The sequence below is a fragment of the Heterodontus francisci genome, chromosome 6, assembly GCF_036365525.1.
Source record: "Heterodontus francisci isolate sHetFra1 chromosome 6, sHetFra1.hap1, whole genome shotgun sequence".
Taxonomy (NCBI): Eukaryota; Metazoa; Chordata; class Chondrichthyes; order Heterodontiformes; family Heterodontidae; genus Heterodontus; species Heterodontus francisci.
The window spans coordinates 3,451,712-3,522,158 of NC_090376.1; the positions used below are offsets into that span (position 1 = coordinate 3,451,712).

Below are 70,447 nucleotides of genomic sequence, written 5' to 3' on the forward strand. Positions count from 1 at the left end.
TCTGAGTGTGTGTTATATCTGAGTGTGTGTTATATCTGAGTGTGTATTATATCTGAGTGTGTGTTCTGTCTGAGTGTGTGTTATATCTGAGTGTGTGTTATATCTGAGTGTGTATTATATCTGAGTGTGTGTTATATCTGAGTGTGTGTTATGTCTGAGTGTGTGTTATATCTGAGTGTTTGTTATATCTGAGTGTGTATTATATCTGAGTGTTTGCTATATCTGAGTGTGTATTATATCTGAGTGTGTATTATATCTGAGTGTGTATCATATCTGAGTGTGTGTTATATCTGAGTGTCTATTATATCTGAGTGTGTGTTATATCTGAGTGTGTGTTATATCTGAGTGTGTATTATATCTGAGTGTGTTTTATATCTGAGTGTGTATCATATCTGAGTGTGTGTTATATCTGAGTGTCTATTATATCTGAGTGTGTGTTATATCTGAGTGTGTGTTATATCTGAGTGTGTATTATATCTGAGTGTGTGTTATATCTGAGTGTGTGTTATATCTGAGTGTGTATTATATCTGAGTGTGTGTTATATCTGAGTGTGTATTATATCTGAGTGTGTGTTATATCTGAGTGTGTATTATATCTGAGTGTGTGTTATATCTGAGTGTGTATTATATCTGAGTGTGTATTATATCTGAGTGTGTATTATATCTGAGTAAGTGTTGTATCTGAGTGTGTATTATATCTGAGTGTGTATTATATCTGAGTGTGTGTTATATCTGAGTGTGTATTTTATCTGAGTGTGTGTTATATCTGAGTGTGTATTATATCTGAGTGTGTGTTATATCTGAGTGTGTATTATATCTGAGTGTGTATTATATCTTAGTGTGTGTTATATCTGAGTGTGTGGGAGCGGAGCCCGAGGAGCCTGGGAAAAAATGATCGAAAATTCCAACAGAGTAATGTCACATTGAAGCGTGAGAGCAGGGATACCGAGCGCAGCTGGGGTCAATATTCAGGTAAATTTTTTATTTAATTTAATTGAATCAACATAGACTAAGACTTGATTGACTTTTAAGTATATCAACTAAAGACTAAAGCGGTTAAAAAAAACTAATGGCCAGTCGGAAATTTAAATAACAAATTAAAATCTAATTCTATAAAATCGAGGTGTAGGACCAGGCGATGTTGTATCTGCATGATGTGGGAGCTGGTGGAACCCATTGTTGTTCCTAGTGACCACATCTATAGCAACTGTTGGTTGTTCGAGGAACTCTGGCTCAGAGTTGATGAGCTGGAGTCTGAGCTTCAGACACTGCGACACATCAGGGAGGGGGAGAGTTACCTGGAAGCTGTGTTTCAGGAGACAGTCACACCCCTTAGATTAACTACCTTGAATTCGGCCAGTCGTCAGGGACAGGAGGGTGTGACTATGAGTGAGGCAGGTAGAGGGATCCAGGAGGTCGTGTTGCAGGAGACTCAGCCCTTGTCCTTGTCCAACAGGGTTTGAGATTCTTGCTCCCTGTGTGGACGAGAGCAGGGACTGTAGGGAGGATGAGCAAACTGACCACAGCACCGTGGTACAGGGAGTCATTCAAGTGGGGGGAGAAAAGAGAAATGTAGTCGCAATCGGGGATAGTATAGTTAGGGACATAGACAGTGTCCTCTGTGGCCAGGATCGAGAGTCCCGAAGGCTCTGTTGCCTACCTGATGCCAGGGTTTGGGATATCTCAGTGACCCTCAGTTCCGATGAAGGGTCACTGACCCGAAACGTTAACTCTGCTTCTCTTTTCACAGATGCTGCCAGACCTGCTGAGTGGTTCCAGCATTTCTTGTTTTTATTTCAGATTTCCAGCATCCGCAGTATTTTGCTTTTATTTCGGGATATCTCATCTGGGCTGCAGAGGAACTTGGAGTGGGAGAGGAAAGATCCAGTTGTCGTGGTCCATGTAGGTACCAACGATATAGGTAGAGCGAGGATAGAGATTCTGCTGAGGGAATATGAGCAGCCAGGGACTAAATTAAAAATCAGAAGCAAAAAGGTAATAATCTCCGGATTACTACCTGATTCATGAGCAAATTGGCACAGGGTCAATAAGATTAAAGAGGTAAATGCGTGGCTGAAAGATTGGTGTGGGAGAAATGGGTTTGAATTCGTTGGACATTGGCACCAGTACTGGGGAAGGAGGGAACTGTTCTGATGGGACGGGCTCCACCTGAATCATGCTGGGACCAGAGTCCTAGCGAATCATATAACTAGGGCTGTAGATAGGGCTTTAAACTAAATAGTGGGAGGGAGGGTTCAGTTACATGGAAAAACAGGGAGTTAAAGGAGAAGGTAGGAGTGCAGGTTAGTGGTGAGGCTGATTGTTACCAAACTGCAAGAAGTTAACAAACTGGTTAAACCAGAAGAGAGAAATAATAAACAGGTGAATAAAGCATCAGTGCTGAGGGACAGATTAGGGGGTATAGCCCAAATAAGAGTTCTATATACAAATGCACGGAGTGTAAGGAATAAACTAGATGAGCTGCAGGTGCAAATTCAAATGGAAGATTATGATGTGGTGGCCATTGCGGAGACGTGGCTGCAGGATGGTCAGGACTGGGAACTAAATATACCTGGTTATCAAGTTTACAGGAGGGACAGGGAAAATGGCAGAGGAGGTGGAGTAGCCTTACTGATTAGAAATAATATCACCTCATTGGTGAGGGAGCATATAATGAGGGGAAAGCATCCAGTGGAGACCTTATGGGTGGAATTGAGGAACAGAAAAGGATCTAAAACTGTAATAGATGTTGTGTATAGACCCCCTGGCAACAGTTCTGAAGCGTTAGATTGTATAAATGCACAAATTAGGCAAGTGTGTAACAAAGGCAGAGTAGTATTAATGGGGGATTTTAACTTGCACATAGATTGGGAGAGGCAGACTAGCACCTGTCAGAAAGGTGGTGAATTTCTGGAATGTGTCCAGGATAGTTTCCTACAGCAATATGTCCTAGATGTAACAAGGGGACAGGCAATATTAGATTTAGTTATGAGTAATGAGCCAAATTTAATTAGTAGCCTAACTGTGCGTGAACATTTATCAAATAGTGATCACAACATGATCGAATTCAAGGTAGTGTTTGAAAGTGAAAAGCATGAATCAGCTACTAGAATTTTAGACTTGGGTAAGGCTGACTTTACCGGGCGGGATGAGACAGAGACTGTCCACGGTAAACGAGGTAGATCTGTTAATGGGTCAAACGACTGAAAAACAGTGGAGAATATTTAAAGAAACATTTAATGAAATACAGAGTGAGTATATACCCCTGAGAGGAAAAAGCTCCACTTCACAGAAAAAACAGCCATGGACAACTAAAGAGATTAGGGATAGCATAAAACAAAAAGAAAGGGCTTACAAAAAAGCAAAACGCAGCACAGATCCGGCCTAATGGGATCGATACAAAGACCAGCAAAGGGTCACAAAGCAGCTTATAAGAGCTACTAAAAGAGATTATGAAAGGAAACTTGCAAGGGACATCAAAATCAATAAGAAGAAATGTTATAGTTACATAAAGGGAAAGCAGGTGGTCAAGAGCAATGTAGGCCCACTAAAAGCTGAAAATAGAGATATTGTCATTGATAATGGGGAAATGGCAGACATGTTGAACAATTACTTTGTCCCAGTATTTATAGTTGAAAAGGAGGATAACTTGCCGGAAGTCCCGAAAAAATTAATAGCCGATAAGGGGCAGGGACTTAATACAATTAATGTAAATAAATCATCAGTAACAAAGAAATTAATGGAACTAATTACTCCTTTCAAGATGGCTCCTGGGCTGGAAGCTCCCTAGGAAGCTCCCTTGCTGTTCAACTCTATCCATGGCCATCTGCTCCCATCCCTAACGTTTTCTCCCCCAATCTGCCCTCTTAAACTGTTTAAATTCCCCTGGCTCTTTAAATCAGTTCATTTTAGCCCTATCTAAAAGTTAACAGTTAGTTTAGTGTATGTTACCTGGGCCCACTGCCCTCCCCCAGCCACACCTGCTCTTTGTTTTCTCAATGAAATTGATCCGGATGAAACTGACGAGAACAGCTGTCGATACTTTAATCTCCGATCCTGCTGTCTTCACAGTCCAGAGTGTCTGCAGCCACGGCATGCGGTAAGTCCATTGAGGTGAAGAAGGAGCTGCGGGACCCGAGAGAAGTCCTGTGAAAAGGTGCCCCGAACACCCAAAACATCCACGAACGGCCCCCCCGGCCGCAACTTCAAAGCGCCCGCGGGAGATGGCTCGGAGAGCATCTGCAGCGCACTGTCGGCAATGCTGCATGCCTTTATTGAAACCACTGCAAAAAAAAAACCCTTAGCAAATGTAATCACCTCTAAGTCTGCCAAATGATGCTTCACCTCCCGAAGGACGTGGATGAGCTTTCCGGACGTCGATGGTGGGCACTGAGGAAATGGCTTATTACCTGCACCAGATTCCACCCCCCCTTTACCCCCCTTCCACCCCCCCACCCCCGTCCCCTTCCCTGCTCCACCCTCTCAGCTCACCCCCTCACAACCCCGTCCCAGCCCGCCCCCCCCCCTCGCACCATCTTCACCCCGCACCATCTTCACCCCGCACCCCCTTCCCCTGCACCCCCCCCCACCCCCTCCCTCTACCCCTCCCCCTTGCATCCCCTCCTCCCACCGGCACCATCCTACACCTGTGTAGGGGCCCCAACAACCCCACTGCCTTGTGGGCGTCTCGGGAGAGACCAAGGCTAAGGGAGTAAACCCTAACAGAAAATCCGGAGCGGAACCCCGTAGGCGGTCATGTGTCACCTTTGGCATGTTTCCGGCAGTTCCTGCAGCCATACTGGTGCCAAACGTCGTGTCCTGCACTCCTTTGGACCCCACCAGAAAGGCCGAGAGGGGGGTTTTGACGACTGGGCAACTCTCAACCTCCATAAATTTGCCCAGGCATGCGCCATGGAGAGGTCACTCCATAGTTGCCTCACAGCGACTGAAACAACACGGAAGGCAGCAGTTACGGGTTATAAGTCCAGATAAATTGGCGTAGAACCTGGGCGCCACGGGTTGCCTTTGTCGGTGGGAGAGGTCATCGCACCTCACTGGACAGCTACCGCCCGCCTCAAACCGGGCAGCCCCCGGTCAATAAGGTTCTGTCCCGCCACAGTCTGCCTGCTTCAATGGGTGCTTGGAGCTCAGGGTCATTGCCCGAAAGGTGGACTGATACACCGCACCAAACAACATGAAAAAAGGAAAGAAGGTACCAGCCCTCCGCTTTGCAAGCTGGAACGTCAGAACTATGTGTCCTGGCCTGTCGGAAGACCTTACACAAATCAACGATTCTCGGAAGACCGCCATCATTAACAACGAGCTCAGTAGATTCAATGTGGACATTGCAGCACTTCAGGAGACTCGCCTCCCCGCGAGTGGCTCTCTAGCAGAGCAAGACTACACCTTCTTCTGGCAGGGCAGGGATCCTGAAGAACCAAGACAGCATGGAGTGGGCTTCGCCATCAGAAACTCCTTGCTCAGCATGATAGAGCCTCCCTCAAATGGCTCGGAACGCATACTGTCCATCCGACTGCTCACCACCTCTGGTCCAGTACACCTACTCAGCATCTATGCTCCAACACTCTGTTCCGCACCTGAAGCTAAAGACCAGTTCTATGAACAACTCCATAACATCATTAGCAGCATCCCCAACACCGAACACCTATTCCTGCTGGGGGACTTTAATGCCAGGGTTGGGGCCGACCATGACTCATGGCCCTCCTGCCTTGGGCGCTATGGCGTTGGAAGGATGAATGAGAACGGGCAGAGACTGCTTGAGTTGTGTACCTATCATAACCTCTGCATCACCAACTCGTTCTTTCACACTAAACCCTGTCACCAGGTTTCATGGAGGCACCCAAGATCACGTCGTTGGCACCAGCTAGACCTCATTGTCACAAGGCGAGCCGCCTTAAACAGTGTTCAAATCACACGCAGCTTCCACAGTGCGGACTGCGACACCGACCACTCCCTGGTGTGCAGCAAGGTTAGACTCAGACCAAAGAAGTTGCATCATTCCAAGCAGAAGGGCCACCCGCGCATCAACACGAGCAGAATTTCTCACCCACAGCTGTTACAAAAATTTCTAAATTCACTTGTAACAGCCCTTCAAAACACTCCCACAGGGGATGCTGAGACCAAGTGGGCCCACATCAGAGACGCCATCTATGAGTCAGCTTTGACCACCTACGGCAAAAGTGCGAAGAGAAATGCAGACTGGTTTCAATCTCATAATGAAGAGCTGGAACCTGTCATAGCCGCTAAGCGCATTGCACTTTTGAACTACAAGAAAGCCCCCAGCGATTTAACATCCGCAGTACTTAAAGCAGCCAGAAGTACTGCACAAAGAACAGCTAGGCGTTGCGCAAACGACTACTGGCAACACCTATGCAGTCATATTCAGCTGGCCTCAGACACCGGAAACATCAGAGGAATGTATGATGGCATGAAGAGAGCTCTTGGGCCAACCATCAAGAAGATCACCCCCCTCAAATCTAAATCGGGGGACATAATCACTGACCAACGCAAACAGATGGACCGCTGGGTTGAGCACTACCTAGAACTGTACTCCAGGGAGAATGCTGTCACTGAGACTGCCCTCAATGCAGCCCAGCCTCTACCAGTCATGGATGAGCTGGACATACAGCCAACCAAATCGGAACTCAGTGATGCCATTGATTCCCTAGCCAGCGGAAAAGCCCCTGGGAAGGACAGCATTACCCCTGAAATAATCAAGAGTGCCAAGCCTGCTATACTCTCAGCACTACATGAACTGCTATGCCTGTGCTGGGACGAGGGAGCAGTACCCCAGGACATGCGCGATGCCAACATCATCACCCTCTATAAAAACAAAGGTGACCGCGGTGACTGCAACAACTACCGTGGAATCTCCCTGCTCAGCATAGTGGGGAAAGTCTTTGCTCGAGTCGCTCTGAACAGGCTCCAGAAGCTGGCCGAGCGCGTCTACCCTGAGGCACAGTGTGGCTTTCGTGCAGAGAGATCGACTATTGACATGCTGTTCTCCCTTCGTCAGATACAGGAGAAATGCCGTGAACAACAGATGCCCCTCTACATTGCTTTCATTGATCTCACCAAAGCCTTTGACCTCGTCAGCAGACGTGGTCTCTTCAGACTACTAGAAAAGATCGGATGTCCACCAAAGCTACTAAGTATCATCACCTCATTCCATGACAATATGAAAGGCACAATTCAACATGGTGGCTCCTCATCAGAGCCCTTTCCTATCCTGAGTGGTGTGAAACAGGGCTGTGTTCTCGCACCCACACTTTTTGGGATTTTCTTCTCCCTGCTGCTTTCACATGCGTTCAAATCCTCTGAAGAAGGAATTTTCCTCCACACAAGATCAGGGGGCAGGTTGTTCAACCTTGCCCGTCTAAGAGCGAAGTCCAAAGTACGGAAAGTCCTCATCAGAGAACTCCTCTTTGCTGACGATGCTGCTTTAACATCTCACACTGAAGAATGCCTGCAGAGTCTCATCGACAGGTTTGCGTCTGCCTGCAATGAATTTGGCCTAACCATCAGCCTCAAGAAAACGAACATCATGGGGCAGGATGTCAGAAATGCTCCATCCATCAATATTGGCGACCACGCTCTGGAAGTGGTTCAAGAGTTCACCTACCTAGGCTCAACTATCACCAGTAACCTGTCTCTAGATGCAGAAATCAACAAGCGCATGGGTAAGGCTTCCACTGCTATGTTCAGACTGGCCAAGAGAGTGTGGGAAAATGGCGCACTGACACGGAACACAAAAGTCCGAGTGTATCAGGCCTGTGTCCTCAGTACCTTGCTCTACGGCAGCGAGGCCTGGACAACGTATGCCAGCCAAGAGCGACGTCTCAATTCATTCCATCTTCGCTGCCTTCGGAGAATACTTGGCATCAGGTGGCAGGACTATATCTCCAACACAGAAGTCCTTGAAGCGGCCAACATCCCCAGCTTATACACACTACTGAGTCAGCGGCGCTTGAGATGGCTTGGCCATGTGAGCCGCATGGAAGATGGCAGGATCCCCAAAGGCACATTGTACAGCGAGCCCGCCACTGGTATCAGACCCACCGGCCGTCCATGTCTCCGTTATAAAGACGTCTGCAAACGCGACATGAAATCGTGTGACATTGATCACAAGTCGTGGGAGTCAGTTGCCAGCATTCGCCAGAGCTGGCGGGCAGCCATAAAGACAGGGCTAAATTGTGGCGAGTCGAAGAGACTTAGTAGTTGGCAGGAAAAAAGACAGAGGCGCAAGGGGAGAGCCATCTGTGCAACAGCCCCAACAAACAAATTTCTCTGCAGCACCTGTGGAAGAGCCTGTCACTCCAGAATTGGCCTTTATAGCCACTCCAGGCGCTGCTTCACAAACCACTGACCACCTCCAGGCGCGTATCCATTGTCTCTCGAGATAAGGAGGCCCAAAAGAATGGAACTAAAGAGTGAGAAATCCCCAGGACCTGACAGTTTCCATCCCAGGGTGTTAAAGGAAGTAGGGGAGCACATTGTAGATACCCTAACTATAGTCTTTCAGAATTCCCTAGATTCAGGAGTGGTCCCTCTGGATTGGAAAGTTGCACATGTCACTCCACTTTTTAAGAAGGGTGACAGGGGGGAACCAAGGAATTACAGACCAGTTAGCCTGACATCTGTGGTGGGCAAGTTGCTGGAGTCCATAATCAAGGATAAGGTGACTGAACACCTAGAAAAAAATTCAGTTAATCAGGGACAGCCAGCATGGATTCATGACGGGAAGGTCATGCCTGACAAATCTCAATGAAGCTTTTGAAGAGGTGACTAAGGTAGTGGACAGGGGAATGTTTATGGATGTTATTTATACGGACTTCCAGAAGGCATTTGATAAAGTCCCACATAAGAGACTGTTAACTAAGGTAGCAGCCCATGGAGTTGAGGGCAAATTATTGACATGGTTAGGAAGTTGGTTGAGTGGTAGGCGACAGAGAGTGGGGATAATGGGTAAGTACTCCGATTGACAGGATGTAACTAGTGGTGTCCCACAGGGATCTGTGTTGGGGCCTCAATTATTTACATTATTCATTAACATCTTGGATGATAGCATAATAAGTCATATATCCAAATTTGCTGATGATACAAAGTTAGGCGGCATTGTAGACAGTCTAGATGATAGAATAAAATTGCAAAGAGATATTGACAGACTAGGTGAGTGGGCAAAACTGTGGCAGATGGATTTCAATGCGGGCAAGTGTGAGGTTATCCATTTTGGACCAAAAAAGGATAGAGCAGGGTACTTTATAAATGGGAAGAGGTTAAGTACAGTGGATGTCCAAAGAGACTTGGGGGTTCAGGTGCATAGATCATTAAAATGCCACGAGCAAATGCAGAAAATAATCAAAAAGGCTAATGGAATGCTAGCCTTTATATCTAGAGGACTGGAGTATAAAGACAGAGGTTATGCTGCAGCTGTACAAAACCCTGGTTAGACCCCACTTGGAGTACTGTGAGCAGTTCTGGGCACCACACCTTGGGAAGGATATATTGGCCTTGGAGGGAGTGCAACGTCGGTTTACAAGAATGATACCTGGACTACAGGGGTTACGTTACGAGGAGAGATTACAAATTAGGCCTGTTTTCGCTAGAATTTAGAAGGTTAAGGGGTGATCTGATTGAAGTCTTCAAGATATTAACAGGAAAAGACAGGCTAGATAAAGATAAACTATTTCCACTGGTTGGAGATTCTAAAACTAGGGGCATAGTCTAAAAATTAGGACCAGACCGTTCAGGAGAAATGTTGGGAAGCACTTCTTCACGCAAAGGGTGGTAGAGGTTTGGAACTCTCTCCCACAAACATCAGTTGAAGCTGGAACAGTTAATTTTAAATCTGAGATAGATATAGATTTTTGTTAAGCAAAGGTATTAAGGGATGTGGGCTAAAGGCAGGTATATGGAGTTAGGCTGTGGATCAGCCATGATCTCATTGAATGGTGAGACAGGCTCGAGGGGCTGAATGGCCTACTCCTGTTCCTATCGTCCTATGTTATATCAGAGTGTGTGTTGCATCTCAGTGTGTGTTGCATCTCAGTGTGTGTTATATCTGAGTGTGTGTTATAGCTGAGTGTGTTATATCCTCTTCACTATCAACTACACGGCCAATTTTTGTGTCATCAGCAAATTTCCCAATCATGCCTCCCACATTTAAGTCCAAATCATTAATATATAACACAAACAGCAAGGGACCCAACACTGAGCCCTGTGGAACACCACTGGAAACAACTTTCCATTATACCTCCGTGTGTGTTATATCTGAGTGTCTGTCGTATCTCGGTGTGTGTTATATCTGAGTGTCTGTTGTATCTCGGTGTGTGTTATATCTGAGTGTCTGTCGTATCTCGGTGTGTGTTATATCTGAGTGTCTGTTGTATCTCGGTGTGTGTTATATCTGAGTGTCTGTCGTATCTCGGTGTGTGTTATATCTGAGTGTCTGTTGTATCTCGGTGTGTGTTATATCTGAGTGTCTGTTGTATCTCGGTGTGTGTTATATCTGAGTGTCTGTCGTATCTCGGTGTGTGTTATATCTGAGTGTCTGTTGTATCTCGGTGTGTGTTATATCTGAGTGTCTGTAGTATCTCGGTGTGTGTTATATCTGAGTGTCTGTCGTATCTCGGTGTGTGTTATATCTGAGTGTCTGTCGTATCTCGGTGTGTGTTATATCTGAGTGTCTGTTGTATCTCAGTGTGTGTTATATCTGAGTGTCTGTCGTATCTCGGTGTGTGTTATATCTGAGTGTCTGTCGTATCTCGGTGTGTGTTATATCTGAGTGTCTGTCGTATCTCGGTGTGTGTTATATCTGAGTGTCTGTCGTATCTCGGTGTGTGTTATATCTGAGTGTCTGTCGTATCTCGGTGTGTGTTATATCTGAGTGTCTGTCGTATCTCGGTGTGTGTTATATCTGAGTGTCTGTCGTATCTCGGTGTGTGTTATATCTGAGTGTCTGTTGTATCTCGGTGTGTGTTATATCTGAGTGTCTGTTGTATCCTCGGTGTGTGTTATATCTGAGTGTCTGTCGTATCTCGGTGTGTGTTATATCTGAGTGTCTGTCGTATCTCGGTGTGTGTTATATCTGAGTGTCTGTTGTATCTCGGTGTGTGTTATATCTGAGTGTCTGTTGTATCTCGGTGTGTGTTATATCTGTGGACTGAATTTTACCAGCCCCTCGACACCGCGGGTCGCGGCGGGGGGGAGCTGGTAATATTCTGCAGGGAGACGCCCGCCTCAACCCGCGACATCGAGAAGGGCCTGCCGCATATTACTGGCGGTGGGGGACTTTGGTGTGGCCTCCCTGCCGCCTGGCTGCGGGCCCTTCATCAGCATATGCAAGTTAAACCAATCATATGTAAATAAACTAACCTGCAGGCAGCAGCCAATCCACGCCGATATTACAGCTGCCGTCCGTGCTCTGCGTGCCTTCGGAACTCCGCACGTAGTTCCGAGGCAAGAACCTGGAGGGGTGGGGGGAGGATTAAAATTTTCAGGGTGGGAGGTGTAGGGGAGCGGGGAAAACAATTTTTATTGGATGTGGGGATGGTGGGAAGGGGTTGGAGGTCAAATGTTAGAAGGCTGGGGGGAAAGTTCGGGAAGGGAATAAAGTATTTTTTGACAATAAATGCCACTTTAAATGACCATTGTGGCGATTGGGGAAGGGCTTCCTCATCTTTATTAATTCCTAATAAAAAAATCTCGATTACTGTTTCTGTAAAACTTAAAATTAATTCTAAGGGCTTAAAGCCTTTTAAAAATGGTGCCGGTGCCATTGCCGGGACGCAGCGGTTGCCCCCTGCACATCATTGGTGCAGCCTCTTGACCCCTTTATTTAAATGAGCTCCCGCGCAGGATATCGCGGAGGCTCTTCGGCAGCCCCTCCGTGTCGGAAGGCAGCCGAGTTGAAAGTGCGCCGCTATGAAGCACAGTGCACGGTTAAAATTCAACCCTGTGAGTGTGTTATATTTGAATGTGTGTTACATAAGAACATAAGAAATAGGAGCAGGACTAGGCCATTCAGCGCTTTGAGCCCACTCTGCCATTCAATGAGATCATGGCTGATCTTCTACTTCCAACACCATTTTCCTGCACTATCCCCATAACCTTGATGTTTTTAATATATAGAAATCTATCGATCTCTGCCTTGAACATACTCAACAACTGAGCCTCCACAGCCCTCTGGGGTAGAGAATTCCACAGACTCACAATCCTCTGAGTGAAGAAATTCCTCTTTATCTCGGTCATAAATGGCCTACCTCTTATTCTGAGACTGTGTCCCCTGGTTCTAGACTCCCCAGCCAGGGGAAACATCCTTCCTGCATCAAACCTGTTGAGACCTGTAAGAATTTTGTATGTTTGAAAGAGATCACTTTTCATTCTTCTAAACTCCAGAGAATAGAACATAGAACATTACAGCGCAGTACAGGCCCTTCGGCCCTCGATGTTGCGCCGACCTGTGAAACCATCTGACCTACACTATTCCATTTTCATCCATATGTCTATCCAAAGACCACTTAAATGCCCTTAAAGTTGGCGAGTCTACTACTGTTGCAGGCAGGGCGTTCCACGCCCCTACTACTCTCTGTGTAAAGAAACTACCTCTGACATCTGTCCTATATCTATCACCCCTCAACTTAAAGCTATGTCCCCTCGTGTTTGCCATCACCATCCGAGGAAAAAGGCTCTCACTATCCACCCTGTCCAACCCTCTGATTATCTTATATGTCTCTATTAAGCCACCTCTTCTCCTCCTTCTCTCTGACGAAAACAACCTCAAGTCCCTCAGCCTTTCCTCGTAAGACTCTCCCTCCATACCAGGCAACATCCTAGTAAATCTCCTCTGCACCTTTTCCAAAGCTTCCACATCCATAAAGGGCCAGTCTATTTAATCTTTCCTCATAGGATAATCCCTCCAACCAGGGATCAGTCTGGTGCACCTTCATCGTACTCCCTCTATGACAAGTATATCTTTCCTTGGGTAAGGAGACTAAAACTGCACACAATACTCCAGGTGCAGTCTCACCAAGGCTCTATATAATTGCAGTAAGATATCTTTACTCCTATTCTCAAATCCTCTTGTAATAAAGGCCAACTTACCATTTGCCTCCTTAATTGCTTGCTGTCCTTCATGTTAGCTTTCAGTGACTCATGAACAAGGACACCCAGGTCCCTTTGAAGTTCAACACTTCAACCAGCCTCTCACCATTTAAGGAATAATCTGTATTTCTGTTTTTCCTATCAAAGTGGATAACCTCACATTTCTCCACATTGGATTCCATCTGCAAATTTTTGCCCATCGCTTAGCCTCTCCAAATCCCTTTGAAGCGTCTTTGCATCCTCCTCACAATTCACACTTCCACCTAGTTTTGTGTCATCTCCAATCTTGGAAATCTTACCTTTAATCCCTACATCCAAATCATTGATATAGATTGTGAATAGCTTGAGCCCAAGCATTGATCCTTTCGGAACCCCACTAGTCACAGCCTGCCAACCTGAAAATGACCCAGCCGACAGAAGGCAAATTTAAATATGCAAAATAATGTTAATGAAAAAAAGTACCTACCCGTTCCCACCATCCATCCTGGTGCGATATTACTGCCAATGGTCGGCACTCCCACGCCTTCGGATTCCAGTTGGGGGATCTGAGGTGGAACACTGGTGGGAAGGGGGTACAGGTAGGTTTTTCAGTCCAGGGGTGGGGAGGAGCGGGGTCAAACTCATCGGATAGGTGTAGGGGATGGTGGGAAGGGGTAAAGTTTACAGTTTATGAGCTGTGGGGGGGGGGGGGGCGGGGGGGGGCGGGAGGGAAGGTCAGATACACAATGTAAGTATTTTATTGGGGGGGGAGAGGGCAAGGAATGAATTCTATGGTATTTGGGGGGGGGGGTTGGGAGAGAGGCTAGAAACATTTAATAATTTTTGAATCAATTTTAAATCACTATATCTTTAAATAGTTAAATAAAATGGAAGGGCTCGAAGCTCTTTAAAAATGCGTCAGCACCTGCACAAAAGCTGCTGATGTCGTTGCCGGAGATGGACCGCTCGTCCCCTCCACATCGTCAGCCATTTAAATGAGCCGCCCATTTAATATCGCAGCCACTCCGCAAAGTGAAGCTCACACGTGCTGGCCGCCATTGTTTACATCTGCCGCCGATAAATTTCAGTCCCTTGTGTGGCTTCTTCTCAAAAGCTTTCTGAAAATCTAAATATACCACATCCACTACTTCCCCCTTATCTATTCTGCTCGTTACATCTGCAAAAAATCTCCAACAGGTTTGTTAAACATGATTTCTCTTTCATAAATCCATGTTGACTCTGCCCAATCCTACCATTATTTTCCAAGTGTCCTGTTATCACATCCTTTATTATAGATTCTAGCATTTTCCCTACGACTGATATTAAACTAACAGCTTTGTCATTTCCCGTTTTCTCTCTCCATCCTTAAATAGTGGGGTTACATTTGCCACCTTCCAATCAGCAGGAACCATTTCAGAGTCTATAGAATTTTGAAAGATGATTACCAGTGCATCTATTATCAATAAAGCCATCTCTTTCAACACTCTGGGATGTAGATCATCAGGTCTAGGGGATTTATCTACTTTAAGTCCCATTAATTTCTCGAGTACTATTTTTAAACTAATATTAATATCTTACAGTTCCTCGTTTACCCTTGATCCCTTGATTTTTCCATTCTTTCTGGGAGATTTTTAGTATTTTCCTCTGTGAAAACAGACACAAAGTATTTGTTTAGTTTCTCTGCCATTTCCTTATTCCCCATTATAAATTCTCCTGACTCCGCTGTAATGGCTCCACATTTGTTTTTGCCAATCTTTTCCTTTTGTTATGACCGAGGCAAGAGGAGTGCACTGTTAATTCAGTCCCACTTCTCCACTGGTCACAACATATGTTTAAATTTTACCACTTACTGATACAGTCAATCAAAGACTCTATTTTTCCCCAGAATAAACAAACCAACCAGGTTTCTTTAATAAACAACAAAATTATCCATTTATTATAAACCAAGTCTTAACAAATAATACAGTAAAACATACACACAAATTGCAATATTAAAGCTCCTTATTTATCCTAGCCCTCACGCGCACACACACATGCATATACACACTGGTTAACTGGGAAAAAAATAAAAGGGACTTTTATTTATAGCTGTTACAAAGAAATAGAAGGAATAAAAAAAACTAGTTAGGCTGAAAGGAAGGTATGGAAAGATGTCCTTTATTTTGGTTAGGTGCCCCACATGCGAATAGATGGCCATCACTAGGATCTTCCTAGAACAGTTCTTTCCAGGCAATGTTGATGATCAGTTTGGGTAGGCTTTCCATGAGATGTAGCTACTGAGGCTCCTAATAGGTCTTACAACAGGAGTGCAGCAACAAGTTTTTCAGTTCCACACACTCAAGATGCAAAGGTTTCTGCAAACATGCAGGATTTCTTCAAATACAGGAGGAAATTGGAATCTGACACACTGGAAATACAGGGTTTCTTTTCAAGAGAGAGAGATTAGCTATCTTCTTCTGTTTCAGGCCAACACCAACTGTTTGTTTTAACAATTCAAATTGAAACTAAAACTTTCCAGAAACCAAGTCTCCTGACCGCTATAAATCTTGGCTTGTCACTCCATTGTAAACATCTCTCCAAGTCAAAAACAACCCCTGCTGGGTTATTTGAAAACAGATGCCTTCCAGTAACTATTTACAGTTCAAACTCAGTCCAAACCTTCCTTTAAAAAAAGTTACAGCATCTATGGAATCCTTTTCAGTTTTAAAATACAAATTCTCTAAATTTAACCAAAAATGGAAACACTTGTAACACATTTTACATACCTTTAGAAGATTATACTGCCCATTTTTATATTTCTTGCAAGTTTACACTCACATTCTATTTTCCCTTTCTTAATCTTTTTCTTGGTCCTCCTTTGCAGAATTCTAAAATGCTCCCAATCCTCAGGCTTAACTTTTTTGGCAACTGTATAAGCCTCTTCCCTTGATTTAATACGGTCTTTGATTTCTTTCATTAGCTATGATTGGAACACTCTACTTGCTGGGATTTTGTGCATTGAAGGAATGTATTTCTGTTGTAAACTATGTATTAGTTCTTTAAATGTTAGCCATTGCCTATCAACCGTCATACCTTTTAACGTAGTTTCGCAATCCATCATAGCCAATTTGCCCCCATACCTTCATAGATTCCTTTGCGTAGATTTAAGACCCTAGTTTCTGATTGAACTACATAACTTCCAAACTCACTGTAAAATTGTATCATATTATGGTCACTCTTTCCTAAAGGCTCCTTTACAACAAGATTATTAAGTAGCCCTTCTTAAATTATATCTCAGTGTGTTATGTCTGAGTGTGTGTTATATCTCATGCACTGCTGTTTCAAGAGTCTGTTTCTGCTTGTGACATCTAGTGATAGTTATTTGTACTGCAGTTTAATCAGGAGAAGGCAGCAGTAGCCAGGTTCATGGCACCGTGGCTGGCTCTGCTGTTCAGAAGGGCGGGAAAAAGAGTGGAAGGGCTATTGTCATAGGGGATTCGATTGTAAGGGGAGTAGATAGGTGGTTCTGTGGTCGAAAACGAGACTCCCGAATGGTATGTTGCCTCCCAGGTGCACGGGTCAGGGATGTCTCAGATCGGCTGCAGAGCATTCTGAAGGGGGAGGGTGAACAGCCAGTTGTCGTTGTGCACATAGGCACCAATGATATAGGTAAAAAACGGGATGAGGTCCTACAAGCAGAATTTAAGGAGTTAGGAGCCAAGTTAAAAAGTAGGACCTCAGAGGTAGTAATCTCAGGATTGCTACCAGTGCCACGTGATAGTCAGAGTAGAAATGAAAGAATAGTCAGGATGAATGCGTGGCTTGAGAGGTGGTGCAGGAGGGAGGGGTTCAGATTTTTGGGACATTGGGACCGGTTCTGGGGGAGGTGGGACTATTACAAATTGGACGGTCTACACCTGGGCTGGACTGGAACCAATGTCCTTGGGGGTGCTTTTGCTAACGCTGTTGGGGAGGGTTTAAACTAATGTGGCAGGGGGATGGGAACCAAATGAGGTCAGTGGAGAGGAAGGAGGTAGTAACTAAAGCCTGTAAGGAACTAGATAATGAAGTCAGCGTGACTAAGGGAAAGAGTAGGCAGGGAGCAGATGATGAAAGCAAAGGGACTGGTGGTCTGAGGTGTATTTGTTTTAATGCAAGAAGTGTAGTAGGTAAGGCAGATGAACTTAGGGCCTGGATTAGTACCTGGGAGTATGATGTTATTGCTATTACTGAGACTTGGTTAAGGGAAGGGCATGATTGGCAACTAAATATCCCAAGATACCGATGCTTCAGGCGGGATAGAGAGGGAGGTAAAAGGGGTGGAGGAGTTGCATTACTGGTCAAAGAGGATATCACAGCTGTGCTGAAGGAAGGCACTATGGAGGACTCGAGCTGTGAGGCAATATGGGCAGAACTCAGAAATAGGAAGGGTGCGGTAACAATGTTGGGGCTGTACTACAGGCCTCCCAACAGCGAGCGTGAGATGGAGGTACAAATATGTAAACAGATTATGGAAAGATGTAGGAGCAACAGGGTGGTGGTGATAGGAGATTTTAATTTTCCCAACATTGACTGGGATTCACTTAGTGTTAGAGGTCTAGATGGAGCAGAATTTGTAAGAAGCATCCAGGAGGGTTTTCTAGAGCAGTATGTAAATAGTCCAACTCGGGAAGGGGCCATACTGGACCTGGTGTTGGGGAATGAGCCGGGCCAGGTGGTTGACGTTTCAGTAGGGGACTACTTTGGGAATAGTGATCACAATTCTGTAAGTTTTAGAATACTCATGGACAAAGACGAGAATGGTCCTAAAGGAAGAGTGCTAAATTGGGGGAAGGCCAACTCTACCAAAATTCGGCAGGAGCTGGGGAATGTAGATTGGGAGCAGCTGTTTGAAGGTAAATCCACATTTGATATGTGGGAGGCTTTTAAAGAGAGGTTGATTAGCGTGCAGGAGAGACATGTTCCTGTGAAAATGAGGGATAGAAATGGCAAGATTAGGGAACCATGGATGACAGGTGAAATTGTGAGACTAGCTAAGAGGAAAAAGGAAGCATACATAAGGTCTAGGAGGCTGAAGAAAGACGAAGCTTTGGAAGAATATCGGGAATGTAGGACCAATCTAAAACGAGGAATCAAGAGGGCTAAAAGGGGTCATGAAATATCTTTAGCAAACAGGGTTAAGGAAAATCCCGAAGCCTTTTATTCATATATAAGGAGCAAGAGGGTAACTAGAGAAAGGATTGGCCCACTCAAGGACAAAGGAGGAAAGTTATGCGTGGAGTCAGAGAAAATGGGTGAGATTCTAAACGAGTACTTTGCATCGGTATTCACCGAGGAGAGGGACATGACGGATGTTGAGGTTAGGGACAGATGTTTGATTACTCTAGGTCAAATCGGCATAAGGAGGGAGGAAGTGTTGGGTATTCTAAAAGGCATTAAGGTGGACATGTCCCCAGGTCCGGATGGGATCTATCCCAGGTTACTGTGGGAAGCGAGAGAGGAAATAGCTGGGGCCTTAACAGATATCTTTGCAGCATCCTTAAACACGGGTGAGGTCCCGGAGGACTGGAGAATTGCTAATGTTGTCCCCTTGTTTAAGAAGGGTAGCAGGGATAATCCAGGTAATTATAGACCGGTGAGCCTGACGTCAGTGGTAGGGAAGCTGCTGGAGAAGATACTGAGGGATAGGATCTATTCCCATATGGAAGGAAATGGGCTTATCAGTGATAGGCAACATGGTTTTGTGCAGGGAAGGTCATGTCTTACCAACTTAATAGAATTCTTTGAGGAAGTGACAAAGTTGATTGATGAGGGAAGGGCTGTAGATGTCGTATACATGGACTTCAGTAAGGCGTTTGATAAGGTTCCCCATGGTAGGCTGATGGAGAAAGTGAAGGCGCATGGGGTCCAAGGTGTACTAGCTAGATGGATAAAGAACTGGCTGGGCAACAGGAGACAGAGAGTAGCAGTGGAAGGGAGTTTCTCAAAATGGAGACGTGTGACCAGTGGTGTTCCACAGGGATCCATGCTGGGACCACTGTTGTTTGTGATATACATAAATGATTTGGAGGAAAGTATAGGTGGTCTGATTAGCAAGTTTGCAGACGACACTAAGATTGGTGGAGTAGCAGATAGTGAAGGGGACTGTCAGAGAAGACAGCAGAATATAGATAGACTGGAGAGTTGGGCAGAGAAATGGCAGATGGAGTTCAATCAGGGCAAATGCGAGGTGATGCATTTTGGAAGATCCAATTCAAGAGTGAACTATACAGTAAATGGAAAAGTCCTGGGAAAATTGATGTACAGAGAGATTTGGGTGTTCAGGTCCATTGTTCCCTGAAGGTGGCAACGCAGGTCAATAGAGTGGTCAAGAAGGCATACGGCATGCTTTCCTTCATCGGACGGGGTATTGAGTACAAGAGTTGGCAGGTCATGTTACAGTTGTATAAGACTTGGTTCGGCCACATTTGGAATACTGCGTGCAGTTCTGGTCGCCACATTACCAAAAGGATGTAGATGCTTTGGAGAGGGTGCAGAGGAGGTTCCCCAGGATGTTGCCTGGTATGGAGGGCGCTAGCTATGAAGAGAGGTTGAGTAGATTAGGATTATTTTCATTAGAAAGACGGAGGTTAAGGGGGTCCTGATTGAGGTGTACAAAATCATGAGAGGTATATACAGGGTAGATAGCAAGAAGCTTTTTCCCAGAGTGGGGGATTCAATTACAAGGGGACACGAGTTCAAAGTGAAAGGGGAAAAGTTGAAGGGGGGATATGCGTGGAAAGTTCTTTACGCAGAGGGTGGTGGGTGCCTGGAACGCATTGCTAGCGGAGGTGGTAGACGCGGGCACGATAGCGTCTTTTAAGATGTATCTAGACAGATACATGAATGGGCAGGAAGTAAAGCGATACAGACCCTTAGAAAATAGGCGACAGGTTTAGATAGAGGATTTGGATCGGCGTAGGCTTGGAGGGCCGAAGGGCCTGTTCCTGTGCTGTAATTTTCTTTGTTCTTTGTTCTTTCCTTTGTGTTGATTGTGGGAAGTGTAATTTCAGAGTGAGGAGTTACTGTGATTTGGAATCTCGCCCCTTTAGCTTGATATATCACACTGTTGCCCCCAATACCTTCATAGTTTCCTTTGCGTAGATTTAAGACCCTAGTTTCTGAATGATCTACATCACTTCCAAACTCACTGTAAAATTCTATCATATTATGGTCACTCTTTCCTAAAGGCTCCTTTAAATGGATGTGAACAGAGTAACAGTGTTGCTGTGTCAACCAGGTAATTGTTGCTGTTGTCCCACAGTGTGAGCTCAAGGTGGATCCTGGATCCTATGGGGGAGTGGTACTTCCGATGGCTCATTGTGTCCATCCTCCCTGTCATCTACAACTGGATCATACTGGTCAGCAGGTGAGAGTCGATCATACTGGTCAGCCGGTGAGAGTCAGTCACACTGTTCAACAAGAGAGAATACAAGCCGAGGTTAGACTCCAACTGTGTCTAGGTCTGGGTATGACACTTTAGGAAGAATGGCAAGGCCTTAGAGAGGGTCTAGAGGAGATTTACTAGAATGGAGTCAGCAATAAGGGACTTCAGTTATGTGGAAAGCCTGAAGAAGCTGGGATTGTTCTCAGTGCAGATAAAGTTAAAGGGAGTTTTTATAGTGTTACACACAGAATTGCGAGAGAACTGAAACCCCGGTACTTTTTCTCTTTTATGTCTGTAATCAGTGTGTTTTTGAAAAGGAAGATGTGTGTGTTTCTTAACCCCTGAGATTTGAGGCCAATTTGAATAGCCAAAAGCATGCTTTTCATGGGTATAAATAAAGAGGATTATTTTTATTCACACATTCAGCCCAAAAATCTAATACTCTGTCACTCGCTCACCACACACAAACACACACATGAGGAAGAAAACCATTCAAGAGGATAGTGCACTTTAACAAATTACAAGCAAAGGAATAGTTCATAAGTCACATGATTTGGCTGGTCTAAGGGTAAAGGCATGCTTTGTGGACCCGACGAAGGAAGCATTTTCATTCCTGAAATGAAGTTAGGTGGATTCGGGAGCCGGAGTTGTATATCAAAGTCAGTGCAGGATTCTCTCAAAGAGGTGGATTTTCAGCAGGTCACAAGGTTAGTTGCTTGTAGACTTATTACAAGGAGCTTGGTTTTTTGTACTGGTGGAGTTGAAAAGGAACAGGTTTCAGATGTTACGGTCTCCACTTCTTTTAAAGCATGCTGGTACTGCCTGGTCTGTTTTCTGCAGTACGTATTTTAAAGATTTTTAGAAGGACACCAACACAGTTGCCCACCATTATGACTTCTTACAGTTCCTTTTCCAAAGGTGGGGGTCTAAGTTGATTAGCCTCATCCTATTTATTGTTCTAAGACATTCATCCTGAGGAGGGTTAAGACAATCACCTTCTTTGTTTCAGGAGAAAACCATTCAACTCAGGAACATCGCCCTATGGCTTCAGGATGGGTGTTGATGACACCTCTTAGTCTGGAAGATATTCTTTTAGACAGTGAGTCAGTTCTTGAATATACAAGCCGAAAGTCAGCTGACCTTCAGTGGCCATCTTTGCAGCCCATGTCCATTTTTAATGTCCATTGTGGTTCATTTGAAAGAAAAGGGAAATTCAGTTCCAGGAAATGCTATGCTGAAGATAGTCCATGTTTAAAGTTATGAATTGGACATGCCTGTACTGGGCCTGTCAATAGAAATCTTCAAGATTATTCAGTGTTTTGATGGAGTCATTGGGGAAAAACTGTTTCCAGTGGTAAGAGGGTTGGTAACCAAAGCACGCAGATTTAAGGTAATTGACAAAGGGATCAGAGTGGGGAGATGAGAATTTTTTTTTACACCGTGAGTTGTTGTGATATGGAATGTGCTGCCTGAAAGGGCGGTGGAAGCAGGTTAATTTTCAAAAGGGAACTGGATAAATATTTAAAGGGGAAATTTTGCAGGACTATGGGGAAAGAACAGGGCAGTGGGACTAATTGGATGACGGAGAATCATGGAATCATAGAATGGTTACAGCACAGAAGGGGGCCATTCAGCCCTTTGTGTCTGTGCCAGCTCTCTGCAAGGGCAACTCACCTAGTCCAACACCATGCCCTTTTCAATAGCCCTGAAAACATTTTCTTTTCAGATAATTGTCCAATTCACATTTGAAAGCCATGATTGAATCTGCCTCCACCATACTCTCATTCCAGATCCTAATCACTCGCTGGGTAAAAAATGTTTTTCCTCATGTCGCCTTTGGCTCTTTTGTCAATCACCTTAAGTCAGTGTCCTCAGGTTCTCAACCCTTCACCCAATGGGAACAGTTTCTCCCTATCTGCTCTGTCCAGACCCCTCATAATTTTGAGCAGCTCTATCAAATCTACTGTTAATCTTTTCTTCTCTAGGGAACAACCCCAGCTTCTCCAATCTATCCATTCAACTGAAGTCCCTCATCCTTCGAACCATTCTCGTAAATCTTTTCTGCACCCTCTCTAATGTTTTCACTTCCTAGAGGGCAGTGCCCAGAATTGGACACAATACTTCAGTTGATGCCGAACCAGTGCAGGGTTCACCATAACTTCCTTGTTTTTGTACTCTATGCCTCTATTTATAAAGCCCAGGATCCCGTTTGCCTAATTAATCACTTTCTCAACCTACCCTGCCACCTTCAATGATTTGTGCACATATACCCACAGGACCCAGGACCCTCTGCTCCTGCACCCCCTTTAGAATTGTACCCTTTAATTTATATTACATCTCCTCGTTCTTCCTACCAAAATGTATCACTTCACACTTCTCTGCAATAAATTATAACTGCTATATGTCCACCCATTCCACCAGCCTTTGTCCTCTTGAAGTCTATCACTATCCTCCTCATAGTCCACCATACTTTCAAGCTTTGTATCATCTGCAAATTTTGAAATTGTGCCCTGTACACCCAAGTCTAGGTCATCAATATAGATCAAGAAAAGCAGTGGTCCCAGTATTGACCCCTAGGGAATCCCACGATACACCTTCCTCCTGTCTGAAAACCAACTATCCATCACTACACTGTTTCCTGTCACTCAGCCAATTTCGTATACATGCTGCCATTGTCTGTTTTATTCCATGGGCTTCAAATTTTTTTATATTAGTTCGGGGATGTGGGCGTTGCTGGCTAGGCCAGCATTTATTGCCCATCCCTAATTGCCCTCGAGAAGGTGGTGGTGAGCTGCCTTCTTCAACCACTACACAGTTCTGGGGGTGTAGGGACACCCACAGTGCTGTTAGGGAGGGAGCTCCAGGATTTTGACCCCAGCGATTGTGAAGAAACGGCGATATACTTCGAATGTGACTTGCCACATATCAGCCCAAGCCTCGATGTTGTCCAGGTCTTGCTGCAGCTTGACAAGGGCTGCCTCAGAATCTGAGGAGTCGTGAATTGTGCTGAGCATTGTGCAATCAACCGTGAACATCCCCACTTCTGACCTTATGATGGAAGGAAGGTCATTGATGAAGCAGCTGAAGATGGTTGGGCCTAGGACACTACCATGAGGAACTCCTGCAGTGATGTCCTGGGACTGAGATGATTAACCTCCAACAACTACAACCATCTTCTTTTGTGCTCAGTATGACTCCAACCAGTGGAGTGTTTTCTCCCGATGCCCATTGACTTCAAGCAGAAAAAGGGTGCATATGATGCTGTACTCAGTCAAATTTCTTATGTTCTTATGCTCTAAATGCTGTCTTGATGTCAAGGGCAGTCACTCTCACCCCACCTTTGCTGACAAGCCTATTATGTGGCACTTTATCAAATGCTTTTTGGAAGTCCATGTACACCACATCAACCACATTACCCTCATCAACCCTCTCTGTTACCTCATCAAAAAAATATCAAAATATTTAAGCATGATTTGCCCTTAACAAATCCATGCTGGCTTTCCTTAATTAATCCACATTTGTCCAACTGTCTGTTAATTTTGTCCCAGATCATTGTTTCTAAAAGCTTTCCCACCACCAAGTTTTAACTAACTGGTCTGTAGTTGCTAGGTTTATTCTTACACACTTTTTGAAATAATGGGGTAACATTTGCAATTCTCCAGTCCTCTGGCACCACCCCAGCATCTAAGGATTGAAAGATTATGGCCAGTGCCTCTGCAATTTCCACCCTTACATCCCTCAGTTTCCTTGGATGCATCTCATCTGATCCTGGTGACTTATCAACTTCAGGTATAGCTAGCCTATTCAATACCTCCTCTTTATCAATTTTAGTCCATCCAGTACCTCAACTACCTCCTCTTTCATCATGACATGGGCAGAATCTTGCTTGGTAAAGACAAATGCAAATTACTCAGTTAGTACCTCAGCCATGTCCTCTACCTCCATGCGTAAATCGCCTTTTTGATCCCTAATTAGCCCCACCCCTCCTTCTTCTACCCTTTTACTATTTATATGCCTATAAAGGATTTTGGATTCTCTTTTATGTTAGCTGCCAGTCTCTTCTCATACTCTCTTGTTGCTTCTCTTATTAGCTTTTTTTTTCACTTCCCCTCTGAACTTTCTCTATTTGGCCTGATTCTCACTTGTGTTATCAAACCGACGTCTTTCATATGCACCCTTTTTCTGCTTGATCTTACTCTCTATCTTTTTCGTCATCTGGGGAACTCTGGCTTTGTTGGTCCTACTTTTCCCTCGTGGGAATGCACCTCACCATTACCTGAACTACTTCCTCTTTCTTTAAAGGCAGCCCATTATTCTTTTCCATGGCCAATCTAAAACGTACAATACTATGATCACTCTCCCCTAAATATTCCCCTATTGACACTTGATTCACTTGCCCCCCTCATTCCCCAGGATCAGATCCAGGAATTGAGTCAGCACTAGATGGACATGTAAAGTGAGGACAATGTGAGGGAGAGAAGGGCAGAGAAAGGGAAAGAGATAGATAGAGAGAGAAATGGATAGAAAGCAAGAGAGAAAGGACTAGAGAGCGAGAGAGAAAGGGAGAGAGAGAGAGACAAAGGATATAGTGAGAGAGAAAAAGAGGTAGAGAGTTAGAGAGCAACAAAGAGAGGGAAAGCAATAGAGAGTGAGCGAGGGAAAGACGTAGAAAAGAGACAATAGAAAGATAGTGACAGAAAGACGGAATGTGATAGAGAGTGACATAGAGAGAAAGGTGGAGGGCCTGGTAGAGAAAGCGGGCAGGATAAGTGACTGCAATGATTCCAACCCCCGGCTGATGACAAATAGTTAAAACTTTACTGAATATTTAGCAGCGGAATATTTAGATCAGACTGGGAAACGAGGGAGAGTTTAACTGTGGTTTGGGTGAATGAAGCCTAAACAATAGGCCGTGTTTTGACAAAGCCTCTTTATTACTGCCTGTTACTTTGGCTTGCTCAGTACTTGGTGTGATTGGTTCTCAGGTGCAGCTTTAGTGATCTGCAGTACAATTACCTGCCTGTGTGGCTTGCTCTGGACTACCTGTCTGATCTTATCTACCTGTTGAATATGGCCGTCAGGTTTAACACAGGTAAGTGTATGTAAACCTGACCACGTTTTTTAAAAATAGGATATGGTAGAAATGTCAGGGACCTGGAACCATGGGGGACTGGTTGGGTCAGCAGATCAGATGCTGACCATTGCCCCAATGGGAATTGGGGTCAAACCCAGCCCCAGACAGAGGGGGTGAGGGGTATCTCTCTGTCAACAACAACTTATATTTATGTAGCACCTCACACCAGTGACTAAAGGGCTGGTGTGGGAAAGAGGGATTCCTTTTCATGGGACACTGGCACCAGTTGTGGGACAGGAAGGAGCTGTACCGATAGGCAGGGCTCCACCTGAACTGGGATGGGATCCATGTCCTAGTGGAAAGGATGAATTGGGAGGTGGAAGTGGCTTTAAACTAGTAAGATGAGGGGAGGGATCTATGAGAAACATTAACAATTTAAATGTAAACAAAACAGGGAAGGAGAGCAGAGGAAAGAATTAAGTAAGGGAGGACATTGATGGAAAGGGAATAAATCGAGTTATAGAACAGGAGTCTAAAAAGATGGTTAAATGTAAAGTGAGAGGAAATACTATTAAAAATGAGTTTAACTGTTGATACAGCAATTCACACAGTGTGCATCATAAAACAGGGGGGCTGGAGGGCAATCATACGTTGGGGGAGGCCAGACATGGTAGGGATTACTGAGACGTGGTTACAGAGAAATTAGGACTGGGAATCAAACATTGCAGGGTATAATATATTTAGAAAAGATAGAGAGGGAGAAAGTGGAGCTGGAGTAGCTGTACCTATTCGGGAAAACATAGGGAAAAAGGGACACAGCAAGACCAGAATAGAATCCATATGGATAGAGATAAAAGATAATCAAGGATCAATCAAACTAATAGGTAGCGTCTAGAGATCACCTCATTGTGGAACAGAGATGGAGGAAGAAATATGCAGACATATTAGATAATTGAGTAAAACACAAGGAATAATAATCATGGGGGATTTCAACTACCCCAATATTAATTGGACAGAAGAAGTGGGTAAAGGCGATAAGGGAACGGAGTTCCTACAGTGTGCACAATGTCCTTTCTAACCCAATATGTAAAAAGCCCAACAAGTGAAGATTCGCTATTGAATCTAGTAATGGGGAATGAACCAGAGCAGATTACAGAAGTAGGCAATAGTGACCATAATATAATACGCTTTAAGAAGATAATAGAGAAGGACATAAGTGTGATGAAAAGCAGGTTAATAGACTGGAAAAAAGCTAATTTTGAGGGACTGAGAATAGGGCGGCACAGTGGCGCAGTGGTTAGCACCACAGGCTCACAGGTCCCGGGACCCGGGTTCAGTTCTGGGTAATGCCTGTGCAGAGTTTGCAAGTTCTCCCTGTGACCGCGTGGGTTTCTGCCGGGTGCTCCAGTTTCCTCCCACAGCCAAAGACTTGCAGGTTGATAGGTAAATTGGCCATTGTAAATTGCCCCTAGTGCAGGTAGGTGGTAGGAGAATGGTGGGGATGTGGTAGGAATATGGGATTAGTGTAGGATTAGTATAAATGGGTGGTTGTTGGGCGGCACAGACTCAGTGGGCCGAAGAGCCTGTTTGAGTGCTGTATCTCTAAATAAAAAATAAATAAAGAACTTGGGAAAATAAAATGGGCAATAATACTGGCAAACAATGATGTAGAACAACAATAGGAAACATTTAAAATGGTGTTCAACAGCGTGCAGGAAAAATATATTAGGCTAAAAGGAAAGAACAAACTAAACACTAGTGAAACTCCATGGATGAATAAAGACATAAGGGAACAACTGAGGGTTAGGAAAGAGACATACATTAAGTACATTAACGGCAAAGGAGTACATAACAAGGGAAAATACGAAGAGATGAGAAGTCAAAAAAACAATTTGGAAGGCAAAGAGGAACTATAAAATTAAATCATCAAGGAACATAAAATAAAATAGTAAAATATTTTATAGGCACATCAATAACAAAACATAAAACAAAATAGTAAAATATTTTATAGGCACATCAATAACAAAACATAAAACAAAATAGTAAAATATTTTATAGGCACATCAATAACAAAAGGAAGTCTGGGATGGGAATAGGACCATTAATGGATAGACAGGATAATACCACAGGTAATGATAGAGAGATGGCAGAAAGATTAAATAATTATTTCACTTCGATATTTACCAGGGAGCTAGAACAGGTAGACATGACATTGAATGATGAGATGAGCAATCAGATAAGTGCATTTAAAATAAAAGAAGGGGATGGATTGAATAAACTAATCAAATTCAAAGAGGATAAAGCCACTGGTCCAGATGGATTGCATCAATGCATTTTAACAGAATCTAGGGAAGAGATAGCGGGGCATTACAGCACATATTTAGTAATTTGTTAGAAAAAAGTTGTAGTGCCAGACAGCTAATGTAATTCCTTTATTTAGGAAGGGGGACAGAACATGTTCAGGGTATTATAGACCAGTCAGCTTAACACTGGTGGTGGGAAAAATAATGGAATTCCTACTAAAGGAGAGAATGGAAGAACATCTAGAAATGAAAAATATAATAATGAATAGTCAGCATGGATTTCAACAGGGAAAATCTTGCATGACCAATCTTATTGAATTTTTTGAGGAGTTAACAGAGAGAGTAGACAATGGTCATGCAGTAGATGTAATTTATCTAGATTTTCAAAAGGCCTTTGATAAGATGCCCCATAATAGACTAATGACTAAGGTCAGAGAATGCAGAGTAAGGGGACAAGTGTCAGAATGGATTACTAGCTGGCTTCAAGGTAGAAAGCAGAGAGTGGGAAGTGGCATTCCATAAGGATTAGTGCTGGGATCACTGCTTGAGGTGAATAGTATCGATACATTTAAGGGGAAGCTGGATAAACACACGAGGGGGAGAGGAATAGAAGGATATGGTGATGCAGGGAGATGAAAAGGGGGTGGATGGAGGCTTGTGTGGAGCAGAAACACTGGCACGGACCTGTTCAGCAACATGCCCTGTGCCATATACCCTATGTATAGTAAAACTGTCCAAGGTGCTTCACCAGAATAATTACCAGATAAAATTTCACTCTGAGCCAGATAAGGAGATATTAGGACAGGTGACCAAAAGCTTGGTCAAAGAGGTCGGTTTTAAGGAGCATCTTAGAGAGGTGGAGAGATTTAGGGAGGGAATTCCAGAGCTTAGGGCCCAGGCAGCTGAAGGCACGGCCACCAATGGTGGAGCGATTAAAATTGGGGATGCTGAAGAGGCCGGAATTAGATAAATGAAGAGATCTCGGAGGGTTGTGGGGCTGGAGGAGATCACAGAGATAGGGAGGGGCGAGGGGTTGGAGGAGATTCCAGAGATAGGGAGGGGCGAGGAGGAATTTGAAAACAAGGATGAGAATTTTAAAATCAAGAAGTTGCTTAACTGGAAGCCAATGTAAGTCAGTGAGCACAGGACTAAGTGTAAGTTAAGACACGTGAGCAGAGTTTTGGAGGAGCTGAAGTTTATGGAGATGGATGATCTAAGGAGATATTTGCAATGAGTCTGACAGTGGCATTTGTAAAGATTTATTTTGAGAGAGACTGAAATTTCTCTTCCGCAGGCTACCTGGAGCAAGGCATGCTGGTCACTGACCGCTGGAAAATTGCTAGAACATACAGTCAGACCCACGGCTTCAAACTGGACCTGGTGTCCGTCCTGCCAACTGACCTCCTGTACCTCCACTTGAGTATCCACAGCCCGGCCGTCAGATTCAACAGGCTGCTGCAAGTGTGGTGTCTCTTCGAGTTCCTGCAGCGTGTGGAGACACGTGCCTCCTACCCCAACACCTTCCGGGTCATCAGGATCATGGCCTACATGTTGGGCAGCATTCACTGGAATGCCTGTGCCTACTTTGCCCTGTCCAGACACATTGGCTTCGGTCAAGACCCTTGGGTGTACCCCAATATCTCAGACCCCAACAATGCCCGTTTGACCCGCCAGTACCTCTACAGTTTCTACTTTTCCACTCTGATTCTCAGCACAATTGGAAACACCCCAACCCCTGTGCGGGAGGAAGAGTACTTGTTTGTGATGGTGGATTTGCTAATCGCTGTGCTGGCGTTTGCGAGCATTGTGGGGAGTATGGAGGCCATTGTGTCCAATCTGGACAAGGCTGGTCGCAGTGTCTTCCCTGACCACCAGCTGATGAACTACTACCTCAGGTCTCAACAGGTGGGCAGGGAGCTGCGCCAACGAGTAACCAACTGGTCCCAGCACCTGCGCCTCAACAAGAAGGTGACCAACGAGAGGCAGATCCTGCAGATGCTCCCGGACAAGCTGCGAGCTGAGGTGGCGGTCAGTGTCCATCTCCAGACCCTGAGGAAAGTCCAGCTCTTCCAGTCCTGCGAGCTCGGCCTGCTGGAACACCTTGTGCTGAAACTGCAGTCGCAAGTCTTCAGCCCCGGTGACTATGTGTGTCGTAAAGGCGATGTAGGCAGGGAAATGTACATCGTACAGGATGGTCGCCTGGCGGTGGTCGCTGATGATGGGGTGACACCGTTTGCCATCCTGGAGGATGGGAACTATTTTGGGGAAATCAGCATCCTCAACATTCCAGGTAACACTCTACTTACCTCCACTCCTACCCCACCTCCACCTTTCTGAGATTCAAGCTCCACTCCAAAGACATAATATCATAGAATAATACAGGAGGAGACATTCGGCCCATTGTACCCATGATGGCTCTTTGAAAGAGCTATCCAATTAGTCCCACAGCCCTGCTCTTTCCCCATAGCCCTGCAAATTTCTCCCCTTCAAGTATTTATCCAATTCCATTTTGAAAGTTATTATTGAATCTCCTTCCCCACCCTGATACAGCGCATTCCAGATCTTTCATTGCAGCAGCTTATTCGGAAGCAGAGAGTGCTGAGCGAGTGATCAGCTGGGAAGGTCAGTTTCAACTTAAACTTAATTTTCCTTTTGTTTTCGGCGGACCAGGGGGCTGCTGGGTAAGTAAGTCCTATATATTTGGGCAGCGGCTGAACCCGAGACACTACACCTGTAGTGTCTCCCAACCGCCCTCCTCCTCTAACCAAAAAAAAAGGACTCGGTGGTGTGTAGATAAGGTAAGGCTTTTTCTATTTCTCTTTTTTTTATCGTGAGATTGGTAAAAACTTTTCGTTCCTTTTTCATTTATCTAAGTTAAGCTTAAGATTAAAAATGGCAGGAGATCTCAGACCCGTGACATGCCCCTCTTGCTCAATGTGGGAGCTCAGGGACACGGCTGATGTCCCTGACTTCTTCACGTGCTGGAAGTGTGTCCAGCTGCAGCTCTTGTTAGACCACATGACGGCTCTGGAGCTGCGGATGGACTCACTTTGGAGCATCCGCGATGCTGAGGCGGTCGTGGATAGCACGTTTAGTGAATTGGTCACACCGCAGATTAGGATTGCTGAGGGAGAAAGGAAATGGGTGACCAAAAGGCAGAGAAAGAGCAGGAAGGCAGCGCAGGTGTCCCCTGCGGTCATCTCCCTCCAAAACAGGTATACCGTTTTGGATACTGTTGAGGGAGATGGCTCACCAGAGGAAGGCAGCAGTAGCCAGGTTCATGGCACCGTGGCTGGCTCTGCTGTTCGGAAGGGCGGGAAAAAGAGTGGAAGGGCTATAGTCATAGGGGATTTGATTGTAAGGGGAGTAGATAGGCAGTTCTGTGGTCGAAAACGAGACTCCCGAATGGTATGTTGCCTCCCAGGTGCACGGGTCAGGGATGTCTCAGATCGGCTGCAGACCATTCTGAAAGGGGAGGGTGAACAGCCAGTTGTCGTTGTGCACATAGGCACCAATGATATAGGTAAAAAACGGGATGAGGTCCTACAAGCAGAATTTAGGGAGTTAGGAGCCAAGTTAAAAAGTAGGACCTCAGAGGTAGTAATCTCAGGATTGCTACCAGTGCCACGTGATAGTCAGAGTAAAAATGAAAGAATAGTCAGGATGAATGCGTGGCTTGAGAGATGGTGCAGGAGGGAGGGGTTCAGATTTTTGGGACATTGGGACCGGTTCTGGGGGAGGTGGGACTATTACAAATTGGACGGTCTACACCTGGGCCGGACTGGAACCAATGTCCTTGGGGGTGCTTTTGCTAACGCTGTTGGGGAGGGTTTAAACTAATGTGGCAGGGGGATGGGAACCAAATGAGGAGGTCAGTGGACAGTAAGGAGGTAGTAACTAAAGCCTGTAAGGAACTAGATAATGAAGTCAGCATGACTAAGGGAAAGAGTAGGCAGGGAGCAGATGATGAACACAAAGGGACTGGTGGTCTGAGGTGTATTTGTTTTAATGCAAGAAGTGTAGCAGGTAAGGCAGATGAACTTAGGGCTTGGATTAGTACCTGGGAGTATGATGTTATTGCTATTACTGAGACTTGGTTGAGGGAAGGGCATGATTGGCAACTAAATATCCCAGGATATCAATACTTCAGGCGGGATAGAGAGGGAGGTAAAAGGGGTGGAGGAGTTGCAGTACTGGTCAAAGAGGATATCACAGCTGTGCTGAAGGAGGGCACTATGGAGGACTCGAGCAGTGAGGCAATATGGGCAGAACTCAGAAATAGGCAGGGTGCGGTAACAATGTTGGGGCTGTACTACAGGCCTCCCAACAGCGAGCGTGAGATAGAGGTACAAATATGTAAACAGATTATGGAAAGATGTAGGAGCAACAGGGTGGTGGTGATAGGAGATTTTAATTTTCTCAACATTGACTGGGATTCACTTAGTGTTAGAGGTCTAGATGGAGCAGAATTTGTAAGGAGCATCCAGGAGGGTTTTCTAGAGCAGTATGTAAATAGTCCAACTCGGGAAGGGGCCATACTGGACCTGGTGTTGGGGAATGAGCCCGGCCAGGTGGTTGAAGTTTCAGTAGGGGACTACTTTGGGAATAGTGATCACAATTCCGTAAGTTTTAGAATACTCATGGACAAAGACGAGAGTGGTCCTAAAGGAAGAGTGCTAAATTGGGGGAAGGCCAACTATACCAAAATTCGGCAGGAGCTGGGGAATGTAGATTGGGAGCAGCTGTTTGAAGGTAAATTCACATTTGATATGTGGGAGGCTTTTAAAGAGAGGTTGATTAGCGTTCAGGAGAGACATGTTCCTGTGAAAATGAGGGATAGAAATGGCAAGATTAGGGAACCATGGATGACAGGTGAAATTGTGAGACTAGCTAAGAGGAAAAAGGAAGCATACATGAGGTCTAGGAGGCTGAAGAAAGACGTATCTTTGAAAGAATATCGGGAATGTAGGACCAATCTGAAACGAGGAATTAAGAGGGCTAAAAGGGGTCATGAAATATCTTTAGCAAATAGGGTTAAGGAAAATCCCGAAGCCTTTTATTCATATATAAGGAGCAAGAGGGTAACTAGAGAAAGGATTGGCCCACTCAAGGACAAAGGAGGAAAGTTATGCGTGGAGTCAGAGAAAATGGGTGAGATTTTAAACGAATACTTTGCATCGGTATTCACCGAGGAGACGGACATGACGGATGTTGAGGTTAGGGACAGATGTTTGATTACTCTAGGTCAAGTCGGCATAAGGAGGGAGGAAGTGTTGGGTATTCCAAAAGGCATTAAGGTGGACAAGTCCCCAGGTCCGGATGGGATCTATCCCAGGTTACTGAGGGAAGCGAGAGAGGAAATAGCTGGGGCCTTAACAGATATCTTTGCAGCATCCTTAAACATGGGTGAGGTCCCGGAGGACTGGAGAATTGCTAATGTTGTCCCCTTGTTTAAGAAGGGTAGCAGGGATAATCCAGGTAATTATAGACCGGTGAGCCTGACGTCAGTGGTAGGGAAGCTGCTGGAGAAGATACTGAGGGATAGGATCTATTCCCATCTGGAAGAAAATGGGTTATCAGTGATAGGCAACATGGTTTTGTGCAGGGAAGGTCATGTCTTACCAACTTAAGAGAATTCTTTGAGGAAGTGACAAAGTTGATTGATGAGGGAAGGGCTGTAGATGTCATATACATGGACTTCAGTAAGGCGTTTGACAAGGTTCCCCATGGTAGGTTGATGGAGAAAGTGAAGTCGCATGGGGTCCAAGGTGTACTAGCTAGATGGATAAAGAACTGGCTGGGCAATAGGAGACAGAGAGTAGCAGTGAAAGGGAGTTTCTCAAAATGGAGACATGTGACCAGTGGTGTTCCACAGGGATCCGTGCTGGGACCACTGTTGTTTGTGATATACATAAATGATTTGGAGGAAAGTATAGGTGGTCTGATTAGCAAGTTTGCAGACGACACTAAGATTGGTGGAGTAGCAGATAGTGAAGGGGACTGTCAGAGAAGACAGCAGAATATAGATAGACTGGAGAGTTGGGCAGAGAAATGACAGATGGAGTTCAATCCGGGCAAATGCGAGGTGATGCATTTTGGAAGATCCAATTCAAGAGTGAACTATACAATAAATGGAAAAGTCCTGGGGAAAATTGATGTACAGATAGATTTGGGTGTTCAGGTCCATTGTTCCCTGAAGGTGGCAACGCAGGTCAATAGAGTGGTCAAGAAGGCATACGGCATGCTTTCCTTCATCGGACGGGGCATTGAGTACAAGAGTTGGCAGGTCATATTGCAGTTGTATAAGACTTTGGTTCGGCCACATTTGGAATACTGCGTGCAGTTCTGGTCGCCACATTACCAAAAGGATGTAGATGCTTTGGAGAGGCTGCAGAGGAGGTTCACCAGGATGTTGCCTGGTATGGAGGGTGCTAGCTATGAAGAGAGGTTGAGTAGATTAGGATTATTTTCATTAGAAAGACGGAGGTTGAGGGGGGACCTGATTGAGGTGTACAAAATCATGAGAGGTATAGACAGGGTGGATAGCAAGAAGCTTTTTCCCAGAGTGGGGGATTCAATTACTAGGGGTCACGAGTTCAAAGTGAGAGGGGAAAAGTTTAGGGGGGATATGCGTGGAAAGTTCTTTACGCAGAGGGTGTTGGGTGCCTGGAACGCGTTGCCAGTGGAGGTGGTAGACGCGGGAACAATAGCGTCTTTTAAGATGTATCTAGACAGATACATGAATGGGCAGGAAGAAAAGAGATACAGACCCTTAGAAAATAGGCGACATGTTTAGATAGAGGATCTGGATCGGCGCAGGCTTGGAGGGCCGAAGGGCCTGTTCCTGTGCTGTAATTTTCTTTGTTCTTTGTTCTACCACAACGTACTGCGGAAACACATTTCTCCTCATCTCCCCCTCTGGTTCTTTTGCCAAATACCTTAAATCTGTCTGGTTTCCGACCTCCTGTCACCAGAATTTTGAGCACAAACTCCAGGCTGACAGTCCCAATATAGCACTGAGGGAGTGCTGCACTGTCGGAGGGTCAGTACTGAGGGAGTGCTGCACTGTCGGAGGGTCAGTACAGAGGGAGTGCTGCACTGTCCGAGGGTCAGTACAGAGGGAGTGCTGCACTGTCAGAGGGTCAGTACTGAGGGAGTGCTGCACTGTCGGAGGGTCAGCACTGAGGGAGTGCTGCACTGTCGGAGGGTCAGTACTGAGGGAGTGCTGCACTGTCGGAGGGTCAGTACTGAGGGAGTGCTGCACTGTCGGAGGGTCAGTACTGAAAGAGTGCTGCCCTGTCAGAGGGTCAGTACTGAGGGAGTGCTGCACTGTCAGAGGGTCCGTACTGAGGGAGTGCTGCACTGTCGGAGGGTCAGTACTGAGGGAGTGCTGCACTGTCGGAGGGTCAGTACTGAGGGAGTGCTGCACTGTCGGAGGGTCAGCACTGAGGGAGTGCTGCACTGTCGGAGGGTCAGCACTGAGGGAGTGCTGCACTGTCGGAGGGTCAGTACTGAGGGAGTGCTGCGCTGTCGGAGGGTCAGTACTGAGGGAGTGCTGCACTGTCGGAGGGTCAGTACTGAGGGAGTGCTGCACTGTCGGAGGGTCAGTACTGAAAGAGTGCTGCCCTGTCAGAGGGTCAGTACTGAGGGAGTGCTGCACTGTCAGAGGGTCCGTACTGAGGGAGTGCTGCACTGTCGGAGGGTCAGTACTGAGGGAGTGCTGCGCTGTCGGAGGGTCAGTACTGAGGGAGTGCTGCACTGTCGGAGGGTCAGTACTGAGGGAGTGCTGCACTGTCGGAGGGTCAGTACTGAAAGAGTGCTGCCCTGTCAGAGGGTCAGTACTGAGGGAGTGCTGCACTGTCAGAGGGTCAGTACTGAGGGAGTGCTGCACTGTCGGAGGGTCAGTACTGAGGAAGTGCTGCACTGTCCGAGGGTCAGTACTGAGGGAGTGCTGCACTGTCCGAGGGTCAGTACTGAGGGAGTGCTGCACTGTCCGAGGGTCAGTACTGAGGGAATGCTGCGCTGTCGGAGGGTCAGTAGTGAGGGAGTGCTGCACTGTCGGAGGGTCAGTACTGAGGGAATGCTGCGCTGTCGGAGGGTCAGTACTGAGGGAGTGCTGCACTGTCGGAGGGTCAGTACTGAGGGAGTGTTGCACTGTCGGAGGGTCAGTACTGAGTGAGTGCTGCACTGTCGGAGGGTCAGGACTGAGGGAGTGCTGCCCTGTCAGCGGGTCAGTACTGAGGGAGTGCTGCACTGTCGGAGGGTCAGTACTGAGGGAGTGCTGCACTGTCGGAGGGTCAGTACTGAGGGAGGGCTGCACTGTCGGAGGGTCAGTACTGAGGGAGTGCTGCACTGTCGGAGGGTCAGTACTGAGGGTGTGTTGCTCTGTCGGAGAGTCCGTACTGAGGGAGTGCTGCACTGTCGGAGGGTCAGTACTGAGGGTGTGTTGCTCTGTCGGAGAGTCCGTACTGAGGGAGTGCTGCACTGTCGGAGGGTCAGTACTGAGGGAGTGCTGTACTGTCGGCGGGTCAGTACTGAGGGAGTGCTGCACTGTCGGAGGGTCAGTACAGAGGGAGTGCTGCACTGTCGGAGGGTCAGTACTGAGGGTGTGTTGCTCTGTCGGAGAGTCCGTACTGAGGGAGTGCTGCACTGTCGGAGGGTCAGTACTGAGGGAGTGCTGCACTGTCGGCGGGTCAGTAGTGAGGGAGTGCTGCACTGTCGGAGGGTCAGTACTGAAAGAGTGCTGCCCTGTCAGAGGGTCAGTACTGAGGGAGTGCTGCACTGTCAGAGGGTCAGTACTGAGGGAGTGCTGCACTGTCGGAGGGTCAGTACTGAGGGAGTGCTGCACTGTCCGAGGGTCAGTACTGAGGGAGTGCTGCACTGTCGGAGGGTCAGTAGTGAGGGAGTGCTGCACTGTCGGAGGGTCAGTACTGAGGGAATGCTGCGCTGTCGGAGGGTCAGTACTGAGGGAGTGCTGCCCTGTCAGCGGGTCAGTACTGTGGGAGTGCTGCACTGTCGGAGGGTCAGTCCTGAGGGAGTGCTGCACTGTCGGAGGGTCAGTACTGAGGGTGTGTTGCTCTGTTGGAGAGTCCGTACTGAGGGAGTGCTGCACTGTCGGAGGGTCAGTACTGAGGGAGTGCTGCACTGTCGGAGGGTCAGTACTGAGGGAGTGCTGCACTGTCGGCGGGTCAGTACTGAGGGAGTGCTGCACTGTCGGAGGGTCAGTACTGAGGGAGTGCTGCACTGTCGGAGAGTCAGTACTGAGGGAGTGCTGCACTGTCGGAGGGTCAGTACTGAGGGTGTGTTGCTCTGTCGGAGAGTCCGTACTGAGGGAGTGCTGCACTGTCGGAGGGTCAGTACTGAGGGAGTGCTGCACTGTCAGAGGGTCAGTACTGAGGGAGTGCTGCACTGTCGGATGGTCAGTACTGAGGGAGCATTGCACTGTCAGAAGGTCAGTACTGAGGGAGTGCTGCACTGTCGGAGGGTCAGTACTGAGGGAGTGCTGCACTGTCGGAGAGTCAGTACTGAGGGAGTGCTGCACTGTCGGAGGGTCAGTACTGAGGGTGTGTTGCTCTGTCGGAGAGTCCGTACTGAGGGAGTGCTGCACTGTCGGAGGGTCAGTACTGAGGGAGTGCTGCACTGTCGGAGGGTCAGTACTGAGGGAGTGCTGCACTGTCGGAGAGTCAGTACTGAGAGAGTGCTGCACTGCCGGAGAGTCAGTACTGAGGGAGTGCTGCACAATCGGAGGGTCAGTACTGAGGGAGTGCTGCACTGTCGGAGAGTCAGTACTGAGGGAGTGCTGCACTGTCGGAGAGTCAGTACTGAGGGAGTGCTGCACTGTCAAAGGGTCAGTACTGAGGGAGTGCCGCACTGTCGGAGTGTCAGTACTGAGGGAGTGCTGCACTGTCGGAGAGTCAGTACTGAGGGAGTGCTGCACTGTCGGAGGGTCAGTACTGAGGGAGTGCTGCACTGTCGGAGGGTCAGTACTGAGGGAGTGCTGCACTGTCGGAGTGTCAGTACTGAGGGAGTGCTGCACTGTCAGAGGGTCAGTACTGAGGGAGTGCTGCACTGTCAGAGGGTCAGTACTGAGGGAGTGCTGCACTGTCGGAGGGTCAGTACTGAGGGAGTGCTGCACTGCAGGAGGGTCAGTACTGAGGGAGTGCTGCACTGTCGGAGGGTCAGTACTGAGGGAGTGCTGCACTGTCGGAGAGTCAGTACTGAGGGAGTGCTGCACTGTCGGAGGGTCAGTACTGAGGGAGTGCCGCACTGTCAGAGGGTCAGTACTGAGGGAGTGCTGCACTGTCGGAGGGTCAGTACTGAGGGAGTGCTGCACTGTCAGAGGGTCAGTACTGAGGGAGTGCTGCACTGTCGGAGGGTCAGTACTGAGGGAGTGCTGCACTGTCGGAGAGTCAGTACTGAGGGAGTGCTGCACTGTCGGAGGGTCAGTACTGAGGGTGTGTTGCTCTGTCGGAGAGTCCGTACTGAGGGTGTGCTGCACTGTCGGAGGGTCAGTACTGAGGGAGTGCTGCACTGTCAGAGGGTCAGTACTGAGGGAGTGCTGCACTGTCGGATGGTCAGTACTGAGGGAGTGCTGCACTGTCGGAGAGTCAGTACTGAGGGAGTGCTGCACTGTCGGAGGGTCAGTACTGAGGGTGTGTAGCTCTGTCGGAGAGTCCGTACTGAGGGAGTGCTGCACTGTCGGAGGGTCAGTACTGTGGGAGTGCTGCACTGTCGGAGGGTCAGTACTGAGGGAGTGCTGCACTGTCGGAGAGTCAGTACTGAGAGAGTACTGCACTGCCGGAGGGTCAGTACTGAGGGAGTGCTGCACTGTCGGAGAGTCAGTACTGAGGGGGTGCTGCACAATCGGAGGGTCAGTACTGAGGGAGTGCTGCACTGTCGGAGAGTCAATACTGAGGGAGTGCTGCACTGTCGGAGAGTCAGTACTGAGGGAGTGCTGCACTGTCAAAGGGTCAGTACTGAGGGAGTGCTGCACTGTCGGAGAGTCAGTACTGAGGGAGTGCTGCACTGTCGGAGGGTCAGTACTGAGGGAGTGCTGCACTGTCGGAGGGGCAGTACTGAGGGAGTGCTGCACTGTCGGAGGGTCAGTACTGAGGGAGTGCTGCACTGTCAGAGGGACAGTACTGAGGGAGTGCCGCACTGTCGGAGTGTCAGTACTGAGGGAGTGCTGCACTGTCGGAGAGTCAGTACTGAGGGAGTGCTGCACTGTCGGAGGGTCAGTACTGAGGGAGTGCTGCACTGTCGGAGTGTCACTACTGAGGGAGTGCTGCACTGTCGGAGGGTCAGTACTGAGGGAGTGTTGCACTGTCAGAGGGGCAGTACTGAGGGAGTGCTGCACTGTCGGAGGGTCAGTACTGAGGGAGTGCTGTACTGTCAGAGGGACAGTACTGAGGGAGTGCTGCACTGTCGGAGGGTCAGTACTGAGGGAGTGCTGCACTGTCGGAGGGTCAGTACTGAGGGAGTGCTGCACTGCAGGAGGGTCAGTACTGAGGGAGTGCTGCACTGTCGGAGGGTCAGTACTGAGGGAGTGCCGCACTGCCGGAGGGTCAGTACTGAGGGAGTGCCGCACTGCCGGAGGGTCAGTACTGAGGGAGTGCCGCACTGTCAGAGGGTCAGTACTGAGGGAGTGCTGCACTGTCGGAGGGTCAGTACTGAGGGAGTGCTGCACTGTCGGCGGGTCAGTACTGAGGGAGTGCTGCACTGTCGGAGGGTCAGTACTGAGGGAGTGCTGCACTGTCGGAGAGTCAGTACTGAGGGAGTGCTGCACTGTCGGAGGGTCAGTACTGAGGGTGTGTTGCTCTGTCGGAGAGTCCGTACTGAGGGTGTGCTGCACTGTCGGAGGGTCAGTACTGAGGGAGTGCTGCACTGTCAGAGGGTCAGTACTGAGGGAGTGCTGCACTGTCGGATGGTCAGTACTGAGGGAGTGCTGCACTGTCGGAGAGTCAGTACTGAGGGAGTGCTGCACTGTCGGAGGGTCAGTACTGAGGGTGTGTAGCTCTGTCGGAGAGTCCGTACTGAGGGAGTGCTGCACTGTCGGAGGGTCAGTGCTGTGGGAGTGCTGCACTGTCGGAGGGTCAGTACTGAGGGTGTGTAGCTCTGTCGGAGAGTCCGTACTGAGGGAGTGCTGCACTGTCGGAGGGTCAGTACTGTGGGAGTGCTGCACTGTCGGAGGGTCAGTACTGAGGGAGTGCTGCACTGTCGGAGGGTCAGTACTGAGGGTGTGTAGCTCTGTCGGAGAGTCCGTACTGAGGGAGTGCTGCACTGTCGGAGGGTCAGTACTGTGGGAGTGCTGCACTGTCGGAGGGTCAGTACTGAGGGAGTGCTGCACTGTCGGAGAGTCAGTACTGAGAGAGTGCTGTACTGCCGGAGGGTCAGTACTGAGGGAGTGCTGCACTGTCGGAGAGTCAGTACTGAGGGAGTGCTGCACAATCGGAGGGTCAGTACTGAGGGAGTGCTGCACTGTCGGAGAGTCAGTACTGAGGGAGTGCTGCACTGTCGGAGAGTCAGTACTGAGGGAGTGCTGCACTGTCAAAGGGTCAGTACTGAGGGAGTGCCGCACTGTCGGAGTGTCCGTACTGAGGGAGTGCTGCACTGTCGGAGAGTCAGTACTGAGGGAGTGCTGCACTGTCGGAGGGTCAGTACTGAGGGAGTGCTGCACTGTCGGAGTGTCAGTACTGAGGGAGTGCTGCACTGTCGGAGGGTCAGTACTGAGGGAGTGTTGCACTGTCAGAGGGGCAGTACTGAGGGAGTGCTGCACTGTCGGAGGGTCAGTACTGAGGGAGTGCTGCACTGTCAGAGGGACAGTACTGAGGGAGTGCCGCACTGTCGGAGTGTCAGTACTGAGGGAGTGCTGCACTGTCGGAGAGTCAGTACTGAGGGAGTGCTGCACTGTCGGAGGGTCAGTACTGAGGGAGTGCTGCACTGTCGGAGTGTCACTACTGAGGGAGTGCTGCACTGTCGGAGGGTCAGTACTGAGGGAGTGCTGCACTGTCGGCGGGTCAGTACTGAGGGAGTGCTGCACTGTCGGAGGGTCAGTACTGAGGGAGTGCTGCACTGTCGGAGAGTCAGTACTGAGGGAGTGCTGCACTGTCGGAGGGTCAGTACTGAGGGTGTGTTGCTCTGTCGGAGAGTCCGTACTGAGGGTGTGCTGCACTGTCGGAGGGTCAGTACTGAGGGAGTGCTGCACTGTCAGAGGGTCAGTACTGAGGGAGTGCTGCACTGTCGGATGGTCAGTACTGAGGGAGTGCTGCACTGTCGGAGAGTCAGTACTGAGGGAGTGCTGCACTGTCGGAGGGTCAGTACTGAGGGTGTGTAGCTCTGTCGGAGAGTCCGTACTGAGGGAGTGCTGCACTGTCGGAGGGTCAGTGCTGTGGGAGTGCTGCACTGTCGGAGGGTCAGTACTGAGGGTGTGTAGCTCTGTCGGAGAGTCCGTACTGAGGGAGTGCTGCACTGTCGGAGGGTCAGTACTGTGGGAGTGCTGCACTGTCGGAGGGTCAGTACTGAGGGAGTGCTGCACTGTCGGAGGGTCAGTACTGAGGGTGTGTAGCTCTGTCGGAGAGTCCGTACTGAGGGAGTGCTGCACTGTCGGAGGGTCAGTACTGTGGGAGTGCTGCACTGTCGGAGGGTCAGTACTGAGGGAGTGCTGCACTGTCGGAGAGTCAGTACTGAGAGAGTGCTGTACTGCCGGAGGGTCAGTACTGAGGGAGTGCTGCACTGTCGGAGAGTCAGTACTGAGGGAGTGCTGCACAATCGGAGGGTCAGTACTGAGGGAGTGCTGCACTGTCGGAGAGTCAGTACTGAGGGAGTGCTGCACTGTCGGAGAGTCAGTACTGAGGGAGTGCTGCACTGTCAAAGGGTCAGTACTGAGGGAGTGCCGCACTGTCGGAGTGTCCGTACTGAGGGAGTGCTGCACTGTCGGAGAGTCAGTACTGAGGGAGTGCTGCACTGTCGGAGGGTCAGTACTGAGGGAGTGCTGCACTGTCGGAGTGTCAGTACTGAGGGAGTGCTGCACTGTCGGAGGGTCAGTACTGAGGGAGTGTTGCACTGTCAGAGGGGCAGTACTGAGGGAGTGCTGCACTGTCGGAGGGTCAGTACTGAGGGAGTGCTGCACTGTCAGAGGGACAGTACTGAGGGAGTGCCGCACTGTCGGAGTGTCAGTACTGAGGGAGTGCTGCACTGTCGGAGAGTCAGTACTGAGGGAGTGCTGCACTGTCGGATGGTCAGTACTGAGGGAGCATTGCACTGTCAGAAGGTCAGTACTGAGGGAGTGCTGCACTGTCGGAGGGTCAGTACTGAGGGAGTGCTGCACTGTCGGAGAGTCAGTACTGAGGGAGTGCTGCACTGTCGGAGGGTCAGTACTGAGGGTGTGTTGCTCTGTCGGAGAGTCCGTACTGAGGGAGTGCTGCACTGTCGGAGGGTCAGTACTGAGGGAGTGCTGCACTGTTGGAGGGTCAGTACTGAGGGAGTGCTGCACTGTCGGAGAGTCAGTACTGAGAGAGTGCTGCACTGCCGGAGAGTCAGTACTGAGGGAGTGCTGCACAATCGGAGGGTCAGTACTGAGGGAGTGCTGCACTGTCGGAGAGTCAGTACTGAGGGAGTGCTGCACTGTCGGAGAGTCAGTACTGAGGGAGTGCTGCACTGTCAAAGGGTCAGTACTGAGGGAGTGCCGCACTGTCGGAGTGTCAGTACTGAGGGAGTGCTGCACTGTCGGAGAGTCAGTACTGAGGGAGTGCTGCACTGTCGGAGGGTCAGTACTGAGGGAGTGCTGCACTGTCGGAGGGTCAGTACTGAGGGAGTGCTGCACTGTCAGAGTGTCAGTACTGAGGGAGTGCTGCACTGTCAGAGGGTCAGTACTGAGGGAGTGCTGCACTGTCAGAGGGTCAGTACTGAGGGAGTGCTGCACTGTCGGAGGGTCAGTACTGAGGGAGTGCTGCACTGCAGGAGGGTCAGTACTGAGGGAGTGCTGCACTGTCGGAGGGTCAGTACTGAGGGAGTGCTGCACTGTCGGAGAGTCAGTACTGAGGGAGTGCTGCACTGTCGGAGGGTCAGTACTGAGGGAGTGCCGCACTGTCAGAGGGTCAGTACTGAGGGAGTGCTGCACTGTCGGAGGGTCAGTACTGAGGGAGTGCTGCACTGTCAGAGGGTCAGTACTGAGGGAGTGCTGCACTGTCGGAGGGTCAGTACTGAGGGAGTGCTGCACTGTCGGAGAGTCAGTACTGAGGGAGTGCTGCACTGTCGGAGGGTCAGTACTGAGGGTGTGTTGCTCTGTCGGAGAGTCCGTACTGAGGGTGTGCTGCACTGTCGGAGGGTCAGTACTGAGGGAGTGCTGCACTGTCAGAGGGTCAGTACTGAGGGAGTGCTGCACTGTCGGATGGTCAGTACTGAGGGAGTGCTGCACTGTCGGAGAGTCAGTACTGAGGGAGTGCTGCACTGTCGGAGGGTCAGTACTGAGGGTGTGTAGCTCTGTCGGAGAGTCCGTACTGAGGGAGTGCTGCACTGTCGGAGGGTCAGTACTGTGGGAGTGCTGCACTGTCGGAGGGTCAGTACTGAGGGAGTGCTGCACTGTCGGAGAGTCAGTACTGAGAGAGTGCTGCACTGCCGGAGGGTCAGTACTGAGGGAGTGCTGCACTGTCGGAGAGTCAGTACTGAGGGGGTGCTGCACAATCGGAGGGTCAGTACTGAGGGAGTGCTGCACTGTCGGAGAGTCAGTACTGAGGGAGTGCTGCACTGTCGGAGAGTCAGTACTGAGGGAGTGCTGCACTGTCAAAGGGTCAGTACTGAGGGAGTGCCGCACTGTCGGAGTGTCAGTACTGAGGGAGTGCTGCACTGTCGGAGAGTCAGTACTGAGGGAGTGCTGCACTGTCGGAGGGTCAGTACTGAGGGAGTGCTGCACTGTCGGAGGGGCAGTACTGAGGGAGTGCTGCACTGTCGGAGGGTCAGTACTGAGGGAGTGCTGCACTGTCAGAGGGACAGTACTGAGGGAGTGCCGCACTGTCGGAGTGTCAGTACTGAGGGAGTGCTGCACTGTCGGAGAGTCAGTACTGAGGGAGTGCTGCACTGTCGGAGGGTCAGTACTGAGGGAGTGCTGCACTGTCGGAGTGTCACTACTGAGGGAGTGCTGCACTGTCGGAGGGTCAGTACTGAGGGAGTGTTGCACTGTCAGAGGGGCAGTACTGAGGGAGTGCTGCACTGTCGGAGGGTCAGTACTGAGGGAGTGCTGTACTGTCAGAGGGACAGTACTGAGGGAGTGCTGCACTGTCGGAGGGTCAGTACTGAGGGAGTGCTGCACTGTCGGAGGGTCAGTACTGAGGGAGTGCTGCACTGCAGGAGGGTCAGTACTGAGGGAGTGCTGCACTGTCGGAGGGTCAGTACTGAGGGAGTGCCGCACTGCCGGAGGGTCAGTACTGAGGGAGTGCCGCACTGCCGGAGGGTCAGTACTGAGGGAGTGCCGCACTGTCAGAGGGTCAGTACTGAGGGAGTGCTGCACTGTCGGAGGGTCAGTACTGAGGGAGTGCTGCACTGTCGGCGGGTCAGTACTGAGGGAGTGCTGCACTGTCGGAGGGTCAGTACTGAGGGAGTGCTGCACTGTCGGAGAGTCAGTACTGAGGGAGTGCTGCACTGTCGGAGGGTCAGTACTGAGGGTGTGTTGCTCTGTCGGAGAGTCCGTACTGAGGGTGTGCTGCACTGTCGGAGGGTCAGTACTGAGGGAGTGCTGCACTGTCAGAGGGTCAGTACTGAGGGAGTGCTGCACTGTCGGATGGTCAGTACTGAGGGAGTGCTGCACTGTCGGAGAGTCAGTACTGAGGGAGTGCTGCACTGTCGGAGGGTCAGTACTGAGGGTGTGTAGCTCTGTCGGAGAGTCCGTACTGAGGGAGTGCTGCACTGTCGGAGGGTCAGTGCTGTGGGAGTGCTGCACTGTCGGAGGGTCAGTACTGAGGGTGTGTAGCTCTGTCGGAGAGTCCGTACTGAGGGAGTGCTGCACTGTCGGAGGGTCAGTACTGTGGGAGTGCTGCACTGTCGGAGGGTCAGTACTGAGGGAGTGCTGCACTGTCGGAGGGTCAGTACTGAGGGTGTGTAGCTCTGTCGGAGAGTCCGTACTGAGGGAGTGCTGCACTGTCGGAGGGTCAGTACTGTGGGAGTGCTGCACTGTCGGAGGGTCAGTACTGAGGGAGTGCTGCACTGTCGGAGAGTCAGTACTGAGAGAGTGCTGTACTGCCGGAGGGTCAGTACTGAGGGAGTGCTGCACTGTCGGAGAGTCAGTACTGAGGGAGTGCTGCACAATCGGAGGGTCAGTACTGAGGGAGTGCTGCACTGTCGGAGAGTCAGTACTGAGGGAGTGCTGCACTGTCGGAGAGTCAGTACTGAGGGAGTGCTGCACTGTCAAAGGGTCAGTACTGAGGGAGTGCCGCACTGTCGGAGTGTCCGTACTGAGGGAGTGCTGCACTGTCGGAGAGTCAGTACTGAGGGAGTGCTGCACTGTCGGAGGGTCAGTACTGAGGGAGTGCTGCACTGTCGGAGTGTCAGTACTGAGGGAGTGCTGCACTGTCGGAGGGTCAGTACTGAGGGAGTGTTGCACTGTCAGAGGGGCAGTACTGAGGGAGTGCTGCACTGTCGGAGGGTCAGTACTGAGGGAGTGCTGCACTGTCAGAGGGACAGTACTGAGGGAGTGCCGCACTGTCGGAGTGTCAGTACTGAGGGAGTGCTGCACTGTCGGAGAGTCAGTACTGAGGGAGTGCTGCACTGTCGGAGGGTCAGTACTGAGGGAGTGCTGCACTGTCGGAGTGTCACAACTGAGGGAGTGCTGCACTGTCGGAGGGTCAGTACTGAGGGAGTGCTGCACTGTCGGCGGGTCAGTACTGAGGGAGTGCTGCACTGTCGGAGGGTCAGTACTGAGGGAGTGCTGCACTGTCGGAGAGTCAGTACTGAGGGAGTGCTGCACTGTCGGAGGGTCAGTACTGAGGGTGTGTTGCTCTGTCGGAGAGTCCGTACTGAGGGTGTGCTGCACTGTCGGAGGGTCAGTACTGAGGGAGTGCTGCACTGTCAGAGGGTCAGTACTGAGGGAGTGCTGCACTGTCGGATGGTCAGTACTGAGGGAGTGCTGCACTGTCGGAGAGTCAGTACTGAGGGAGTGCTGCACTGTCGGAGGGTCAGTACTGAGGGTGTGTAGCTCTGTCGGAGAGTCCGTACTGAGGGAGTGCTGCACTGTCGGAGGGTCAGTGCTGTGGGAGTGCTGCACTGTCGGAGGGTCAGTACTGAGGGTGTGTAGCTCTGTCGGAGAGTCCGTACTGAGGGAGTGCTGCACTGTCGGAGGGTCAGTACTGTGGGAGTGCTGCACTGTCGGAGGGTCAGTACTGAGGGAGTGCTGCACTGTCGGAGGGTCAGTACTGAGGGTGTGTAGCTCTGTCGGAGAGTCCGTACTGAGGGAGTGCTGCACTGTCGGAGGGTCAGTACTGTGGGAGTGCTGCACTGTCGGAGGGTCAGTACTGAGGGAGTGCTGCACTGTCGGAGAGTCAGTACTGAGAGAGTGCTGTACTGCCGGAGGGTCAGTACTGAGGGAGTGCTGCACTGTCGGAGAGTCAGTACTGAGGGAGTGCTGCACAATCGGAGGGTCAGTACTGAGGGAGTGCTGCACTGTCGGAGAGTCAGTACTGAGGGAGTGCTGCACTGTCGGAGAGTCAGTACTGAGGGAGTGCTGCACTGTCAAAGGGTCAGTACTGAGGGAGTGCCGCACTGTCGGAGTGTCCGTACTGAGGGAGTGCTGCACTGTCGGAGAGTCAGTACTGAGGGAGTGCTGCACTGTCGGAGGGTCAGTACTGAGGGAGTGCTGCACTGTCGGAGTGTCAGTACTGAGGGAGTGCTGCACTGTCGGAGGGTCAGTACTGAGGGAGTGTTGCACTGTCAGAGGGGCAGTACTGAGGGAGTGCTGCACTGTCGGAGGGTCAGTACTGAGGGAGTGCTGCACTGTCAGAGGGACAGTACTGAGGGAGTGCCGCACTGTCGGAGTGTCAGTACTGAGGGAGTGCTGCACTGTCGGAGAGTCAGTACTGAGGGAGTGCTGCACTGTCGGAGGGTCAGTACTGAGGGAGTGCTGCACTGTCGGAGTGTCACTACTGAGGGAGTGCTGCACTGTCGGAGGGTCAGTACTGAGGGAGTGTTGCACTGTCAGAGGGGCAGTACTGAGGGAGTGCTGCACTGTCGGAGGGTCAGTACTGAGGGAGTGCTGCACTGTCAGAGGGACAGTACTGAGGGAGTGCTGCACTGTCGGAGGGTCAGTACTGAGGGAGTGCTGCACTGTCGGAGGGTCAGTACTGAGGGAGTGCTGCACTGCAGGAGGGTCAGTACTGAGGGAGTGCTGCACTGTCGGAGGGTCAGTACTGAGGGAGTGCCGCACTGCCGGAGGGTCAGTACTGAGGGAGTGCCGCACTGCCGGAGGGTCAGTACTGAGGGAGTGCCGCACTGTCAGAGGGTCAGTACTGAGGGAGTGCTGCACTGTCGGAGGGTCAGTACTGAGGGAGTGCTGCACTGTCGGCGGGTCAGTACTGAGGGAGTGCTGCACTGTCGGAGGGTCAGTACTGAGGGAGTGCTGCACTGTCGGAGAGTCAGTACTGAGGGAGTGCTGCACTGTCGGAGGGTCAGTACTGAGGGTGTGTTGCTCTGTCGGAGAGTCCGTACTGAGGGTGTGCTGCACTGTCGGAGGGTCAGTACTGAGGGAGTGCTGCACTGTCAGAGGGTCAGTACTGAGGGAGTGCTGCACTGTCGGATGGTCAGTACTGAGGGAGTGCTGCACTGTCGGAGAGTCAGTACTGAGGGAGTGCTGCACTGTCGGAGGGTCAGTACTGAGGGTGTGTAGCTCTGTCGGAGAGTCCGTACTGAGGGAGTGCTGCACTGTCGGAGGGTCAGTACTGTGGGAGTGCTGCACTGTCGGAGGGTCAGTACTGAGGGAGTGCTGCACTGTCGGAGAGTCAGTACTGAGAGAGTGCTGCACTGCCGGAGGGTCAGTACTGAGGGAGTGCTGCACTGTCGGAGAGTCAGTACTGAGGGGGTGCTGCACAATCGGAGGGTCAGTACTGAGGGAGTGCTGCACTGTCGGAGAGTCAGTACTGAGGGAGTGCTGCACTGTCGGAGAGTCAGTACTGAGGGAGTGCTGCACTGTCAAAGGGTCAGTACTGAGGGAGTGCCGCACTGTCGGAGTGTCAGTACTGAGGGAGTGCTGCACTGTCGGAGAGTCAGTACTGAGGGAGTGCTGCACTGTCGGAGGGTCAGTACTGAGGGAGTGCTGCACTGTCGGAGTGTCAGTACTGAGGGAGTGCTGCACTGTCGGAGGGTCAGTACTGAGGGAGTGTTGCACTGTCAGAGGGGCAGTACTGAGGGAGTGCTGCACTGTCGGAGGGTCAGTACTGAGGGAGTGCTGCACTGTCAGAGGGACAGTACTGAGGGAGTGCCGCACTGTCGGAGTGTCAGTACTGAGGGAGTGCTGCACTGTCGGAGAGTCAGTACTGAGGGAGTGCTGCACTGTCGGAGGGTCAGTACTGAGGGAGTGCTGCACTGTCGGAGTGTCACTACTGAGGGAGTGCTGCACTGTCGGAGGGTCAGTACTGAGGGAGTGTTGCACTGTCAGAGGGGCAGTACTGAGGGAGTGCTGCACTGTCGGAGGGTCAGTACTGAGGGAGTGCTGCACTGTCAGAGGGACAGTACTGAGGGAGTGCTGCACTGTCGGAGGGTCAGTACTGAGGGAGTGCTGCACTGTCGGAGGGTCAGTACTGAGGGAGTGCTGCACTGCAGGAGGGTCAGTACTGAGGGAGTGCTGCACTGTCGGAGGGTCAGTACTGAGGGAGTGCCGCACTGCCGGAGGGTCAGTACTGAGGGAGTGCTGCACTGTCGGAGGGTCAGTACTGAGGGAGTGCCGCACTGTCGGAGGGTCAGTACTGAGGGAGCGCTGCACTGTCGGAGGGTCAGTCCTGAGGGAGTGCTGCACTGTCGGTGGGTCAGTACTGAGGGAGTGCTGCACTGTCAGAGGGTCAGTACTGAGGGAGTGCTGCACTGTCAGAGGGTCAGTACTGAGGGAGTGCTGCACTGTCGGAGGGTCAGTACTGAGGGAGTGCTGCACTGTCGGCGGGTCAGTACTGAGGGAGTGCTGCACTGTCGGAGGGTCAGTACTGAGGGAGTGCTGCACTGTCGGAGAGTCAGTACTGAGGGAGTGCTGCACTGTCGGAGGGTCAGTACTGAGGGTGTGTTGCTCTGTCGGAGAGTCCGTACTGAGGGTGTGCTGCACTGTCGGAGGGTCAGTACTGAGGGAGTGCTGCACTGTCAGAGGGTCAGTACTGAGGGAGTGCTGCACTGTCGGATGGTCAGTACTGAGGGAGTGCTGCACTGTCGGAGAGTCAGTACTGAGGGAGTGCTGCACTGTCGGAGGGTCAGTACTGAGGGAGTGCTGCACTGTCGGAGTGTCACTACTGAGGGAGTGCTGCACTGTCGGAGGGTCAGTACTGAGGGAGTGTTGCACTGTCAGAGGGGCAGTACTGAGGGAGTGCTGCACTGTCGGAGGGTCAGTACTGAGGGAGTGCTGCACTGTCAGAGGGAGAGTACTGAGGGAGTGCTGCACTGTCGGAGGGTCAGTACTGAGGGAGTGCTGCACTGTCGGAGGGTCAGTACTGAGGGAGTGCTGCACTGCAGGAGGGTCAGTACTGAGGGAGTGCTGCACTGTCGGAGGGTCAGTACTGAGGGAGTGCCGCACTGCCGGAGGGTCAGTACTGAGGGAGTGCCGCACTGCCGGAGGGTCAGTACTGAGGGAGTGCCGCACTGTCAGAGGGTCAGTACTGAGGGAGTGCTGCACTGTCGGAGGGTCAGTACTGAGGGAGTGCTGCACTGTCGGCGGGTCAGTACTGAGGGAGTGCTGCACTGTCGGAGGGTCAGTACTGAGGGAGTGCTGCACTGTCGGAGAGTCAGTACTGAGGGAGTGCTGCACTGTCGGAGGGTCAGTACTGAGGGTGTGTTGCTCTGTCGGAGAGTCCGTACTGAGGGTGTGCTGCACTGTCGGAGGGTCAGTACTGAGGGAGTGCTGCACTGTCAGAGGGTCAGTACTGAGGGAGTGCTGCACTGTCGGATGGTCAGTACTGAGGGAGTGCTGCACTGTCGGAGAGTCAGTACTGAGGGAGTGCTGCACTGTCGGAGGGTCAGTACTGAGGGTGTGTAGCTCTGTCGGAGAGTCCGTACTGAGGGAGTGCTGCACTGTCGGAGGGTCAGTACTGTGGGAGTGCTGCACTGTCGGAGGGTCAGTACTGAGGGAGTGCTGCACTGTCGGAGAGTCAGTAATGAGAGAGTGCTGCACTGCCGGAGGGTCAGTACTGAGGGAGTGCTGCACTGTCGGAGAGTCAGTACTGAGGGGGTGCTGCACAATCGGAGGGTCAGTACTGAGGGAGTGCTGCACTGTCGGAGAGTCAGTACTGAGGGAGTGCTGCACTGTCGGAGATTCAGTACTGAGGGAGTGCTGCACTGTCAAAGGGTCAGTACTGAGGGAGTGCCGCACTGTCGGAGTGTCAGTACTGAGGGAGTGCTGCACTGTCGGAGAGTCAGTACTGAGGGAGTGCTGCACTGTCGGAGGGTCAGTACTGAGGGAGTGCTGCACTGTCGGAGTGTCAGTACTGAGGGAGTGCTGCACTGTCGGAGGGTCAGTACTGAGGGAGTGTTGCACTGTCAGAGGGGCAGTACTGAGGGAGTGCTGCACTGTCGGAGGGTCAGTACTGAGGGAGTGCTGCACTGTCAGAGGGACAGTACTGAGGGAGTGCCGCACTGTCGGAGTGTAAGTACTGAGGGAGTGCTGCACTGTCGGAGAGTCAGTACTGAGGGAGTGCTGCACTGTCGGACGGTCAGTACTGAGGGAGTGCTGCACTGTTGGAGTGTCACTACTGAGGGAGTGCTGCACTGTCGGAGGGTCAGTACTGAGGGAGTGTTGCACTGTCAGAGGGGCAGTACTGAGGGAGTGCTGCACTGTCGGAGGGTCAGTACTGAGGGAGTGCTGCACTGTCAGAGGGACAGTACTGAGGGAGTGCTGCACTGTCGGAGGGTCAGTACTGAGGGAGTGCTGCACTGTCGGAGGGTCAGTACTGAGGGAGTGCTGCACTGCAGGAGAGTCAGTACTGAGGGAGTGCTGCACTGTCGGAGGGTCAGTACTGAGGGAGTGCCGCACTGCCGGAGGGTCAGTACTGAGGGAGTGCTGCACTGTCGGAGGGTCAGTACTGAGGGAGTGCCGCACTGTCGGAGGGTCAGTACTGAGGGAGCGCTGCACTGTCGGAGGGTCAGTCCTGAGGGAGTGCTGCACTGTCGGTGGGTCAGTACTGAGGGAGTGCTGCACTGTCGGAGGGTCAGTACTGAGGGAGTGCGGCACTGTCGGCGGGTCAGTACTGAGGGAGTGCTGCACTGTCAGAGGGTCAGTACTGAGGGAGTGCTGCACTGTCGGAGGGTCAGTACTGAGGGAGTGCTGCACTGTCAGAGGGTCAGTACTGAGGGAGTGCTGCACTGTCAGAGGGTCAGTACTGAGGGAGTGCTGCACTGTCGGAGGGTCAGTACTGAGGGAGTGCGGCACTGTCGGCGGGTCAGTACTGAGGGAGTGCTGCACTGTCGGAGGGTCAGTACTGAGGGAGTGCTGCACTGTCGGAGAGTCAGTACTGAGGGAGCGCTGCACTGTCGGAGGGTCAGTACTGAGGGTGTGTTGCTCTGTCGGAGAGTCCGTACTGAGGGTGTGCTGCACTGTCGGAGGGTCAGTACTGAGGGAGTGCTGCACTGTCAGAGGGTCAGTACTGAGGGAGTGCTGCACTGTCGGATGGTCAGTACTGAGGGAGTGCTGCACTGTCGGAGAGTCAGTACTGAGGGAGTGCTGCACTGTCGGAGGGTCAGTACTGAGGGTGTGTAGCTCTGTCGGAGAGTCCGTACTGAGGGAGTGCTGCACTGTCGGAGGGTCAGTACTGTGGGAGTGCTGCACTGTCGGAGGGTCAGTACTGAGGGAGTGCTGCACTGTCGGAGAGTCAGTACTGAGGGAGTGCTGCACTGTCGGAGAGTCAGTACTGAGGGAGTGCTGCACTGTCAAAGGGTCAGTACTGAGGGAGTGCCGCACTGTCGGAGTGTCCGTACTGAGGGAGTGCTGCACTGTCGGAGAGTCAGTACTGAGGGAGTGCTGCACTGTCGGAGGGTCAGTACTGAGGGAGGGCTGCACTGTCGGAGTGTCAGTACTGAGGGAGTGCTGCACTGTCGGAGGGTCAGTACTGAGGGAGTGTTGCACTGTCAGAGGGGCAGTACTGAGGGAGTGCTGCACTGTCGGAGGGTCAGTACTGAGGGAGTGCTGCACTGTCAGAGGGACAGTACTGAGGGAGTGCTGCTCTGTCGGAGGGTCAGTACTGAGGGAGTGCTGCACTGTCGGAGGGTCAGTACTGAGGGAGTGCTGCACTGCAGGAGGGTCAGTACTGAGGGAGTGCTGCACTGTCGGAGGGTCAGTACTGAGGGAGTGCCGCACTGCCGGAGGGTCAGTACTGAGGGAGTGCTGCACTGTCGGAGGGTCAGTACTGAGGGAGTGCCGCACTGTCGGAGGGTCAGTACTGAGGGAGTGCTGCACTGTCGGAGGGTCAGTCCTGAGGGAGTGCTGCACTGTCGGCGGGTCAGTACTGAGGGAGTGCTGCACTGTCGGAGGGTCAGTACTGAGGGAGTGTTGCACTGTCAGAGGGGCAGTACTGAGGGAGTGCTGCACTGTCGGAGGGTCAGTACTGAGGGAGTGCTGCACTGTCAGAGGGACAGTACTGAGGGAGTGCCGCACTGTCGGAGTGTCAGTACTGAGGGAGTGCTGCACTGTCGGAGAGTCAGTACTGAGGGAGTGCTGCACTGTCGGAGGGTCAGTACTGAGGGAGTGCTGCACTGTCGGAGTGTCACTACTGAGGGAGTGCTGCACTGTCGGAGGGTCAGTACTGAGGGAGTGTTGCACTGTCAGAGGGGCAGTACTGAGGGAGTGCTGCACTGTCGGAGGGTCAGTACTGAGGGAGTGCTGCACTGTCAGAGGGACAGTACTGAGGGAGTGCTGCACTGTCGGAGGGTCAGTACTGAGGGAGTGCTGCACTGTCGGAGGGTCAGTACTGAGGGAGTGCTGCACTGCAGGAGGGTCAGTACTGAGGGAGTGCTGCACTGTCGGAGGGTCAGTACTGAGGGAGTGCCGCACTGCCGGAGGGTCAGTACTGAGGGAGTGCTGCACTGTCGGAGGGTCAGTACTGAGGGAGTGCCGCACTGTCAGAGGGTCAGTACTGAGGGAGTGCTGCACTGTCGGAGGGTCAGTACTGAGGGAGTGCTGCACTGTCGGCGGGTCAGTACTGAGGGAGTGCTGCACTGTCGGAGGGTCAGTACTGAGGGAGTGCTGCACTGTCGGAGAGTCAGTACTGAGGGAGTGCTGCACTGTCGGAGGGTCAGTACTGAGGGTGTGTTGCTCTGTCGGAGAGTCCGTACTGAGGGTGTGCTGCACTGTCGGAGGGTCAGTACTGAGGGAGTGCTGCACTGTCAGAGGGTCAGTACTGAGGGAGTGCTGCACTGTCGGAGGGTCAGTACTGAGGGAGTGCCGCACTGTCGGAGGGTCAGTACTGAGGGAGTGCTGCACTGTCGGAGGGTCAGTCCTGAGGGAGTGCTGCACTGTCGGCGGGTCAGTACTGAGGGAGTGCTGCACTGTCGGAGGGTCAGTACTGAGGGAGTGTTGCACTGTCAGAGGGGCAGTACTGAGGGAGTGCTGCACTGTCGGAGGGTCAGTACTGAGGGAGTGCTGCACTGTCAGAGGGACAGTACTGAGGGAGTGCCGCACTGTCGGAGTGTCAGTACTGAGGGAGTGCTGCACTGTCGGAGAGTCAGTACTGAGGGAGTGCTGCACTGTCGGAGGGTCAGTACTGAGGGAGTGCTGCACTGTCGGAGTGTCACTACTGAGGGAGTGCTGCACTGTCGGAGGGTCAGTACTGAGGGAGTGTTGCACTGTCAGAGGGGCAGTACTGAGGGAGTGCTGCACTGTCGGAGGGTCAGTACTGAGGGAGTGCTGCACTGTCAGAGGGACAGTACTGAGGGAGTGCTGCACTGTCGGAGGGTCAGTACTGAGGGAGTGCTGCACTGTCGGAGGGTCAGTACTGAGGGAGTGCTGCACTGCAGGAGGGTCAGTACTGAGGGAGTGCTGCACTGTCGGAGGGTCAGTACTGAGGGAGTGCCGCACTGCCGGAGGGTCAGTACTGAGGGAGTGCTGCACTGTCGGAGGGTCAGTACTGAGGGAGTGCCGCACTGTCAGAGGGTCAGTACTGAGGGAGTGCTGCACTGTCGGAGGGTCAGTACTGAGGGAGTGCTGCACTGTCGGCGGGTCAGTACTGAGGGAGTGCTGCACTGTCGGAGGGTCAGTACTGAGGGAGTGCTGCACTGTCGGAGAGTCAGTACTGAGGGAGTGCTGCACTGTCGGAGGGTCAGTACTGAGGGTGTGTTGCTCTGTCGGAGAGTCCGTACTGAGGGTGTGCTGCACTGTCGGAGGGTCAGTACTGAGGGAGTGCTGCACTGTCAGAGGGTCAGTACTGAGGGAGTGCTGCACTGTCGGATGGTCAGTACTGAGGGAGTGCTGCACTGTCGGAGGGTCAGTACTGAGGGTGTGTAGCTCTGTCGGAGAGTCCGTACTGAGGGAGTGCTGCACTGTCGGAGGGTCAGTACTCTGGGAGTGCTGCACTGTCGGAGGGTCAGTACTGAGGGAGTGCTGCACTGTCGGAGGGTCAGTACTGAGGGAGTGCTGCACTGTCGGAGTGTCAGTACTGAGGGAGTGCTGCACTGTCGGAGGGTCAGTACTGAGGGAGTGTTGCACTATCAGAGGGGCAGTACTGAGGGAGTGCTGCACTGTCGGAGGGTCAGTACTGAGGGAGTGCTGCACTGTCAGAGGGACAGTACTGAGGGAGTGCCGCACTGTCGGAGTGTCAGTACTGAGGGAGTGCTGCACTGTCGGAGAGTCAGTACTGAGGGAGTGCTGCACTGTCGGAGGGTCAGTACTGAGGGAGTGCTGCACTGTCGGAGTGTCACTACTGAGGGAGTGCTGCACTGTCGGAGGGTCAGTACTGAGGGAGTGTTGCACTGTCAGAGGGGCAGTACTGAGGGAGTGCTGCACTGTCGGAGGGTCAGTACTGAGGGAGTGCTGCACTGTCAGAGGGACAGTACTGAGGGAGTGCTGCACTGTCGGAGGGTCAGTACTGAGGGAGTGCTGCACTGTCGGAGGGTCAGTACTGAGGGAGTGCTGCACTGCAGGAGGGTCAGTACTGAGGGAGTGCTGCACTGTCGGAGGGTCAGTACTGAGGGAGTGCCGCTCTGCCGGAGGGTCAGTACTGAGGGAGTGCTGCACTGTCGGAGGGTCAGTACTGAGGGAGTGCCGCACTGTCGGAGGGTCAGTACTGAGGGAGTGCTGCACTGTCGGAGGGTCAGTCCTGAGGGAGTGCTGCACTGTCGGTGGGTCAGTACTGAGGGAGTGCTGCACTGTCAGAGGGTCAGTACTGAGGGAGTGCTGCACTGTCAGAGGGTCAGTACTGAGGGAGTGCTGCACTGTCGGAGGGTCAGTACTGAGGGAGTGCTGCACTGTCGGCGGGTCAGTACTGAGGGAGTGCTGCACTGTCGGAGGGTCAGTACTGAGGGAGTGCTGCACTGTCGGAGAGTCAGTACTGAGGGAGTGCTGCACTGTCGGAGGGTCAGTACTGAGGGTGTGTTGCTCTGTCGGAGAGTCCGTACTGAGGGTGTGCTGCACTGTCGGAGGGTCAGTACTGAGGGAGTGCTGCACTGTCAGAGGGTCAGTACTGAGGGAGTGCTGCACTGTCGGATGGTCAGTACTGAGGGAGTGCTGCACTGTCGGAGAGTCAGTACTGAGGGAGTGCTGCACTGTCGGAGGGTCAGTACTGAGGGTGTGTAGCTCTGTCGGAGAGTCCGTACTGAGGGAGTGCTGCACTGTCGGAGGGTCAGTACTGTGGGAGTGCTGCACTGTCGGAGGGTCAGTACTGAGGGAGTGCTGCACTGTCGGAGAGTCAGTACTGAGAGAGTGCTGCACTGCCGGAGGGTCAGTACTGAGGGAGTGCTGCACTGTCGGAGAGTCAGTACTGAGGGAGTGCTGCACAATCGGAGGGTCAGTACTGAGGGAGTGCTGCACTGTCGGAGAGTCAGTACTGAGGGAGTGCTGCACTGTCGGAGAGTCAGTACTGAGGGAGTGCTGCACTGTCAAAGGGTCAGTACTGAGGGAGTGCCGCACTGTCGGAGTGTCCGTACTGAGGGAGTGCTGCACTGTCGGAGAGTCAGTACTGAGGGAGTGCTGCACTGTCGGAGGGTCAGTACTGAGGGAGTGCTGCACTGTCGGAGTGTCAGTACTGAGGGAGTGCTGCACTGTCGGAGGGTCAGTACTGAGGGAGTGTTGCACTGTCAGAGGGGCAGTACTGAGGGAGTGCTGCACTGTCGGAGGGTCAGTACTGAGGGAGTGCTGCACTGTCAGAGGGACAGTACTGAGGGAGTGCTGCACTGTCGGAGGGTCAGTACTGAGGGAGTGCTGCACTGTCGGAGGGTCAGTACTGAGGGAGTGCTGCACTGCAGGAGGGTCAGTACTGAGGGAGTGCTGCACTGTCGGAGGGTCAGTACTGAGGGAGTGCCACACTGCCGGAGGGTCAGTACTGAGGGAGTGCTGCACTGTCGGAGGGTCAGTACTGAGGGAGTGCCGCACTGTCGGAGGGTCAGTACTGAGGGAGTGCTGCACTGTCGGAGGGTCAGTCCTGAGGGAGTGCTGCACTGTCGGTGGGTCAGTACTGAGGGAGTGCTGCACTGTCAGAGGGTCAGTACTGAGGGAGTGCTGCACTGTCAGAGGGACAGTACTGAGGGAGTGCTGCACTGTCGGAGGGTCAGTACTGAGGGAGTGCTGCACTGTCGGAGGGTCAGTACTGAGGGAGTGCTGCACTGTCGGAGTGTCAGTACTGAGGGAGTGCTGCACTGTCGGAGGGTCAGTACTGAGGGAGTGCTGCACTGTCGGAGGGTCAGTACTGAGGGAGTGCTGCACTGTCGGAGGGTCAGTAGTTAGAGAGTGCATGACTACCTATTGAAGTGCCTCAAGACCCAGGCCATGGTTAAGATGCAGGTCCAAATCCAGTCGTGAATCTGACGCCGACTGAGGCTAAAATACAGGCTGAGATCAGGATTTGTTTCTTTACTTTATTCTGTCTCCTATTTTGAAGGGAGTATATCTGGAAATCGAAGGACTGCCAATATCCGGAGTATTGGATACTCGGACTTGTTTGTGTTGGGGAAGGACGATCTGGCCGAGGTGCTGATGGAGTTTCCTGAGGCCAAGCATATGCTGGAGGGAAAAGGCCGAGAGATGCTGCTGAAGATGGGGATGTTGGATGAGGCTGTGGCACAGCCGGAGTTGGGGAAAGAAAAACTGGCGAGTACGCTGGGGCGGCTGGAGATTGTCCTTGACTCGCTGCAAACCAAACTCGCTCGGCTGATTTCAGAGCTTGAATCCAGTGTCAAAAAAATAGATTTTCGCCTCAAACATCTTGAAAATGAGTTAGGCGTCTGGGTGGGGGTTGATGAGGACTTGGAGGGAGTAGGGGAAGCCGAGGATCATCGGCTGACTCAGGCCCAGTCCGAGACGCAGGCCCAAACACAGGCCCAGAACAGGATCCAGGCCCAGCCCCAGGCCAAGGCCCAGGATCATAGGCAGGCCCAGCATCAAACCCAGTCCAATGCTCAGTTATTGGTGCAGACCACGGAGTAATTTGAGGACTAACCAGGTTTAGGACAAAGCAGCCCGCTTGATTGGCACCCCACCTACAAACATTCACTCCCTCCACCACTGACACACAGTGGCAGCAGTGTGTACCATCACTGCAGCAACGCACCAAGGCTCCTTAGACAGCACCTTCCAAACCCGCAACCCCTACCAACTAGAAGGACAAGGGCAGCAAATGCATGGGAACACCACCACCTGCAAGTCCAAGTCACACACCATCCTCACTTTCCTTCACTGTCGCTGGGTCAAAATCCTCTAACTCCCTTCCTAACAGCACTGTGGGTATACCTAACCCACATGGACTGCAGCGGTTCAAGAAAGAAGCTCACCACCATCTTCTCAAGGGCAATTAGGGATGGGCAATAAATGCTGGCCTGGCCAGCGACACCCACATCCCTGAATGAATAAAAAAAAAGGATCAGGCTACGGAACAGGCCAATGAACAGACTTATGTGAAATCCCTATCCAGCCCCATGCCCAGGCCCAGGCCCAGCCCCAAGCCCAGGCCTAGGCCCAGGCCTAGTCCCAGCCCCAAGCCCAGCCCCAGGCCCAGGCCCAGGCCCAGGTCCAGGCCCAGGCCTAGGCCCAGTCCCAAGCCCAGGCCAAGGCCCAGGCCTAGTCCCAGCCCCAAGCCCAGCGCCAAGCCCAGTCCCAAGCCCAGGCCTAGTCCCAGCCCCAGGCCCAGGCCCAGGCGTGTTCGATGCTTCTATTTCTTTTTCTTCTCTTCTTCTGTTTGGCAGTAGCAAAAAACCAAATCAAATGTCAATACCTCAGAGATATATTCGGGGCAAAGGTTCTGGTGTAACAGCGTGGATATCGAGTAGGCTGTGAGATGGCAGCAGGTTTCGTACCTGCCGTATTTCATGTTCCACATTGGGTAAAAAAAAATTGAGAAAGCATCAACACCCATCAGTTATCACTGGCATTTGATGATTGAGGATCTGCTGCATTAGTTGGTGCATAAACAATAAAAAAAAATGTTTGAACATCTGTCGCACTTTCTTCTGCTTTGGAGCGATATAAGAATGAGATTGTGAACACACAGGAGTGTGTCAGTATTTAAAGGGGGTCCCGGGGATTGTGTCAGTATTTACAGGGGATCCCGGGGAGTGTGTCAGGATATACAGGGGGTCCCGCGGAGTGTGTCAGTATATACAGGGGGACCCGGGGAGTGTGTCAGTATTTACAGGGGGTCCCGCGGAGTGTGTCAGTATATACAGGGGGACCCGGGGAGTGTGTCAGTATTTACAGGGGGTCCCGGGGATTGCGTCAGTATTTACAGGGGGTCCTGTGGCGTGTGTCAGTATTTAAAGGGGATCCCGGGGATTGTGTCAGTATATACAGGGGGTCCCGGGGAGTGTGTCAGTATATACAGGGGGGCAGGGGGAGTGTGTCAGTATTTACACTGGATCCCGGGGAGGGTGTCAGTATTTACAGGGGGTCCCAGGGAGTATGTCAGTATTTACAGGGGGTCCCAGGGAGTGTGTCAGTATTTAAAGGGGGTCCCGGGGATTGTGTCAGTATTTACAGGGGGTCCTGGGGAGTGTGTCAATATTTAAAGGGGGTCTTGGGGAGTGTGTCAGTATTTACAGGGGGACCCGGGGAGTGTGTCAGTATTTACAGGGGGTCCTGTGGCGTGTGTCAGTATTTAAAGGGGATCCCGGGGAGTGTGTCAGTATATACAGGGGGGCAGGGGGAGTGTGTCAGTATATACAGGGGTCCCGGGGAGTGTGTCAGTATATACAGGGGGGCAGGGGGAGTGTGTCAGTATTTACACTGGATCCCGGGGAGGGTGTCAGTATTTACAGGGGGTCCCAGGGAGTATGTCAGTATTTACAGGGGGTCCCAGGGAGTGTGTCAGTATTTAAAGGGGGTCCCGGGGATTGTGTCAGTATTTACAGGGGGTCCTGGGGAGTGTGTCAATATTTAAAGGGGGTCTTGGGGAGTGTGTCAGTATTTACAGGGGGTCCCGGGGCGTGTGAATATTTACAGGGGGTCCCGGGTATTGCGTCAGTATTTACAGGGGGTCCCAGGGAGTGTGTCAGTATTTAAAGGGGGTCCCGGGGATTGTGTCAGTATTTACAGGGGGTCCTGGGGAGTGTGTCAATATTTAAAGGGGGTCTTGGGGAGTGTGTCAGTATTTAAAGGGGGTCTTGGGGAGTGTGTCAGTAATTACAGGGGGTCCCAGGGATTGCGTCAGTATTTAAAGGGGGTCCTGGGGAGGGTGTCAGTATTTAAAGGGGGTCCTGAGGAGTGTGTCAGTATTTACAGGGGGTCCCGGGGAGTGTGTCAGTATTTACACGGATCCTGGGGTTTGTGTCAGTATTTACAGGGGGTCCCGGAGAGTGTGTCAGTATTTAAAAGGGGTCTTGGGGAGTGTGTCAGTATTTACAGGGGGTCCCGTGGAGTTTGTAAGTATTTACAGGGGGTCCTGGGGATTGTGTCAGTATTTACAGTGGGTCCCGAGGATTATGTCAGTATTTACAGGGGGTCCTGGGGATTGTGTCAGTTTTTACAGGGGGTCCCGGGGAGTGTGTCAGTATTTACAGGGGGTCCCGGGGAGTGTGTCAGTATTTACAGGGGGTCACGGGGAGTGTGTCAGTATTTAAAGGGGGTCCCGGGGAGTGTGTCAGTATTTACAGGGGGTCCCGGGGAGTGTGTCAGTATTTACAGGGGGTCCCGAGGATTGTGTCAGTATTTACACTGGATCCCGGGGAGGGTGTCAGTATTTACAGGGGGTCCCAGGGAGTATGTCAGTATTTACAGGGGGTCCCAGGGAGTGTGTCAGTATTTAAAGGGGGTCCCGGGGATTGTGTCAGTATTTACAGGGGGTCCTGGGGAGTGTGTCAATATTTAAAGGGGGTCTTGGGGAGTGTGTCAGTATTTACAGGGGGTCCCGGGGCGTGTGAATATTTACAGGGGGTCCCGGGTATTGCGTCAGTATTTACAGGGGGTCCCAGGGAGTGTGTCAGTATTTAAAGGGGGTCCCGGGGATTGTGTCAGTATTTACAGGGGGTCCTGGGGAGTGTGTCAATATTTAAAGGGGGTCTTGGGGAGTGTGTCAGTATTTAAAGGGGGTCTTGGGGAGTGTGTCAGTAATTACAGGGGGTCCCAGGGATTGCGTCAGTATTTAAAGGGGGTCCTGGGGAGGGTGTCAGTATTTAAAGGGGGTCCTGAGGAGTGTGTCAGTATTTACAGGGGGTCCCGGGGAGTGTGTCAGTATTTACACGGATCCTGGGGTTTGTGTCAGTATTTACAGGGGGTCCCGGAGAGTGTGTCAGTATTTAAAAGGGGTCTTGGGGAGTGTGTCAGTATTTACAGGGGGTCCCGTGGAGTTTGTAAGTATTTACAGGGGGTCCTGGGGATTGTGTCAGTATTTACAGTGGGTCCCGAGGATTATGTCAGTATTTACAGGGGGTCCTGGGGATTGTGTCAGTTTTTACAGGGGGTCCCGGGGAGTGTGTCAGTATTTACAGGGGGTCCCGGGGAGTGTGTCAGTATTTACAGGGGGTCACGGGGAGTGTGTCAGTATTTAAAGGGGGTCCCGGGGAGTGTGTCAGTATTTACAGGGGGTCCCGGGGAGTGTGTCAGTATTTACAGGGGGTCCCGAGGATTGTGTCAGTATTTACACTGGATCCCGGGGAGGGTGTCAGTATTTACAGGGGGTCCCAGGGAGTATGTCAGTATTTACAGGGGGTCCCAGGGAGTGTGTCAGTATTTAAAGGGGGTCCCGGGGATTGTGTCAGTATTTACAGGGGGTCCTGGGGAGTGTGTCAATATTTAAAGGGGGTCTTGGGGAGTGTGTCAGTATTTACAGGGGGTCCCGGGGCGTGTGAATATTTACAGGGGGTCCCGGGTATTGCGTCAGTATTTACAGGGGGTCCCAGGGAGTGTGTCAGTATTTAAAGGGGGTCCCGGGGATTGTGTCAGTATTTACAGGGGGTCCTGGGGAGTGTGTCAATATTTAAAGGGGGTCTTGGGGAGTGTGTCAGTATTTAAAGGGGGTCTTGGGGAGTGTGTCAGTAATTACAGGGGGTCCCAGGGATTGCGTCAGTATTTAAAGGGGGTCCTGGGGAGGGTGTCAGTATTTAAAGGGGGTCCTGAGGAGTGTGTCAGTATTTACAGGGGGTCCCGGGGAGTGTGTCAGTATTTACACGGATCCTGGGGTTTGTGTCAGTATTTACAGGGGGTCCCGGAGAGTGTGTCAGTATTTAAAAGGGGTCTTGGGGAGTGTGTCAGTATTTACAGGGGGTCCCGTGGAGTTTGTAAGTATTTACAGGGGGTCCTGGGGATTGTGTCAGTATTTACAGTGGGTCCCGAGGATTATGTCAGTATTTACAGGGGGTCCTGGGGATTGTGTCAGTTTTTACAGGGGGTCCCGGGGAGTGTGTCAGTATTTACAGGGGGTCCCGGGGAGTGTGTCAGTATTTACAGGGGGTCACGGGGAGTGTGTCAGTATTTAAAGGGGGTCCCGCGGAGTGTGTCAGTATATACAGGGGGACCCGGGGAGTGTGTCAGTATTTACAGGGGGTCCCGCGGAGTGTGTCAGTATATACAGGGGGACCCGGGGAGTGTGTCAGTATTTACAGGGGGTCCCGGGGATTGCGTCAGTATTTACAGGGGGTCCTGTGGCGTGTGTCAGTATTTAAAGGGGATCCCGGGGATTGTGTCAGTATATACAGGGGGTCCCGGGGAGTGTGTCAGTATATACAGGGAGGCAGGGGGAGTGTGTCAGTATTTACACTGGATCCCGGGGAGGGTGTCAGTATTTACAGGGGGTCCCAGGGAGTATGTCAGTATTTACAGGGGGTCCCAGGGAGTGTGTCAGTATTTAAAGGGGGTCCCGGGGATTGTGTCAGTATTTACAGGGGGTCCTGGGGAGTGTGTCAATATTTAAAGGGGGTCTTGGGGAGTGTGTCAGTATTTACAGGGGGACCCGGGGAGTGTGTCAGTATTTACAGGGGGTCCTGTGGCGTGTGTCAGTATTTAAAGGGGATCTTGGGGAGTGTGTCAGTATTTACAGGGGGACCCGGGGAGTGTGTCAGTATTTACAGGGGGTCCTGTGGCGTGTGTCAGTATTGAAAGGGGATCCCGGGGAGTGTGTCAGTATATACAGGGGGGCAGGGGGAGTGTGTCAGTATATACAGGGGGTCCCGGGGAGTGTGTCAGTATATACAGGGGGGCAGGGGGAGTGTGTCAGTATTTACACTGGATCCCGGGGAGGGTGTCAGTATTTACAGGGGGTCCCAGGGAGTATGTCAGTATTTACAGGGGGTCCCAGGGAGTGTGTCAGTATTTAAAGGGGGTCCGGGGATTGTGTCAGTATTTACAGGGGGTCCTGGGGAGTGTGTCAATATTTAAAGGGGGTCTTGGGGAGTGTGTCAGTATTTACAGGGGGTCCCGGGGCGTGTGAATATTTACAGGGGGTCCCGGGTATTGCGTCAGTATTTACAGGGGGTCCCAGGGAGTGTGTCAGTATTTAAAGGGGGTCCCGGGGATTGTGTCAGTATTTACAGGGGGTCCTGGGGAGTGTGTCAATATTTAAAGGGGGTCTTGGGGAGTGTGTCAGTATTTAAAGGGGGTCTTGGGGAGTGTGTCAGTAATTACAGGGGGTCCCAGGGATTGCGTCAGTATTTAAAGGGGGTCCTGGGGAGGGTGTCAGTATTTAAAGGGGGTCCTGAGGAGTGTGTCAGTATTTACAGGGGGTCCCGGGGAGTGTGTCAGTATTTACACGGATCCTGGGGTTTGTGTCAGTATTTACAGGGGGTCCCGGAGAGTGTGTCAGTATTTAAAAGGGGTCTTGGGGAGTGTGTCAGTATTTACAGGGGGTCCCGTGGAGTTTGTAAGTATTTACAGGGGGTCCTGGGGATTGTGTCAGTATTTACAGTGGGTCCCGAGGATTATGTCAGTATTTACAGGGGGTCCTGGGGATTGTGTCAGTTTTTACAGGGGGTCCCGGGGAGTGTGTCAGTATTTACAGGGGGTCCCGGGGAGTGTGTCAGTATTTACAGGGGGTCACGGGGAGTGTGTCAGTATTTAAAGGGGGTCCCGGGGAGTGTGTCAGTATTTACAGGGGGTCCCGGGGAGTGTGTCAGTATTTACAGGGGGTCCCGAGGATTGTGTCAGTATTTACAGGGGGTCACGGGGAGTGTGTCAGTATTTAAAGGGGGTCCTGGGAATGTGTCAGTATTTACAGGGGGTCCCGATGATTGTGTCAGAATTTACAGGGGATCCCGGGGAGTGTGTCAGTATATACAGGGGGTCCCGCGGAGTGTGTCAGTATATACAGGGAGACCCGGGGAGTGTGTCAGTATTTACAGGGGGTCCCGCGGAGTGTGTCAGTATATACAGGGGGACCCGGGGAGTGTGTCAGTATTTACAGGGGGTCCCGCGGAGTGTGTCAGTATATACAGGGGGACCCGGGGAGTGTGTCAGTATTTACAGGGGGTCCCGGGGATTGCGTCAGTATTTACAGGGGGTCCTGTGGCGTGTGTCAGTATTTAAAGGGGATCCCGGGGATTGTGTCAGTATATACAGGGGGTCCCGGGGAATGTGTCAGTATATACAGGGGGGCAGGGGGAGTGTGTCAGTATTTACACTGGATCCCGGGGAGGGTGTCAGTATTTACAGGGGGTCCCAGGGAGTATGTCAGTATTTACAGGGGGTCCCAGGGAGTGTGTCAGTATTTAAAGGGGGTCCCGGGGATTGTGTCAGTATTTACAGGGGGTCCTGGGGAGTGTGTCAATATTTAAAGGGGGTCTTGGGGAGTGTGTCAGTATTTACAGGGGGACCCGGGGAGTGTGTCAGTATTTACAGGGGGTCCTGTGGCGTGTGTCAGTATTTAAAGGGGATCCCGGGGAGTGTGTCAGTATATACAGGGGGGCAGGGGGAGTGTGTCAGTATATACAGGGGGTCCCGGGGAGTGTGTCAGTATATACAGGGGGGCAGGGGGAGTGTGTCAGTATTTACACTGGATCCCGGGGAGGGTGTCAGTATTTACAGGGGGTCCCAGGGAGTATGTCAGTATTTACAGGGGGTCCCAGGGAGTGTGTCAGTATTTAAAGGGGGTCCCGGGGATTGTGTCAGTATTTACAGGGGGTCCTGGGGAGTGTGTCAATATTTAAAGGGGGTCTTGGGGAGTGTGTCAGTATTTACAGGGGGTCCCAGGGCGTGTGAATATTTACAGGGGGTCCCGGGTATTGCGTCAGTATTTACAGGGGGTCCCAGGGAGTGTGTCAGTATTTAAAGGGGGTCCCGGGGATTGTGTCAGTATTTACAGGGGGTCCTGGGGAGTGTGTCAATATTTAAAGGGGGTCTTGGGGAGTGTGTCAGTATTTAAAGGGGGTCTTGGGGAGTGTGTCAGTAATTACAGGGGGTCCCAGGGATTGCGTCAGTATTTAAAGGGGGTCCTGGGGAGGGTGTCAGTATTTAAAGGGGGTCCTGAGGAGTGTGTCAGTATTTACAGGGGATCCCGGGGAGTGTGTCAGTATTTACACGGATCCTGGGGTTTGTGTCAGTATTTACAGGGGGTCCCGGAGAGTGTGTCAGTATTTAAAAGGGGTCTTGGGGAGTGTGTCAGTATTTACAGGGGGTCCCGTGGAGTTTGTAAGTATTTACAGGGGGTCCTGGGGATTGTGTCAGTATTTACAGTGGGTCCCGAGGATTATGTCAGTATTTACAGGGGGTCCTGGGGATTGTGTCAGTTTTTACAGGGGGTCCCGGGGAGTGTGTCAGTATTTACAGGGGGTCCCGGGGAGTGTGTCAGTATTTACAGGGGGTCACGGGGAGTGTGTCAGTATTTAAAGGGGGTCCCGGGGAGTGTGTCAGTATTTACAGGGGGTCCCGGGGAGTGTGTCAGTATTTACAGGGGGTCCCGAGGATTGTGTCAGTATTTACACTGGATCCCGGGGAGGGTGTCAGTATTTACAGGGGGTCCCAGGGAGTATGTCAGTATTTACAGGGGGTCCCAGGGAGTGTGTCAGTATTTAAAGGGGGTCCCGGGGATTGTGTCAGTATTTACAGGGGGTCCTGGGGAGTGTGTCAATATTTAAAGGGGGTCTTGGGGAGTGTGTCAGTATTTACAGGGGGACCCGGGGAGTGTGTCAGTATTTACAGGGGGTCCTGTGGCGTGTGTCAGTATTTAAAGGGGATCCCGGGGAGTGTGTCAGGATATACAGGGGGGCAGGGGGAGTGTGTCAGTATATACAGGGGGTCCCGGGGAGTGTGTCAGTATATACAGGGGGGCAGGGGGAGTGTGTCAGTATTTACACTGGATCCCGGGGAGGGTGTCAGTATTTACAGGGGGTCCCAGGGAGTATGTCAGTATTTACAGGGGGTCCCAGGGAGTGTGTCAGTATTTAAAGGGGGTCCCGGGGATTGTGTCAGTATTTACAGGGGGTCCTGGGGAGTGTGTCAATATTTAAAGGGGGTCTTGGGGAGTGTGTCAGTATTTACAGGGGGTCCCGGGGCGTGTGAATATTTACAGGGGGTCCCGGGTATTGCGTCAGTATTTACAGGGGGTCCCAGGGAGTGTGTCAGTATTTAAAGGGGGTCCCGGGGATTGTGTCAGTATTTACAGGGGGTCCTGGGGAGTGTGTCAATATTTAAAGGGGGTCTTGGGGAGTGTGTCAGTATTTACAGGGGGTCCCGGGGCGTGTGAATATTTACAGGGGGTCCCGGGTATTGCTTCAGTATTTACAGGGGGTCCCAGGGAGTGTGTCAGTATTTAAAGGGGGTCCCGGGGATTGTGTCAGTATTTACAGGGGGTCCTGGGGAGTGTGTCAATATTTAAAGGGGGTCTTGGGGAGTGTGTCAGTATTTAAAGGGGGTCTTGGGGAGTGTGTCAGTAATTACAGGGGGTCCCAGGGATTGCGTCAGTATTTAAAGGGTGTCCTGGGGAGGGTGTCAGTATTTAAAGGGGGTCCTGAGGAGTGTGTCAGTATTTACAGGGGGTCCCGGGGAGTGTGTCAGTATTTACACGGATCCTGGGGTTTGTGTCAGTATTTACAGGGGGTCCCGGAGAGTGTGTCAGTATTTAAAAGGGGTCTTGGGGAGTGTGTCAGTATTTACAGGGGGTCCCGTGGAGTTTGTAAGTATTTACAGGGGGTCCTGGGGATTGTGTCAGTATTTACAGTGGGTCCCGAGGATTATGTCAGTATTTACAGGGGGTCCTGGGGATTGTGTCAGTTTTTACAGGGGGTCCCGGGGAGTGTGTCAGTATTTACAGGGGGTCCCGGGGAGTGTGTCAGTATTTACAGGGGGTCACGGGGAGTGTGTCAGTATTTAAAGGGGGTCCCGGGGAGTGTGTCAGTATTTACAGGGGGTCCCGGGGAGTGTGTCAGCATTTACAGGGGGTCACGGGGAGTGTGTCAGTATTTAAAGGGGGTCCTGGGAATGTGTCAGTATTTACAGGGGGTCCCGATGATTGTGTCAGAATTTACAGGGGGTCCTGGGGAGTGTGTCAGTATTTAAAGGGGGTCTTGGGGAGTGTGTGAGTATTAACACGGGGTCCCGGGGAGTGTGTCATTATTTACAGGGGGTCCCGGGGATTGTGTCAGTTTTTACAGGAGGTCCCGAGGATTGTGTCAGTGTTTACAGGGTGTCCCGGGGAGTGTGTCAGTATTTAAAGGGGGTCCTGTGAGTGTGTGAGTATTTACAGGGGATCCCGGGGAGGGTGTCAGTATTTACAGGGGGTCCCAGGGAGTATGTCAGTATTTACAGGGGGTCCCAGGGAGTGTGTCAGTATTTAAAGGGGGTCCCGCGGAATGTGTCAGTATTTACAGGGGGTCCTGGGGAGTGTGTCAGTATTTACAGGGGGTCCCGGGGCATGTGAATATTTACAGGGGGTCCCGGGGATTGCGTCAGTATTTACAGGGGGTCCCAGGGAGTGTGTCAGTATTTAAAGGGGATCCCGGGGATTGTGGCAGTATTTACAGGGGGTCCTGGGGAGTGTGTCAATATTAAAAGGGGGTCTTGGGGAGTGTGTCAGTATTTAAAGGGGGTCTTGGGGAGTGTGTCAGTAATTACAGGGGGTCCCAGGGATTGCGTCAGTATTTACAGGGGGACCTGGGGAGGGTGTCAGTATTTAAAGGGGGTCCTGAGGAGTGTGTCAATATTTACAGGGGGTCCCGGAGAGTGTTTCAGTATTTAAAGGGGGTCCTGAGGAGTGTGTCAGTATTTACAGGGGGTCCCGGGGAGTGTGTCAGTATTTACACGGATCCTGGGGTTTGTGTCAGTATTTACAGGGGGTCCCGGGGAGTGTGTCAGTTTTTAAAATGGTTCTTGGGGAGTGTGTCAGTATTTACAGGGGGTCCCGGGGAGTTTGTAAGTATTTACAGGGGGTCCTGGGGATAGTGTCAGTATTTACAGTGGGTCCCGAGGATTGTGTAAGTATTTACAGGGGGCCCTGGGGATTGTGTCAGTTTTTACAGGGGGTCCCAGGGAGTGTGTCAGTATTTACAGGGGGTCCCGGGGATTGTGTCAGTATTTACAGGGGGTCCTGGGGATTGTGTCAGTTTTTACAGGGGGTCCCGGGGAGTGTGTCAGTATTTACAGGGGGTCCCGGGTAGTGTGTCAGTATTTACAGGGGGTCACGGGGAGTGTGTCAGTATTTAAAGGGGGTCCCGGGGAGTGTGTCAGTATTTACAGGGGGTCCCGGGGAGTGTGTCGGTACTTACAGGGGGTCCCGAGGATTGTGTCAGTATTTACAGGGGTCACGGGGAGTGTGTCAGTATTTAAAGGGGGTCCCGATGATTGTGTCAGAATTTACAGGGGGTCCTGGGGAGTGTGTCAGTATTTAAAGGGGGTCCCGGGGATTGTGTCAGTTTTTACAGGAGGTCCCGAGGATTGTGTCAGTGTTTACAGGGTGTCCCGGGGAGTGTGTCAGTATTTAAAGGGGGTCCTGTGAGTGTGTGAGTATTTACAGGGGATCCCGGGGAGGGTGTCAGTATTTACAGGGGGTCCCAGGGAGTATGTCAGTATTTACAGGGGGTCCCAGGGAGTGTGTCAGTATTTAAAGGGGGTCCCGCGGAATGTGTCAGTATTTACAGGGGGTCCTGGGGAGTGTGTCAATATTTAAAGGGGGTCTTGGGGAGTGTGTCAGTATTTACAGGGGGTCCCGGGGCGTGTGAATATTTACAGGGGGTCCCGGGGATTGCGTCAGTATTTACAGGGGGTCCCAGGGAGTGTGTCAGTATTTAAAGGGGATCCCGGGGATTGTGTCAGTATTTACAGGGGGTCCTGGGGAGTGTGTCAATATTAAAAGGGGGTCTTGGGGAGTGTGTCAGTATTTAAAGGGGGTCTTGGGGAGTGTGTCAGTAATTACAGGGGGTCCCAGGGATTGCGTCAGTATTTAAAGGGTGTCCTGGGGAGGGTGTCAGTATTTAAAGGGGGTCCTGAGGAGTGTGTCAGTATTTACAGGGGGTCCCGGGGAGTGTGTCAGTATTTACACGGATCCTGGGGTTTGTGTCAGTATTTACAGGGGGTCCCGGAGAGTGTGTCAGTATTTAAAAGGGGTCTTGGGGAGTGTGTCAGTATTTACAGGGGGTCCCGTGGAGTTTGTAAGTATTTACAGGGGGTCCTGGGGATTGTGTCAGTATTTACAGTGGGTCCCGAGGATTATGTCAGTATTTACAGGGGGTCCTGGGGATTGTGTCAGTTTTTACAGGGGGTCCCGGGGAGTGTGTCAGTATTTACAGGGGGTCCCGGGGAGTGTGTCAGTATTTACAGGGGGTCACGGGGAGTGTGTCAGTATTTAAAGGGGGTCCCGGGGAGTGTGTCAGTATTGACAGGGGGTCCCGGGGAGTGTGTCAGTATTTAAAGGGGGTCACGGGGAGTGTGTCAGTATTTACAGGGGGACCCGGGGAGTGTGTCAGTATTTACAGGGGGTCCTGTGGCGTGTGTCAGTATTTAAAGGGGATCCCGGGGAGTGTGTCAGTATATACAGGGGGGCAGGGGGAGTGTGTCAGTATATACAGGGGGTCCCGGGGAGTGTGTCAGTATATACAGGGGGGCAGGGGGAGTGTGTCAGTATTTACACTGGATCTCGGGGAGGGTGTCAGTATTTACAGGGGGTCCCAGGGAGTATGTCAGTATTTACAGGGGGTCCCAGGGAGTGTGTCAGTATTTAAAGGGGGTCCCGGGGATTGTGTCAGTATTAACAGGGGGTCCTGGGGAGTGTGTCAATATTTAAAGGGGGTCTTGGGGAGTGTGTCAGTATTTACAGGGGGTCCCGGGGCGTGTGAATATTTACAGGGGGTCCCGGGTATTGCGTCAGTATTTACAGGGGGTCCCAGGGAGTGTGTCAGTATTTAAAGGGGGTCCCGGGGATTGTGTCAGTATTTACAGGGGGTCCTGGGGAGTGTGTCAATATTTAAAGGGGGTCTTGGGGAGTGTGTCAGTATTTAAAGGGGGTCTTGGGGAGTGTGTCAGTAATTACAGGGGGTCCCAGGGATTGCGTCAGTATTTAAAGGGAGTCCTGGGGAGGGTGTCAGTATTTAAAGGGGGTCCTGAGGAGTGTGTCAGTATTTACAGCAGGTCCCGGGGAGTGTGTCAGTATTTACACGGATCCTGGGGTTTGTGTCAGTATTTACAGGGGGTCCCGGAGAGTGTGTCAGTATTTAAAAGGGGTCTTGGGGAGTGTGTCAGTATTTACAGGGGGTCCCGTGGAGTTTGTAAGTATTTACAGGGGGTCCTGGGGATTGTGTCAGTATTTACAGTGGGTCCCGAGGATTATGTCAGTATTTACAGGGGGT

The 70,447-nt window shown here is 51.1% G+C and overlaps 1 protein-coding gene across 1 annotated transcript; it reads left to right on the forward strand.

Moving 5' to 3' along the window:
* Window positions 1-16,143: 16,143 nt before the first annotated feature.
* On the forward strand, window positions 16,144-57,680 carry cnga4 (cyclic nucleotide gated channel subunit alpha 4). The gene is made up of 5 exons (XM_068032961.1): window positions 16,144-16,181; window positions 20,384-20,488; window positions 25,492-25,598; window positions 29,178-30,173; window positions 57,136-57,680. Exons 1-5 carry the CDS (start codon window positions 16,144-16,146, stop codon window positions 57,678-57,680), a joined length of 1,791 nt encoding a protein of 596 aa, XP_067889062.1.
* Window positions 57,681-70,447: the final 12,767 nt, after the last annotated feature.

Coding starts and splice junctions, on each gene's coding strand:
- cnga4 (XM_068032961.1), top strand. CDS start 16,144: ATGTTAGCCATTGCCTATCAACCGTCATACCTTTTAAC. Junction 16,182..20,383: donor CAACCGTCATACCTTTTAAC/GTAGTTTCGCAA, acceptor GTTGTCCCACAG/TGTGAGCTCAAGGTGGATCC. Junction 30,174..57,135: donor CAGCATCCTCAACATTCCAG/GTAACACTCTAC, acceptor CCTATTTTGAAG/GGAGTATATCTGGAAATCGA.